Here is a 68,092-nt window from a genome sequence, read left to right on the forward strand (position 1 = left end):
TAAAAGGGAAGTTGTAGACATTCATCTCTCGATTTTATGTTATGAACTCAGGCGCATCGCTATATTATCTTAACTCTGATTATTTTACTTCATTCTACATGTGAGTTGCATTATTAATACATATGAATCAAATTATATTTCATTTATATTTGTGTAATTATAACATGCATTTGTAATTCTGTGTACGTATATAGGTTGCACTTGAAAATATTAAGGAATTCAATTGATTAAAATCATTTTTCAAATAACAAACTATAGAATAGGGACCAAGACCAATTTTGTAATTGGTTTCAAGACTATGTAATATTTATATGACATTCAATATTATATCACATAATTTATGATGTTTATGTTGTTTTCGTCAATTTAATCAATTCTAGTAAAACAATATTTTAGGTAACAAAAATAGATGATAATAAAAGAAATGAATTGGACCATAAAGTCGTAATCCATTCTAAAGGTCCCATGCAAGTTGCTAAAGAATTTAAGCGAATTTTCGTCAATGACATAAATTATCACACTAAAAATCCCAAAAATTGGAAGAAAACTCAAAATTGCAATGTTAGTGTATGTACTAAAGATGGTCCTACTTGGTACGGCCAACACGCATAATTGAGGTTATGTATTATGAGGGGTCTCGATATGTGTTATTCAAATGTCATTGGGCGGACGTTACTAGGGGTAAATGTTTCAAGGAGGAAGAGTTTGGCTTTAGTCTTATTAATTTTTCTCATCTAGTACACATTGGTAACCGGATTACTGATGATATATTCGTTTTATCTTCCCAAGTGTCTCAAATATAGTATGTGGTAGATGAAAGATGCCCAAATTGGGTTCTCGTCATTAAGACAAAATCAAGATACGTATATGACATTGGTGAAGGGGAAGTGACTAACGACGATGAAGATGAATATTTGGTCAATGAATATTTTAATACTTACAACGATAAAGCTAATGAAGGTGCTATTGATGATGTTGTGTGGACGCATAATGACAAAGATAGAATGAAGATCGAAATCTCATAATAGTGATCAGTAATATATATTTATATATATATATATATATAAACTCCTAATATGAATGGAGTCAATGTATCTATAGTACTTATGTCTTATATTATGCTCCTAATATTATTATTTTTTATTGATGTGCAAATATAATGACTTGTTTTGTATAGCCAGAGCTATGGTCTCAAAAAAGAAGGCAAAGACTTTGCAAAGACAATCTATTTTAGTACTAGCTGTCGATTGTACGACACAATCATACCTGTCCCTTGATAGGAAGACCCAATCATTCCCTCTAACGATGGGTCACCCCCTTTCGTTGATAGGATGGTAAAGTCATCCCCTTCTATAGATTGTATTTTCCAGCCATCATTATACTCACAGAAAGGGTTTCTACCTTCTACATCTATACAAATGGGGGCCCAACTATCCATACATTGGATAGTTTTGTTGTCATTGTTGGTAGTTTTTTTTTCTTACGCCATATTTATTTTATTATGAATTCACATTTACAAAATACTAACAATGTCAAAATCCATTTATGTAGATAGTAATGGGGTAGAGTAAAAAGGCCATTGCACTCTATTCATGACATTTGGCATCTACTAGAAGGGAAGCGAATTGAGATGAAGCTCAAAAATCTTAGTCAACCCATCAAAAAGCAAGACTCAAAGGTGGCAAGGTTTGGTAGCCTAATAGTTAGAACTAATACACTGGTTTCAATAATTTATAGGGATTGAGGGTCAGTGCCTAAAGCCACAAAGGAGGAAGCGTGAGATCTTATAATGGTATAAAGTTTGATTAAACCACTATTATTAATTAAATATGTATATTTTGAAAATTTTGTTAGAAAGCAAGACACATACTTGTATGATTTTATTTTGACTATAGAGCAAGTTTAAAGTTCATAATGAAAAATTGAATGCATTCAAAAAATGGTTGTTAAAAGATCTGGGGAAGAAATGGAAAGACTATAAACACGAATTGAAGAAAAAGTTACTTCATTAAAAAGACAACTCTACAACACTAGTTGTGGCAGGGGCAAGTCTTGATATGGTAGACTTATCGCAATTAATGAACTTGGCCAATCTTTGGTTCGATATCTAGAATATATGGTAACAACGTATTTCTATTAGAGATTTAGAATGTCAACCAACAAGTTATTGCAATCATAATTATCATAATTTTTGTGATTTGTAATCAAAATGTAATAAAAACAAGAAGTATCACAAGAAGCAGATGGTTGTTCACAGCGGAGAATCAAAAAGTTATGCAAAATATGCCTATGATGCGGTATTTATTTAATTATTATTTATTTATTGTTAAATATTTTTTAGTTCTTTGTTTTCAATATATGTTTTAACTCGTAAATTACACGTAGCAAAAATCAATTGGGGTCTTGCCAAGTCAAGCCCAATTGTTGGTCACGAGCCATGAGAAAAAGAACGACACCCACTTCAATGATAAGACGAAGAAGAAAGTGGTATGCTTATTGTCAAATTTATTACTTTCTTTTTTTTTTAATGGATTTATAAGACGAAGTATGTTTGTTTTTATTATCTATTATAGATTGAGATGTAGGAACTTTTGACACAGGACACAAACCCCATGAAAAGGAGGTCTGGAGGACCATGGATTGGGCATCAAGTGATGTTTATTCTAAAATTATGGGCTTAGAACGGTCTGGAAGTGTGTGCGGTTTGGGGTTTGGGTCAAACCCTACAAGGCAAACTTGTCAGCATTCGATACCAACTTCTAAGCAAGAAGATGGCATATCCAAGGAGGAGTTCGATAAAATACGGAACGAATTAATCAAATTGTGAAACTTAGTAAACAACTTCATGCATGCACAGGTTAATACATACGTATGGTTAGTTGAAATAAATAAACCTTGTTTTGGAGTTTTGGGACGGGACCCTCATTTTACTTTATATGAAGGCTTTAAGAAAAAAACAAATAAAGGATGAAAAGTAAGAGAAAGATGAAGAAGAGGAAGATGAAAAAGAGGAAGATAATGATGAGGACGAGGATTGAGGGGATTGTAAGCCAAGAATCTCAAAAAATAGTAATATTTTAGTGTAATGGTATTTACAACTTTCTTTAATTGAGATAATATTTATTGTCATGCCATATATTGACGCGTCATATTTTCTTTATAACTTTCCTTGAGGTTATTATATTGTGATCTTGGTTTTGTTTAATAAACATGGGAGGTGGTGGCAATGACATATTATGATTTTTTTTTTTTTTTGGGCAAGAACTTAAATATTTTTTCTTCATATCATTTAAATAATTTTTTATTCTTTTCAAATATTTCCTCAACTACCAATAAATTTATAATATTCTTACATCTTTTGATATTTTCAATATATTTTTATATACAATATGATATAATTTTGTCTTATACACACATAATAAAAATATATAAGCCAAATGAAAACTAAAAATAAAATCAAAATATAAAAAAATGGGATCATATTACAAAAATATTTCCAAAATATTTTGTGGAAGAGACTGAAAGAAATAAAGGTGTTTTAGATTATGAACAATATAAAGAATTTGCTTAGATAGTGAAAATCAAAATAAAAAGAAATGAGGGAGTAAATGAAATATTAATAACAAAAAAATTATTTACATGATGAACAATACCTACAAAATGTAGGGGATTTACTCTAGCTGGATGTAAAATAGAAAGGTTTTGCATTATTCATTGGATTTGATTATTAGATAAATATTTACATATTTAGCTTTTAGATATATTTTAAATGATCCATTGAGAGTGCTCTTAGAAGTTAATGAACTAGTCTTTACAATTGTACATACTAATATAATATAGTATTACGATCTTATCTATAATTATATATTTAATACTTTTTTTTAATGTAATTCACCAAATATTATTTTTTTTTCTTAGAATCTACTGAAGTAGAGTTTTTTATTTTGTTATTATTATTAAATTATCTTTTAAATCAAATAAAAGTAAAAAATATTAGAAGGCTAAATGTGTTCAATTACATTCTTTAAAATTATTTCTTTACTGAAATATCATGTATACATAAATAATACGTTAATAACAAAATGAGTAAAATTGTCAAAAACTAATGACACTAAAAATTTTAATTTGGCGCCTCGACTCCCCCTCAAATTTTTAGTAAAATTTAAGTGTCCCTCTCATGTATGTAGAACTGCACACAAGAGGAGAGTGGAGGTAATAACAATGCATTCGAATTCAGGAACTCACTGCTTTTGCTCTTGGAGATCTACGCTCAAACTTTAGTTCCATGGAGAGAATGCTTCACTTCAACTTCTGAATTTCGTCAGGCAAGGTCAATATTTTGAATTTTATTCATTCACTCACAAGAGTAAACTCGGGTTTACAAAACAAACCAGGCCTTCAAAAAAAAAAAAAAAAAAACCAGACATTGGTTTTACAAGGTCCTCCCCTGCCTCTTGAGCGCATAAACCACATCCATAGTGGTCACAGTCTTCCTCTATGTGCTCTCCATGCAGGTCACGGTGTCACCAATAACGTGGATACAAGGATGATGTCGAGAAGCCCCTCAAGTTCTACCCTCCCTTTCTATATGTCCCCCCAATTGCATATATAATATTTTTATTGTGCCTGACTCTTGAGCTTGTTTTTTATACAATGACAGGGGTATTTTGGTCTATTTTTACAGCTTTAACCTATTAAATCAACCATCGAACCCATACAAGGTACACCTCTCTTGCCTCTTGGGATTTCTTTGGTTTGTATAGAATATCCATTTGATTATTTGATTTTGTTATTGTTGTTATGCCTTGTTTGAACTTCCAACTTTGTTGGTGATGATTGTGGCTTTTGTTGTGCCATACAGGTGCTGGTTAATTATGCTAGGTCATCAAAGGAGGATGAGTAAGTCTCTAGAGAGGTTGATGATTCGATATGTTGTTGTTTTGTTTCTTGTTGTTGGGCAGTGAGCCCGTTGAAATCTTTATCGTACTATAGAAATCACTTTTGATGGCATATTCCATTATTTCCTGCAAATTGAGGCCTATGGAGGACAAGCCCTAACTTTTCAGGGGAGATGTTTCAAAAGAAGCCGACATTGAATCAATGATTAAAACTGTAAGCCCATCTTTCCCTTGCTAAGTGAGTTAGTTTGATGATAGTTTCTACTTATAGCATGCTTAATGATATTTCCCCCTCATCTACAAGCAGCTGATGCATGGGGAACTGTTGATATATTGATAAACAACGCAAATAACTGGATGTTCACTTTCACCATATAGTAACATCAAATTTTACTCTCTGAACTTATCCATCATGTTTGCAGGAATTACTTGTGATACTTTATTAATGAGGAAGAAGAAATCTCAATGGCAGGAGGTTATTGATTTGAATCTTGCAATGGTATATCTCCAATATATCTCTATTATCATTTGCATATTCCTTATTTCTTTAACTTGATTTGGCTATGTTTTCCTCCTTTGTCTAGATCTTGAATTCATTTATTGTAAATGAGAAATTTAAGGTAAGAACCTTCTTGTACTATTGGAATAATCTACTGTTTAGATAAACGCCATTAATGTATACAATGTGGCGGCAACATACTAGTGGCGGCATTTAGATAAACGCCATTAGTTTGTACAAAAATGCTGATAATGGACTTTTCAAGTCCCAGCATTTAGGCAAATGCCAAAACGCGTAAATAGTGACCACCCACTACCGGTGTTTGGTTACACCGGTAAATAAATGTCATTAATCAATTAGCGGCATTTATTTTAACCGTTGTTGGTGTTTTTCAAATGCCGAAAAGTCACGGTTTTTTTTGTAGTGATGGTCACAATCCATGGAATTTGAGACAAGAAATGATTTCATAAGGTGCTTATGTGTTGCCGGTTAGGAAATGCTCTTACATTGCACCAAAGTTTATTAGATATCCAAGGCCCTAATTAGATGTTTCCGAGCATCAGCTTTTGTCCCATTCAAAATTGAAGAAAATATATTATACTTGCATTGTATGCAATTACATTGTAAAATAGGACAAGGTCAAGGCAATGGAAGTCTTGAATTTATTGAAAATCAAAGCTGAAATACAGGCAACCATCTACTTATAGTTGAAACTTCAAAGTTCCATTAGCAATTGGAGTCCCGGCCTATGGCATGGAAAGTTGAGAATAGTATAACCAAAATAAAAACAAATAAATAATTGATGGAAACATGTTCGAACTAGGAATTGTAGGAAGAGCCTGTTGTATAATGTTGTGCAAAACACACACACCTACCATGACAAATAAAGTAAAAGCAATACAATCAAGTATACGATGCATAATATACGTGGTTCAGCAAATTACCTACGTCCATAGAGTTGCAAAAATCTTATTAATTAGAGGAGATTACAATTACTTAATCTCAACTCACAGTCTCTAGGGCTTTTTACTCTCTCACACAATATGCACTTACTAGACAATTGTTCTCTCTCAAAATATGCTTAAGACCTTGCAAGACAAGTCAAATATGATATATTTATAGCAAATGGCACTGGAAACCTTAATCTGGCAAAATCTGCGTATTTCGCTCGAGCTGCGTGTCGAGTGCTCCTTAAGCAAACGACCAAATCAATATTAGCTCGAGTGGGGTGTCGAACAAACACTAGGGTGTGTCTCGTTCGAGCGAGCTCTCGGACTTGAGTTTCGCTCGAGCCCAGTGTTGAGTGCAAGTTGAGCGAACTTTGCTTGAGCGCAATGTCGAGCACGCGTCAAGTGCGCTTTCAGCAAACGCCTTTTTCAGCTCCAAAACTAGTCTCCACATACACCCCAAGAATCTCCTACTTGGAGACTGGGTCTCTACATGCCAGCCATTATTTCCAGTCTTATTTCCAGTCAAGCCCTATCATCTTTGCAGCTCACAGTTGTCGTCTTCAAGTTAGAAGATGCACCGAAGTCAAGCCTGACTTTGATCTTCCACGCACATCGTCCTTAGTCAGTACATCCACTGGGTAACTCACAACTCCCACTGCACTAAGAGTATTCGGTCTCAACCCGATCTTGGCAACCTTAGCCAACTTTCCCAAGCTATCATGAGGAACGATAAAGCTAACTCTCTTTGGTTTCCTCACATATTTCGCGCGATTAAGCTTGTCTTTTTGCACTCATGTATTTTCTTGCACATCACTAGACTCTGATATTAAATACGAGTTAGATCTCTTACCATACGCTAGAACCAGTACACCCTTGGTGATCTTCCAAAATTCTCCTGATAACGCTATTGCAAAATTGCTATCATCAAGCTCTCCCACAGAGATTAGACTTTTCTTCAGATTTGGAACATGTGTGACTTGCTGTAAAGTCCACATGCTCCTGTTTGGAAGTGTGATGTGCATATCACCCACTCTCACTACATCCAGTGTCGCTCCATCAGCCGCATACATCTTCCCAAAATCACCAGCAACATAATTCTGCATGATTTCTTAATGTGAGGTGCTATGGAATGAAGACCCTAAATCCAACACCCAATATCAATCAGACTGTGCACTGCAAGAAGTAAGGCATCGTGAATTTCTTCTGCCACTGCATTCATAGCATCATCCTCAGTAGTTTCTTGATTCTTGCAATTTCTCTTGATGTGGTCAGCTTGCCACAACTCCAGCACGTGATCTGCTACCCAAATCTCATCTTACTCTTCCCTCTGCTCTTGGAGTTTGACCTGCCATATCCTCTGCCCCTATCGTCAACAATCAGGGCAGATCCAAAACCCGATGATTCATCCAAGTCTCTCCTACATACCTCTTCAGCAAGTACCATGTCACGTATGTCGTCATAGTTCAATTTCGTCTTGCCGGCTGAACTACTCACAGTCTTCCTCATGTCCTCCAAACTATTTGGCAGCGATGCCAACAAAATCAACATTCTAATCTCATTATCAAACTCAATCTCTACAGGATAGTTGACTTATAATCGTATTGAATTCATTCAAGTGTTGGACTACAGACATACCTTCCGACATCTTCAGATTGAACAATTTCTTCATCAAGTGCACCTTATTGTTCAGAAACGAATTTTTATACATGCCTGACGTCTCCACGAGATCCATCGTGGTTCTCTTCTTACTGATATTGTGTATCACTGTTTTGGACAAGGTCAGCCGAACATGCCCTAGAACCTATCGATCTAACAAGGTACACTCTGTCAAAACCAAGAAAACTTTGGAAAAACTGGCTCTGGGAATTCAACCCCTCTCGTTATCAACGTAAAAAAATATCTATACAAAGAAAGTAGGTCAAAGGCTATACACGGGGAAAATCTAAACGATTCCTAATATTTAGCCTATATACATGATAATATATTTGTACAACTAATATTAATAGAGAAGTCCTAAATTGTATAAACTCCTAAATCGTATACATTAACATCCCCACTCAAATTGATGCTGGTAAGTCAACCAACAACAATTTGCCAACTAAAAATCGATGCCGCTTTCGAGTCATTACTTTGGTGAAGATATCGGCCACTTGGAGATCCGAAGAAATGTAAGGAAGAGATATCACCTAACTCTCCAAGGTGTCTCAGATAGAATGACAATCAACCTCAATGTGCTTGGTGCATTCATGAAAAATGGGATTGGTGGCAATCTGAATAGCACTAGTGTTATCAGCATGAAGAAGGGTAGAAGTAGTTTGAGGAAACTCAAGCTCCTCAAGAAGACCGCATAGCCAAACACTCTAAAAAAAAGTAGTAGACATGGCACGATACTCGGCCTCAGTAGAGGATTTAAAAACACGATCTTGTTTCTTACATCTCCAAAAAAGTAAAGCATCACCTAAAAACATACATCAACCCATAGTAGATCGACGTGTATCCAGACACCCAACCCAATCAACATCACTATAGGAAACAAGTTGAAGAGATGAGCCTGTACGAAAGAATAACCCATGAGTAAGCGAACCTCAAAAATAACAGATGATGCATCGAACTGCAACAAGATGGAAATGCCGAGGAAAAGTCATAAATTGACTAACCTGATGAATGGCTTAGGAGATATCGGGGCGAGTAGTGGTCAACTAGATAAGACTCCCAACTAGGCGCCAACAGAGAGTATGATCATCCAGAAGGTCCCCTTCATCTTTTCTGTATTTGACATTTACCTCCATAGGAGTATCAACAGAAGAAGTGTCCTCCAAACTAGCCAAGATAATAAGATCTTGAATATATTTATACTGGTTTAAGAAAATATTATTGGCCTGATGATGTACTTCCAATCCTAAGAAGTATGTGAGCTGGCCAAGATCTTTCATATGGAAAGTCGCATGCAACAGCTGCTGAATCTTAGTAATCAAACCACAATCAGTGCCAGTAATGATAATATCATCCATATAAACCAAGAGAAAGGCTATACCGTTCCAGACTTGTGGAAGAAGAGAGAAGAATCATACTGACGTTGTGTAAAACTGAAGGAAAGAAGTGTACTGCAAAACTTCTCAAACCAAGCCCGAGGAGCTTGCTTGAGCCCATATAGAGAACGCCTTAGTTTACAGACATCATGAGAAGAAGAAGTAGTTATACCAGAGGGAAGGTTCATGTAGATCTCTTCTTGGAGATCACCATGAAGAAAGGCGTTCTTCACATCCACCTGATGCAGTTGCTATGACTATGAAGGGGCAACAGTTTAGATGGTTCGAACCGTGGTCATTTTGGCAACAGGAGCAAATGTCTCCTCATAATCAATCTCATATTCCTGTTTGTTTGCAAGAGTTACAAGGCGAGGTTTGTACTAATCCAAAGAGCCATCAGAACGAAGCTTTACAAAAAAAACCCATTTACTCCCAGTAGGCTTGACTGTAGGGGCAAAGAACAATATCCCAAGTGTGATTCTCCTAAAGTGCTTGAAGTTTTGTTTGCATTGCATTTTACCAACACTTATGTTCCATGGCCTGTTTGTAGCAAAAGAGAATGGAAATAAAGGATAAAGTAGCCACAAGAGAGACAGGGGTTGCAAAACGATACCAATCAGGGGGTCGAGAAAGGCGAGTAGGCCGGCGAAGAGTGGCGGAAGCAGGAGCAGGATCAGGGTCAGGTACCAAGTCAATATCGTGAGGAGGCACAGAGGAAATGAAACCAAACTCATGTTGACTATGTTTTCCATATACAAAACTAGGTTTGAACCTTTCTACAATTGTCAGGGAATCATAAAAGTTAGGCAGAAGAAATAACGATGCAGATGGCAGCTCAACATGAGATGGAAAGAAATTGATAGAAAACCACATTCCTAGAAACACGTATATGACAAGTATGGGGGTCATAACAAACATAACTCATTTGAGGTATAGCATAACTAAGAAAAGCACACTTAACAGATTGAGTAGTAAGTTTATGTCGTTCATGAGCAGGGAGATGCACAAAACAAACACAACTAAATGCCCAAAGATCAGAATATGAAGGAGAATGGTCAAACAACTTAAAGAAGGGAGAAACATGATGTAATGTTGGAGAGGGTAAGCAATTGATCAAATGAACTGAAGTAGAAAACGCTTCACACCAAAAACGATGAGGATCAAATGATTCAAGTAAAAGGGTTCTTACCACATCAAGAAGATGATGATTTTTCTTCTGAGTAACACCATTTTGTTGCGGTGTCGAAGGACAAGAATGCTGAGAGATGATTCCTTTACTTTGAAGAAAGTCTTGAATAAAGTCATCAATGAAAGTAACAAAAAACTTGTAATGCGCATGAGAAACAACATGTGCAATCCTCCAAACATTACTATGAATAATATCGAAATATTGTGAGACCCAAGATGCATGATGAGGAAAAGGTAGAACTTTACTTTTGCCAAGTTTGCATGATGTTTGGGTGGCCTAAACGTATATGCCACATCTTATTTCCAGAACCAACAACATTACATGTAAAGGAAAGTAAAGGAAAACTAGGAATGATAGTGGAAGGAAAAACGTGAAGAGGAAAGAGTCATCCCACTTTAGGCCCCTTCGCGATCATCTTCCCTGACACTTGATCCTGCACAACACAACCAAAACGAGATAAATAAACATTACAATTATTATCAACCAATTGACCAATAGAAATAAGATTTGCGGAGAGATCAGGAGACATAAAAAATCAATTAAGGAAGAGGAAAGATCACCAATAGCACTGATAGGCAGAGAACTGCCATCAGTGGTGTTAATTTTAAGATTTCCATCATAATTTCTAACATTGGGAAAGATGAACAACAGTATTGGTCATATGGTTAAAGGCTCTGGAGTCAAAATACCATGGCTTAAAAGAAATTTTATGATTACCTGAGAGCCCAAAGCAAAAAAAGTATAAATGATCATTTGTTGTACCATTTCAGGAGTGAGTGTGTTCAGGTTTGCTAAGGCTACAGGAGCAGGAATAGGAACAATCGATGAGGCAGCAAACAATGTAGCAGAACTAGAGGCACTAGCAAAGGCATGATAAGCAGTACCCTGCAGCCTGCTTCCTTTCAGGTCGAATGGGACAAGTAGAGATGATATGGCCTTGTTTCTTGCAGTAGTTACAGAACTTCTTGGGGCAATTCCAAGCAATATGACCAAAAGTTTTACATCTAAAGCACTGGAATAGGTGCACTAACATTAGCCCGATATTCCATGGCACCCTGAGTTACTATACGATGCTCCTCACGAAGAAGTTCACTCAAATAAGCATTGAAAGATGATACAGGATGGCGATTCATCAGATTAGAACGTGTAATTTCAAAATCGGAACAGAGCTTGATCAAGAATTTCTCTTTCTTGTTTCATGCACTGCTTGAACAGCAAAGAGACCTATAGCGAGAACATTAGCATAAATAATATCTAAATAATCAGCCCAAAGATTTTGAAAACTAGAAAAATATTTCTCAACAGAGAGACTTCCCTATATGAAATTAGCCATCTCATACTCCAATTGAAAATGTCGAGCCGTGTTATCTTAATTGTAAACCTTGTTTGGATAATTCCACATGTCAGTGGCAGTTTTATAAAGCCTCAGATTGAGAACAAGGTGAGGCTCAACCGAGCTAAGGATCCAAGTCATAACCCAAGTATCATTGATTTTCCATTTAGACAAAGCCTCTACATCTCAAGATTCGGAAACACTTCCATCAATATGACCCCACAATTCTTTCCTTTTGACAAATAATTGAAACTAAAACTCCCAAGTAGAATAATTTTTGCCAGTAAAACGAATATGGAACGAGTCTAATTTATCTAATGACATGATGTAAACTGTAACCGAAAAGAAATTATCCAACCAAAAGATTGCTGCGAGAAGCACGAAGAAAAAAAAAAGACGTGCCAAGAAAAAAATAGACCAGAAAATCAAAACAATTGCCAAAAAAAAATGACCACACCAGAAAACCACAACAAAAAGTGCCGAAATTGAAGCCAAACAAGAAACACTTCAATCGGTGACGAAAGCTAAAAGAAACCACACAGAGAGCATCGACACACAGACAAGCCAAGATCGTGCACAAACAACACTAAAAATTCTTCCCAAAACCCAGAAAGCACCAATTGACACCGAAAGTTCACAACTCAACATAGAAAGTGTTGACATAGCTACCGAAAGCACTAAAGGTTCAAAATAGATCCCCTCGGAAAAAAAATTCCGAGAACATGTAAGAAACTAAAACCTTGCTCTTGATACTATGTCAAAACCAAGAAAACTTTGGAAAAACTGGCTTTGTGAGTTCAGCCACTCTCGTTATCACGTAAAAAACGTCTATACAAGGAAAGTAGGTCGAATGCTATACATGAGGAAAATCTAACTGATTCCTAATATTTCGCCTATATACATGGTAATATATCTGTACAACTAATATTAATAAAGAAGTCATAAATTGAATAAATTCCTAAATTGTATACGTTAACACACTCAGCATCATTCATGCTCTCTGGCTTCTTTTCCAACAGTGGAAGGTGAACCCTCTTCCTATAGAAATAATACTCGATCTGCATCTTCCAGTACCCAAAATCAATGTCGTCGAACTTCTCGATCCCGGGTGCGATCACTTTATATCCAGCCATCATCCTTCTAATTCTACCTTGGCTCGTAATACCAGTTGTTGTGTAATGTTATGTAAAACACATACATACCAACGATAGCAAATAAAATAAAAGTAACACAATCAAGCATATGATGTACAATATACGTGGTTCGACAAATTGCCTACGTCCATAGAGTTTCAAAAATCTTATTAACCAGAGGGAATTACAATCACTCAATTTCAACTCACACTCTCTATAGTTTTTTGCTCTCTCACACAATATGCACTCACTAGACAATTGTTCTCTCTCAAAATATTCTTAAGACCATGCAAGACATGTCAAATATGATATATTTATAGCAAACGGCGCTAGAAATCCTAATGTGGCAAAATTTGCATACTTCACTCGAGTGGCGTGTCGAGCACTCCTCGAGTAAACGACTAAATCAACATTGGCTCGAGCGGGGTGCCAAGCGAACACTAGAGCTTGTGTCTCGTTCGAACTCACTGTCGAGCGGGACTCGAGCGAACTCTCAGACTTGAGTTTCGCTCTATCCCAGTGTCGAGCGAACTTCGCTCAAGCGCACTGTCGAGCGCACTTTCAGCAAATACATTTTTCAGCTCCAAAACCAATCTCCACATACACCCCAACAAAGCAACTATATCAAGATAAAATACCTTAGTTTATAAGAGAAATTTTAAATAGGAAGCATAGTTATAGATCTCATAATAACCATGAATTAATGCATCTTTTTCTGTGTGGATGTAGACCATATATAACGCGTGTCGAACCACGTAAATTTCTATTTTGTGATCTACAGCCATATTTTCCGTCATTTTCTCATAGTTGTGATCATAAGACACTTGATGCATGATCATGACCTTCTACATGCAATTTGGCCGTCATTGAACCCGGATAAAAATATGGTTTCAACAAGAAATAATTATGAAAAACCGACCTTTTCAGATAGAACCATTTTCTAGAGGAGCCAAGTTTGATCTATATATATATATATGGCTCATCATGTCTTTGGCAAGAAATGTATCGACAATATATATATATATATATATATATATATATATATTGTTCTTTCTCAAGAAATTATAAGATGAGGTAATTTATAAGTGACTGTACTAATGTTATCGAAAGCTTGCATGCATATAAAAACACAACCAATTAAACGATACAGAACAAGTACTGCTAGGCGCTAGCTCGATTTATATTTATATATATATATATGAAAAAATCTACTTTGCCTCTCCACTTTGCCCACTCCATTTGACCGCTGGTCAAATTTTATTTTATTTTTTTTATTATTTTTTTTTTTTGCTTAGTGATTAAGACAGTGATTTTAAGTGTATTGGTATTTTTTTTTTAAATATTTAAATATATTAAAAAAAAAACCTGGGCGTACCCAGCGGTAAGAGTGAGGCAGCAGAGTAGCCCCACTTATATAAATATATATATATATATATATATATATATTAAGTACAACTTAATTACTATAAAGAAAATCTAGGTCCCTAGTTTATATAAGTGCTTATTTTTTAAGCGACAAGTACGGACTATTAAGCTAAATGACTCAACTGGTAATTTCATCAAACAAGAGGAGGACATCACAGGCACCCCTGCGGTCACATAACCGAATATTACACCCTCTGCAGTAATACAACAGATTCACATATTATTCTAGATTGTACAGCAGAGAAATTAGTTACAAGTTTTCTCTCAAGTTATTTGTAAATAACTGTATTCATTCCTTGTATAAATATAGTCTGAGGCACTCAATAAAATTAGAGAAGTTTTATTCCCATTTATTTCTTTCTCTTAACATGGCATCAGAGCCAAACGACTAAGAGTCCCTCTGCATCCATGGCTTCTTCCTCTTCTTCTTCATCAACCCTCTCATCCTTTTCTCACATTATTACCACCAAATTAACCAATGACAATTATCTTCTCTGGAAGGTTCAAATCTCAACCTATCTTCGTGGGCAAGATTTATTTTCTCACGTGGATGGTTCTCTGCCTCCTCCCCCTCGGATTCTTCCTTCTTCTGCAGATACCCCTCCCAAACTCAACCCCTCATTTTTATCTTGGCAACTCACTGACCAGCTAGTTTTAAGTGTGCTTTTCTCCTCTCTTTCTGACTCGATTCTGGGTCATGTTCTATCCTCTACAACTGCTGCGTCTCTTTGGTCATCCTTGGCCTCCATGTTTGCTTCACACTCGCAAGCTAAGGAGTTCCAGATTCATCTTCAACTCACCAATCTCTCCAAAGGTGAACAATCGATATCAGACTATTTTGGGAAGGTAAGTTCACTTGTTGACTCTCTCGCTGCTACTGGAAGTACTCTTCCAGACAAAGAAGTCGTCACCTACCTTCTCAATGGATTAGGTTCTTCCTATGAAGCATTTACTACTTCAATAACTACTCAGGCTGAGCCCCTTACATCTCATGAATTATATCAACTGCTGCTTATTCATGAATCTCGTATTTTTCACCAAACAAGGGGTCCTATCTCCTCTGTTGAGCCCTCTGTGAATTTCAGTTCCTCTGGTTAACGAAATCAACAAAGTCGTGGGCATTATCGTGGTGGTCGCCAAGGAAGAGGACAAGGTCGTTACTTTGGTAACATTTGTGGGGGGCGCTCATTCTCTCAAACTTCTTCACCACAATCTATGTACAACAATCAATGCCCCACCTGTCAAGTTTGCAATAAGTCTGGCCATATTGCTCTGCAGTGTAGGTACCGATTTGATCATGCCTATAAACTAGAAGCTCCATCATCCTTTTCAACTAACTACACTGCTCCGAGTTCCATGTCCGATACTGCTTGGTATCTTGACTCTGGCGCCACACACCACCTCACCAACGATCTCAATAATTTGAATATTTCATCATAACCATATACTGGTAGTGACTCTATACGAGTTGGAGACGGAACAGGCATCCCAATTCAAAACTGTGGTGACTCTTGTTTTTCTTTACACAATACTTTATTTCATCTTAAAAATCTTCTCCATGTTCCTGCTATCACCAAAAACTTGGTTTCTGTTCTTCGTTTTTGCATCAACAATTCTTGTTATTTTGAATTTCACTCATCTCACTTTTCTGTGAAGGACAACCAGACTGGAACAGTGCTCCTCACCGGGCCAACTCTTAATGGTCTTTACGTCTTTCCCAACTCTGCTCCAGTATCTTCAAGCCCTTCCTCTCATCTTGGTGAACGGACTAATAAAGCCCAATGACACAGACGGCTTGGCCATCCCTCCTTGGGCCTAGTTTCCGGAATATTACATCAATACTACTTACCCACAATCTCGAATGACTCAGTTTTCTTTTGTACTGAATGCCCTGTTGCAAAAGCTCACCAGTTACCATTTAGTTCTAATTGGGTAGTCTATACTAAGCCCCTTCAGTTGTTATGTGCTGATGTTTCGGGCCCAGCACCCCATATTTCCAGACTTGGCTTTAAATATTATCTCTCATTTGTGGATCAATTCACACGTTATACTTGGTTCTTTCCTCTAAAATTAAAATATGATGTTGCAAATATTTTTACCACTTTCTTACCATATCTTGAACGGTTATTTAATACCAAACTTTTAGTTCTTCAAATAGATGGTGGTGGGGAATTTAAACCCATCACCCCACTTTGCCATAAGTTTGGTATCACTCATCGCTTCTCTTGCCCACATACACATCAACAAAACGGACTCATTGAGCGCAAACATAGACACATCGTTGAAACTGGGCTTGCACTCTTAGCTCAGTCCTCATTGCCTTTTTCTTATTGGGCTGATGCGTTTGAGACAGCTGTTTTCCTCATCAATCTTCTTCCTTCACCAATTATCAAAAACAAATCTCCACATTTTTTAGTTTATCACACAGAACCTGATTACAAGTTTCTAAAGGTTTTTGGTTGTGAGTGTTGGTCCAATCTTAGGCCCTATCTCCAGAATAAACTTAACTTCAGGTCTGTTTCATGTCTATTCTTACTCTATAGTCCTTTTCATAAAGGTTACAAACGTTTAGATCTACAAAACAATAGACTATACATTTCAATGGATGTTATTTTTAATGAAGCCTCATTTCCATTCTCAAAAACACGACCAGTCCAATTCCTTCCCCTCCCATGTCTAAAACAATTTCCCTACCATTATTCAATCCATCTATCCTTGGACCCGGGCCTAACCCAACATTGACAGCCCAATCCTTTACTCCATTGTCTTCAACCTCTCGTCTCAATTCTTCCCCCGTGTCTCAAACCACTTCTTCTCCTAATCATAACTCCCCTCCCTGTGATGTTCCTCCATTACCTTCCTCAATCGAACCACCTCCATCTCCCTCACTCCTTGTTCCACCTCACTCACCAGTCATAACACGTTCTCACACCAATTCTTCAAGACCTCGAGTTTTTAAGGATGACACTGTTCCGTATTTCCTTTCACTCTTGTTTTACTACCTGTATAAATGTTCCTGATGATCCTTCAAGTTTTTCTGTAGCTTCAAAGTTTCCAGAGTGGTGTGCTGCGATGCAACAAGAGTTCACGGCCTGGCAACAAAATCAAACGTGGAGCTTAGTTCCTCCAACTCCTACTGCAAATATTCTTGGCTACCGCTGGGTTTTTTGGACAAAGACTAAGGTTGATGGTTCTTTTGAAAGAAGAAATGCACGATTGGTAGCAAAAGGCTATCATCAGCTCCACGGGTTGGACTATACTGAGACCTTTTGTCCAGTAATGAAACCTTCAACAGTTCGGCTTGTCCTGCTGTCACACGAGCTTGGCCTCTAAGACAACTTGACATCCAAAATTCATTTTTGCATGGCCCCCTAACAGATGAAGTTTATATGCAGCAGCCCCAAGGATTTGTTGATCCAAAATGTTCAAATTTCATCTATAAATTACATAAAGCCATTTATGGATTAAAGCAAGCTCCGAGAGCATGGTTTGCCCAACTCAGCTCTTGGTTACTTGATTTTGGCTTTACTTCTTCAAAGGTTGACCCCTCTCTATTTATTCTAACCCAATCTGATGTGCAAATCTATTTTCTAGTTTATGTAGATGACATTGTCATCACTTCCTCACGCCAGTCAGCCATTGATCATCTTATGGTAGCTTTGGGACAAGCTTTTCCAATCAAAGACCTCTGTGCTCTCTCTTTTTTTCTTGGCATTGAAGTTGACCATACCACCAATGGCTTAATTATTTCTCAACGGAAATACATTAACCAACTCCTCACCAGAAGCAATATGCTTTTTGCAAAGCCAATCATTTCACCCATGGCAGCCAATCTCAAGCTCTCTAAGTTTGACTCACCAGATTTTGAAGATCGCACTCTTTATCGAAGTATTGTTGGGGGGCTCCATTACACGGCCATTACACGACCAGACATCTCCTTTGCTGTAAACAAGGTGTGCCAATTTATGCACACACCAAAAACCTCTCACTGGACTGTAGTCAAGCGTATACTACGCTATCTCAAAGCAACCATCAACCACGGCTTGTTGTTTAAATCTCAGAATACATTCAAGCTTCAAGCATACTCTGATGCGGATTGGGGGGGGGGGCTGTCCTGATGATCGCAAGGCAACTGGTGGCTTCTGTGTGTACTTAGGTAATCACTTAATATCCTGGAGCTCGAAAAAGCAAAATACTGTAGCTCGATCTTCAACGGAAGCGGAATATAAATCACTGGCAAACTCGACAGCCGAAGTCATCTGGCTTCAAACCGTGCTTCGTGAACTTGGTGTTTCTCTTCCTACAGCTCCCATCTTGTGGTGTGATAACATTGGGGCTACATACTTGTTAGTCAACCCTGTTTACCATTCCAAAACCAAGCACATGGATATAGATTTCCACTTCGTAAGGGATAGAGTTGCAGCCAAATCCCTGCAAGTCTCCTTCTGCAGCTCACTCGACCAGATAGCAGATCTTCTCACCAAGCCTATAGTTGCTGATCGGTTTCATCGCTTTAAAGCGAGTCTTCATGTGGTTGATACCCCCCTTGACTCGAGGGGGCGTATTAAGTTGAATGACTCAGCTGGTAATTTCATCAAACAATAGGAGGACATCACGGGCACCACTGTGGTCACATAACCGAATATTACACCCTCTGCAGTAATACAACAGATTCACAAATTATTCTAGATTGTACAGCAGAGAAATTAGTTACAAGTTTTCTCAAGTTATTTGTAAATAACCGTATTCATTCCTTGTATAAATATAGTCTGAGGCACTCAATAAAATTAGAGAAGTTTTATTCCCATTTATTTCTCTCTCTTAACACGGACTATCAAAACCATAGGCAAAAAGTTTTCTCAATTGGTTAATCGTCATGATCAACTGGGCCCCTAGTTGATCTTTGATCCCCAGCTTCCACATGTAAAGACAAGATCACAATCCGTAATTCACTGCTGATATCCCTCTCCACCATTTCCTGCTCAGAAATGCTAAATCTATCGAAATTATGCCTGAAAGTGTGTCCCGAATTTCTTTTTTGTTTTTTTACTTAATAATTAAGAAAGTATTTTTTAATGATATTGTAAATTTTTTTTTTTAAATGCTTATGATGACTAAAAAAATACATTAAAAAAAAGAAAAGAAAAATAAAAAAATGAAATGTGTTTTTCGAGACACATTCAATTTTCGGTAAGTGTACGTAGTGTTAGTCTTTTTTCCAGTTGTATCTTTCCTTTTTAATTCTTGTACACAGCTAGTCTTACCTTTCGATCTGTAATTGATCTGTAAATATTATATAAAGCAACATATAATCAGCCATGCATGCACAAGGCAGGCCGCTAGCTAGCTATTGATCTCTTACACCACAATTAGGTAAAATTGAAAAGTGTTGACTTGATGATGGCCATATGCATCCAATTGTAGACATATGCATGCATGCAAGACTAGCTCGTAGAATAATTGATCATGTCTCTTTTGTTTCTTTCTTCTTTTTCTCGTGGTGGAGGCAACAGACTTAATTAGCATAAATTGATATATATACGCTTGAGTGACTACTTTTCTCAAATTATGCGTGTGACAAACAAGACTTTCGTGTACAAAGTTGGCCAAGTCTAATCGTTCTAGAATTGGCCGGGTGATCGATCGTAGTGCATGGGTACACCGAAATTAAGATATTTTTTGAAAGAATCGTGATCGACTGATTTAGCTAGCTAGCGAGGACAAATATGTTTCTAATTCTAATATATATACATATATATATATGAGGATTATTCCCTTAATTATTTGGACCTACAATTGCCGCCAAATTTGAAGAGATTAATATTCCATGCAAATGATCTTCATCGCACTAGTTTGACAATATTTTAAGCTAGTTCACCCTTCGACTCGATTGAAATTTAACTTGTGGCTCTTCTCAACATATACCCTACTCAAATCTGATCTGACCCTATATGAATTCATCAAAGCCCATGTGACGACCATCATGTGATGTTATATATATACACGCAGTACGTACAAAACACCACAAAAAAAAAAAAAAAAAAAAAAAAAAAAAAAAAAAAAACTACACGTTCTTAATATATAGGGTTCCAAACTCTCTAGTACGTACTAGTACTTGATGTAGCTATAAGTCTAATCGTCTAATGAATACAATTAAGCAGCTTGATCATGTGGCACTGACGCATGTCCCAAATTAGTCATATCCGTTACGCCCACATTTATATATGTGATATTTTGAAAGAACTATACTACGTACTTACAAACCGACGCGGAGGACACATGCATGCATCCCATGCATGCCGCTTACATGATAATATTTGGGTTGTAATAGAAGTTTAAGATTAAAGTTTTTTGTACAATCAAATATTTTTGTCATGTCAGCACGCGGTATGAACAGCATATATATCCTGTTCTACACCGCAGGCTAATTTGAAATAAAAAAATTTCATTCTTAATTAAAAAGGACTATATATATAGTTAGTTAACTATTTGAATGAGCAAAAGCGACCTAGCCAGTTAAATATTGTTTTACGTACGCTTTTTTTATTTTATCTTTAGATCAGTTAAGTGTAGGTCATATATATATAATATATAATATACATGATGTATTGTCTAGCCAGCTAGCTTCCCCTGGTGCATGGAATGGGTCTTAACAGTCGGATGATCGGAGGCTCGTTGACCAACTTTTAATATGTGACTAGCTAGCTATATATTGGATAATTTATAAATGATCAAAAATTAAATAATTGTCTCTCTAAATTTTTTACGTTCATATATAGAAGATCCACTTAATCCTTAAAATTAAAAGACTACGTACATATGAGCAGTACTATACTTATAATTTTATTTACAAAATTTATTTTGTTATTTATTATTATTATTATTATTATTTTAATTTTATGTTTGGATCATTTAACTCATCTCAACTCATATTAACTCATCATTATAACTTTTTCAAATTCTAACACAAAATATAATAAACAATTCAAGTTTTTCAAATTCTAAAATAATAATGATATTAAAAAATAATATTCTAACAATATTTTATCATCTCAACTCAATTTAACTCAACCCACTTCAACATCCAAACACAGCCTTAAATTTCATAATTTTCTACATATGAATATGAAAAAGTAAGTTTTTTTATAAATTTTTTTTTAAAGTACAATTAGCATTATTAATTTTAAAAGTCTATTATTCAAAAATAAATAAATAAGAAATAAAAGAAGAATCTTGCAGCCCACACAATCTGAATATTTTCATTCACATTTAATTAAGAGCTGTATGAAGCTAGGATGACTTTTCAAGTCGTTTCCTTAATTAAAGAGCAAAAAGACTTGGTTTTAATTTGGCGGTCCCGTACCTCACCCACTCATCATCTACTACGCACGACTCAGTAGTACTCTGATCCCTTTATAAAGGGTTGCAATGTTATAACTACGACTAAACCCATCGATCGATCATCCCATTTCACAGCAAGTACGCTTAAGTTTTGAATAAACAATCAGTACAGGGAGTTCGTTTTCTCTGCAGATCGAAAACAAAAAGGCTAGGAATTAGTATGTCATCGTCTTTAGTTAAAATGGCAATTCTTTTTGCCAGTTTGTTAATCATGATCATGTTTTCGAGGTCAAATGCTCAACTGAGTGCTAGCTTTTACGATAGCACTTGTTCGAATGTGTCAAGTGTTGTTCGTGGTGTGGTGGAACGAGCTGCACAAAATGATGTCCGAATTGGTGCAAAACTCATCCGCCTTCATTTCCACGACTGCTTTGTTGATGTAAGTGATCATTTCTCTTTTCCATGTAATAATTAATGGCTTTGACACCATGATCATGAGTTCAAAAACTCTCGAGAACCGCATGCATGTCAACCTACAGAAATAGATCAGATTTTTCTTAATGATTCTTTTTATCTTCTTTAAATACAATATATATCAGAAAGATCATGATGATGATGATCTGATGACTATTAATTAATTAGCTGTATATGTTGGGTGTACGTTATACGTAGGGTTGCGATGGCTCCTTATTGCTAGATGACGCAGATGGCATAGAGAGCGAGAAAAGTGCAGGGCCTAATGCTGGCTCAGTTTTTGGATTTGAAGTCGTTGATGAAATCAAAACAGCCTTGGAGAATGTTTGCCCTGGTGTAGTTTCCTGCGCAGACATTTTAGCCATTTCTTCTCAGATATTGGTTTCTATGGTACGTTATAATTATTCACTAGTTCTCAATTAATTCATTATATTATATATATATATATATATATATATATATAAAGAACCCTTTTTTGGTAGAAAAATATATGCATTTAATTCAATCTCCAAAAACGTGATAATACTATCATAACTCTGAACTCATAATAAACAAAAATTAATTTCTATCATGATCAGTGTCTACGACCTTTTCATGATCAGTTTCTAATTATGATTTTATCTTATTGGCCGCAAAATGCCGTTTCAAAACTCAAGCAGGTCAATCGATCGACTGGACACAAACATGCATGCATGACATTTGGTTAATTAATTTGTTGGCCACACGATGTTTGGACAAAACGTATATATATAATGGATATATAATACAACACACATAATATTATATTTTCATAATTCATTTGAACGTGATCACGGCATGCATATATGATGTCCTCATCCATTAATGTAATAATTGATGGTGGTATCTACTTTTTTTCAACTAGAGTATGTGAGACTTTGATACCCTAAAACTGTATCTAGCCTCGCTTTTAATTAATTATTTCCTTTTTCTAAACTATAATGAGGTAAACAAAAGAACCCACGTTCGCACGCGATCTAGAAATGCCCCCGGCCAACACCAGTGAATAATAGTATTTAGTACGTGTTGCAGGCTGGAGGCCCCACATGGCAAGTTCAATTGGGAAGAAGAGATAGCAGGACCGCGAACCAAGCAGGAGTTATTGGTGCCCTTCCAAATGCTCTCGAAACCCTTGAACAGATTACTGAAAAGTTTAATAATGTCGGACTTGATTCTACTGATCTTGTTGCTTTATCTGGTAACTAAAACGAAACTACATATATACAACCTACGTATATACTGTGAACATTTTTCATCATCTTTTTATTCAGCATTCTCATTTTGCAGGCGCACACACATTTGGAAGGGCACGATGTGCGTCATTCAGCCACCGCCTTTATAACTTCAATAGCAGCGGGAACCCGGACCCTAACCTGGACACAACATACCTGGAAACGCTTCGGCAAACATGTCCTCAGGGTGGGTCGAATGACAATACACTAACCAATCTTGACCGCTCCTCTCCAGATGACTTTGATAATGACTACTTCACAAACCTTCAGAACAAACAAGGGCTTCTCCAGACCGATCAAGAGCTGTTCTCAACAAGTGGGGCTGATACGGTTGGCATTGTCAATCGTTTTGCTGATAGTCAGAGTGACTTCTTTGACAGCTTTGTTCAGTCCATGATCAACATGGGAAATATAAGGCCCCTTACCGGCAACAATGGAGAGATTAGGTTGGATTGTAAAAGAGTCAACTAGTGAAATATACAAACATATATGTGTGTGTGAAACAAGCTATGCTAAAAGATATATTAAAAAATAACACTACAGCCACGAACAGATCTTACTAAAATAAACCTACAAACTGTCATATATAAACTTTATATGATATGTTAGATCTACTTTATAAAAAAAGTAATTTTACAATCTAACGTACCATATCAATATATTTTAATTTATAGATTTATTTTTAATTTATAGAATCTATTCATGGCTAAAAGCCGTTTTTTTTTTTTTTTTTTTTTTTTTTTTTTTTGTTGTATTTATAAGGCAAGTCATGAGAACATCGGTTCATATTGTTGTCTGGCCTGGTACTGTACTTTAGATGTTTTTGGATATAAAAATTTCAGAAATTAATGTTGGGTGTACTTTATATGTTACTTGTATGAAAGAGAATATGTAAGGGAACCTCCATTAATGGACCCATCACTTACATAAATAAACGGCATATTAATGTTCCCTACATTAGAGAGGTTCCCTTGTAAAACTTTGGTTATTGGATTAGCCTAGCCAGGCCTGTTCCATGCAGTACCCATATACTGATCGGTACTGTCAAAAGTACTGAGAAAATCCCATTTCTTTAGCAAAGAATGAACAAAGTACTGATCAATTAGTAGTACTACTAGCACGTTAGCTAGACTTGCCTGTACGTCTACTTGAGTGATGGTATGATGGTATGAATCTTGTCATCTTAGTCGAGTCGAGTCGAGTTTAGTCGGGTATGTATTATATACTAATCGAGCCAGTAACAGCTTTCAAGAGTCGAGCTTTTTTTTTTCACGAGTCGAGTTTGATTCAAGTTTAACCGGGCGAGTACCTAGCGGGCTATCGAACAAACTGGTTCATTTACAGCCCTAATAATGTTGCATCTAGAAGCCCTCTGGCATGCATGACATTCTGTTTTTATCAAGTTTGGTCATTGGGGATAGCACAACCCTACCATGGGGTTAAACATAGAATATGTTCTACTATGATGCCGCCCAGTTATGCTTATGCCAAAGGACTTTGTATATCATATTATTGTAAGTAAATGCTCCTAAATTGTCACTTTGCTATTTTGGTATTTTGTTTTGTTCTGCATTCTGTAATTGGCTAATGTTTGCACGCTAGTATATGTTGACTACTTATTGAGTTGTTGATAACTCGTCCAATTATTTTCAATATTTTTCAGATATTTATGATGAATCAGTTGGGGATCAAAAATAGGAATCTTGGGTGAGATAATTAGTTGAGTATATATAGTAGAATAACTGTCAAAGGATACAAGTGATTATTGGAGAGTCTTATTTAGGAGATTTGTTTATTTCTATTGATTTAGTATTTTGGGATGTTGATGTTTTTATTGAGACTTTGTGGCGTTGTTGATTAATTATGTTTGAATGTTTCCTTGATGTTCTTACAGGAACATTATATTTGGTTTGAACAAATGAGTTTATGTTTTATAGAGTCTTTGGAGTTTATATGATCTGTATTACTGGGATATGATTTTTAGGTAATAGGAAATAACTCCCTGCCCCTGATCTGGGTATGGAGCGCTATAACAGTACCAACCAAATATGACCCCTGGGAAGCAGTTGTTGTAGCTCAAATTGATCCCCCATAATGCCTTATCCATTGCTGACTCAAGTGATATTAGGCACATTGGGGACTTCAGTGGCGCCATTTGGCTAAGCCAATATATGCCAATGCTGATCCAATATAGCGGAGAAAATAAAGACACGAAAGTTCAATTTTAATATGTATATGCATGCAGTTTCACATGCAGTCATGTATTAACACCTCATAGGCCATAACACAGAACCACATAAATTTCTAGCCATAACACAGAACCACATAAATTTCTAACTTGTCTATTTTTCTATTTTTCCACATATATATATATATATATCTTTCTGATCAAGATCAAATAAGCCAGCTAGCTAGCTGATGAGGTAATTAAGTAATTACTGTACTGTTATCGAAAGCTAGCTAGCTTGCATGCATACATATAAAAAAAACAACCAAAACGATGCAGAACCAGTGCGTGCAGCTTGCTAGCTCGATTTATATTTGAAGTCTAACTTAATTACTGTATATAAAGCTAGAAAATCTAGCTTCCTAGCATAATTAATTAATTACTTAATTTTTAAGCGACAAGCAGTACTACTGACTATCGAAACCATAGACGAAAAATCTTTCCACCAATTATTGATCAACCATGAGCTGGGGCCCCTCTGTCCCCAGCTTCCACAATATTAGGTAAAACTGAAACGTCGAACGGTACAGTCATCTTAACAGCTTGATGATGGTCCAATACAAATTAATATTCAAGCAAATGCATTAATAAATATGTATAATTCATATATAAATTAACCTGGCTCTATACCATGTGGAGATTTTGGAGTGTGCTTCCTATGAACATTTTGGGAGCTGAGGTGTATTATTTATTTATAAATGAATATACATGTACGTGATTTGTTACAGCAATCAAATTCAAAAATTAAAAATATATATATATTATCTAATGTTATCATCAGCTACTGATAATTATAAAGAAGATGATGGAGATATTCTTGTGCTCTTGAAGTTATCTTCAAAATCTTTATTTGGTTTTAAATTTGAGTTTGTTGTAGATGAGGATGACTTGGTCATAATAATCTGGGAGGTAATGATCATTATTATCATGAATTGATAGAAATATTAAAACATGATATAAATACATACACACTTGAATAACTACTTTTCTCAAATTATGTCGTGTGACAAACAAGACTAATTCCGTGTTGGCCAAGTCTAATCGTTCTAGAATTGGGACGTAGTAGGTACACTGAAATTAATTAAAAGAACGTGAATATCGATTGATTTAGCTAGGAAAATTTGTTTATTTTAATATATATATATATATATATATTATGAGGATTATTCCCTTAATTATTTGGACGTACATTAATTCCCACATTTGAAGAGAAATATTCCATGATCTTCATCGCATTTTGACAATATTTTAAGCTAGTTTCGTACCTGAAATTTAACTAATTCATGTGGCAGTACTACTCAACATATAATTAATTAATACCCTACTCATTATATATATGAATTCGTCAAAGCCCGTTGTGACGACCATCATGTGATCGATCATGCTATACACACACAAATTACAATATTGTAATGTTCCCATCTTGGAGGTTCAGGGAGTTAACTACTGTTACCTAATAATCAACTTCAACAAGGCCTAATATATACTCCATATCCAAATATATAATTCCAAGGACTCTAAATCAAACATAAATTCCTTCAATTTGATTAACTACACATACTCATCTATTAGATCTTTAATACAATAAACCAAATAAAATAGATCAACTGCTCCACATATCTCAAATAACATAGTAAAAAGGGCCTGAGTTTACATAAGTCTACATAAATCATAAAACATACAGAAATCCATCTACTAAATAAAATAAATCTCCCAACAGTAATAGTACCCTGAGGTACCCAACTACCATTCTCAGCTAATCTTGCTCACGCACTCTATTACTGACCCTCAGTTGAACTGTCTAAATCGTCTGAAATATTGTGATTATGAATGGGTGAGTTATCAACAACTCAGTAAGCAGAGAACATATATTAGTACGTAAATATGAGCATTTACAGAGTTCAGGATGCCGAACAAAATATTTTTAGCTTCAAAATTCAAAATCATAACATGTTATCAAAAATACCAGAGCGAAAGTTTAAAATATTCTTATTCAAAGTATAATTTGACATAGGATAATTGAACATTATCATCACCACATTAGAACATCATATCATAACAAAGGTCATGTTTAACTCTCATGGTAGAGTTGTGCATCTGCGGATAGCCAAGCAGAACATAACTCACTCTGTCACCAAATGGTGTGCACTTAAATAGAGACCACTACTATAACCTGTGGCAAGGTTGTATACCATTATTATCACTTGTGGCAGAACTGTATACCACTACTATTACCAGTGGCAGGCCGTATACCACTATTATAACCCATGGCGGGGCTTTAACGGAACATAACAGAACAAAATCAGAAAGTCAAGCCAATTTTTTTTCAGATGCTACATCATATCAAACTAAGCACTTAATATATTCATATCAATTTAGATATTCCAAAAACAGATTCAGAATATATTCACATCATATGCAAAAAATTTCAAATTTCATACTCGTTCTTTTCGCACAGTTCAGAAACAGAATGCCAAAAATAAGTTTGTTCATGTCTACAATAGTCATGACAAAATACTTCATCTTTATACAGATTATATAAGTATGCAAAATACATATCTAAGGTTATTTTCATATTTCTTTTCATAACAAAACATGCATATTTTTTAAAATCAACCACAGCCCTTTTCTTTTATGTAAAGTCTAGTATAGAAACCCTACTTACTTGACTTTTGTGTATTATCTACGTTTTGAGTCCGCACTCTAGCCATATCACAATAACCTAAATAAAAATTTAGTCTCTCATAGGTAAACATCAATACCCGCACAAAAATTATCAATAAATTTTTCACAAGCTTACACTAACAAAATAAAAGCCTCTAACAAGTTAGTTTATAACCAATCCAACCTGCCATACCTCTCCATTAACCAACCCCCACTCACTTCCAAAATTGTTTAATAAACACTCACATCGCACCTTCACAGTGTTTCCAACATAGATAGCACATACATCATTTTTTCATAACCAACATCAACCCAAAAGCAACAATGTAAAACTCAAGTCAATCTCTCATGAACTCTAACGGCTGCAAATGACCCAAAAAATAAAGTCAACTCCAATCCACCATATATAAATCCAATACCATCAGCATATAGCTCAATACGGGCATGTAACTCATCCCCAAACAGCCATAAGTCAACTTAAACAATCACCACAATTCAGCCAACACACCACAAGTATAATCTGTCCATACTTCAACTCAACCAAAAGAACCCCAATTCTACCATTTCTAACACTCCAAAAGAGACAACATAACTTCCAAAATATACCATATATATAAAATGCATAGTTAATAGAAAATTCACATCGCTAGTGGTTGAATACCTTACTAAATTCTTGTGTAATTGATACAACTAGGACGATGGCGAGAAGGTGTTGTTAAGGACTGGTCTGTTATAGTTCTAACCAAAGTATGTGATGTGTGAGTGAGAAATCCAGGGGTTAATGAGGGAATATAGTGTATCAAGGAGGGCAATGAACTACAATTCAAGACAGCAAATGGCCTTATCAACGTTTGAGTTCGTGTACAGTGGAAAGGGAAGAATATGGAGGCATTGGTAGCAACTGAATACACACAAGCAAAAGGGTGTCGCATGACTACACAATTGGTAAGGTAGAAATAATTAAATCAAATAAATAAAAGTAAAATCAAATACAACCATTTCGGGTGGAACGATGAACATAGAGGGATAAAGAGAGAGAGAGAGAGAAACGTGGGCTTACTGGAGAGAGGAGAGTCCACCTGCAACGATGCGGCCTGCTGTAACAGCATGACACAGTTTGGAGGAGTTATCAGTGAAGGAGTTCGTGAGTGGAAATCAAAGTGCGTGCGTGTGAGAGTGAGTGAGAGAAAGGCTTACTGCCATTCAGCACTTCTGCTAAGTAGACTCAACAACGACACCAATCCAAGGAGATCCACGCACCGTAACACCCACACTCACAGAAATTCCTAGGAGAGAGAGAGAGAGAGAGAGAGAGAGAGAGTGGTCTGTAGAGAGAAGTTATGATGTGAGGAAAAGAGTAAAAGAAAACTATAGAGACGTGGGGGGTTTGGTATCGAGGTGGAGGGAATTTCGGGATGTAAAAAACTGAAAGGGAAAACCGTCGAGGAAGAAAATGAAAGTGAGAGGAAGAAAACTCACCGAACAACATCTTCTGGAGGCTCAAGGGCTGGGCTTTCTGTTGGCCTGTGCCTAGGTCTGGGCTTGGGCCTTGGGCCCAAGTATTATATCCTCCCTCCTTTATAAAAAATTACATCCTTAAAATTTGTCACAAACTATAAAGATCCCTGTCAAACAATTGTGGGTACTTGACTCGCATCTCATCTTCTAATTCCCAAGAGGCTTCCCAGATAGCATGATTATTCTATACCACTTTAATCAAGGGAATGGTTCGAGTCCGTAGCACTTATTCTTTCCACTCTTGAATTTTCACCGATTTTTCAGCGTAAGTCAGGTCTTCCTGAGTTTGAAAGGGCCCATAGTCAATAACATGAGTGGAATCCGGGATATACTTCCTCAACATCAAAATATGAAATACATTATGCACCCCTGCAAGTGCTGGTGGTAATGCCACTCTATATGCCATTGGTCCAATCCGATCCAGAATCTCAAAAGGTCCGATATATCTTGGGCTTAGCTTGCCCTTCTTTCCAAATCTCATAACTCCTTTCATTTGTGCAATCCTCAAGAAAATATTGTTTCCAACTTCAAACTCTAGTTGATGGCGATGATTATCTACATAACTCTTCTCTCAACTCTGAGCTACTTTCATTCTAGCTCGAATGGTCTCTATTTTCTCTGTTATTTTCTGTATAATTTTTTGCTCCAAAATTTGTCTTTCACCCACTTCGTCTCAATACAAGGGAGATCTACACCTCCTACCATCTAGCGTTTCATACAGTGCCATCCCAATACTAGTCTGGTAACTATTATTATAAGCAAATTCAACCAAGAGTAGGTGTCGCATCCAAGTCCCTCTGAAGTCCAATACACATGCTCTCAACATGTCTTCCAATATTTGAATGGTCCTTTCCGACTGTCCATCCATCTGAGGATGCAATGCAATGCTAAAATTTAGCCTAGTGCCCATGGCCTCGTGTAGACTTCGCCAAAACTTTAAAGTGAAACAAGAATCCCTATCTGACAAGATGGATATCGATACCCCATACAATCTCACTATCTCCCACACATACAGCTTAGCTAGTTTCTCCAGCTTATAACAAACTTTAATGGGCACAAAGTGTGCCGTCTTCATCAAACTATCCATTATCACCCATATTGCATCCTACCCAGTCAATGTCCATGGTAGGCTTGTAACAAAGTCCATTGAAATATACTCTCACTTCTATTTTGGAATCTGAAGTGGTTGCAATAACCCTGTCGGTCTCTGATGTTTCACTTTCACATGTTGGCAAGTTAGGCACTGTTCTACAAATTTGACAATTTCCCTTTTCATACCATTCCACTTGAAAGACTCCCTCAAGTCTCAGTACATTTTGGTAATCCCTGGGTGAACTGTGTAAAGAGAACGGTGCACTTCCTCGAGAATTATTCCTTTTAGTTCTTCATGATCGGGCACACTCAATCTACTTCCGAACCTCATTATTTCATCCTCGGACACACTGAACTCATATTTATTTCATTTTTCTACCTCTTCCACTAGTCTCACTAACCCTAAATCCTCTTTCTAGGTGGCCTTAATTCTGTCTATCAAGCCTGGTTGAACCATTAAACTAGCCATGATGGCCTACCGATCACTAGTCACAACCTCAATACCTGTTCTTTCTAAGTCCATTATTAACTAATGTTGAGTGGTGAGAGTTGCAAATGTTGGTCCCATTGACTACCTACTTAGTGCATCAGCTACAACATTAGCTTTACATGGGTGATAGTTTATGGTGCAGTAATAATCCTTGATCAGTTTAAGCCATCTCCTATGTCTCATATTTAACTTCTTCTGAGTAAAGAAATATTTCAAGCTCTTGTGATTCGTGTAGATTTTGCACTTTTCTTCATATAAATAATGTCTCCAAATCTTAAATGCAAAGATAACTGCCGCTAACTCCAAATCATGTGTGGGGTAATTTTGCTCATATGCCTTCAATTGCCGTGAAGCGTATGCTATAACTTTCCCTTGTTGCATCAATATACACTCCAAACCCTGTAACACCACGTATTTTAGTGTATTTTCACTGAAGGATTATTTTTAATAATTCAAAAATTTATTCTCTTATTTTATAATTATCGGATATTTTAAATGGGTTATTTTATGATCTTTAAATTGTGAAAAATTAAATTGTTATGTTTTCTTAATATTTATTTATTGTTGTACATTTAAATTGTTTTTCTTTTAAATTAATTGATTGTGAGATTTAATTATTTTATTTTCATTGTATCATTACGTTTAATTTATTTTAATGGATTTGCTGTTTTAAAATCATTTTCGTTGGATCATTTTCTGTGACCCAAGATGTGAGGATTGAATCTCATTTCTTTTCTCCACTTTTCTTTTTCTCATTTTTCTTTTCTTATTCCTCATTTCTTCCTCTTCCTTTTCTCTCCCTGCGCGCACAGCCCCTCCCTCTCTCCCGTCCGATTTCTCCTCCACCCAGCCCGCTGCCGTGAGCCGCCCGTGACCGACACCGCCCGTTCCGTTCACCTCCCCATCGGCCGGCGACCTCACCTCCCAAATCCCAGCCCCTATCTCGCCGCCGATAGCCTTCACGCGCAACACCCAGCCGCGGCCTTCTCTTCCTTTGCGCGCCGCCGTCGCACCACCTCCGGCCACCATCTTTTCACCACTTCATCCTCGACCTCCGAGCAACCCAATGGACCCAACCCCGGCTCCGATCAGTCACCGGTGAAGCACAACCAAGCCCATCTCTGATTTTGACTTTTTGGCCTTAAAACCACCCTTTGCGCCGCCACCCACGGCAAACCACCACCACCATTGGCTTCACCGACCTCTCTAGGCCCTACCTTATCAATTTCGGGTCTTAGTTTGTCTCCATTCAAAAGTGGGTATTTGAGACCCACGGCCACAGTGTATTTTACACTGTTACGTTGCTGAGCCGCCACTTCTTGCAACTTCGTGATCCTTCGAAAATTATAATATAGCACTGTAAGTATTTTTCCAAAGAACTTTCGTGATTTAAATGTATTTTTGCACTAACACATATTATTGTGATCTGGTTGGACATGCCGGACTGAGTCCGAGGAGTTCGGGGGTTGGATGGATTATGGACGGAGTTGTGTGTTTGGTTGGTATTGTGAACTGTTGGTTGTTGTGGTGTTGTTTCATGTATATGGCATATTTGCACACATGTTCATGTTTGTAAATGAAAAATGGGTTTTCGCATGATTGCATACATGTTCATATGTTTATTTGAAAACTGGGTTTTCATGTGAGAAATGATTTTTGAGTGTGTTTGAAACGATTGGATTGACTGGTTTGAGAAAAAGGAAAAGAGACTGTAGGGACGGTGGTAAGCAGGGATGGTGGTAGGGTCCTGCCTGTGATTCCCGCCTACGGTGCACACGGTAGGGATGGTGGTAAGCAGGGATGGTGGTTGTGTCCCGCCTGTGATTCCCGCCTACGGTGCACGCGGTAGGGATGGTGGTAAGCAGAGATGGTGGTATAATCCCGCCTGTGATTCTTGCCTACAGTGCTCTGATAAATATTCATTGTGTGTGATAAATATTCATTATGTGGAAAGGAACTGTAGGGATGGTGGTAAGCAGGGATGGTGATAGAGTCCCGCCTGTGATTCCCGCCTACGGTGCACGCGGTAGGGATGGTGGTAAGCAGGGATGGTGGTTGTGTCCCGCCTGTGATTCTCGCCTACGGTGCACGCGGTAGGGATGGTGGTAAGCAGGGACGGTAGTAGAGTCCCGCCTGCGATTCCCGCCTACAGTGTCCGATAATTGGTTTGTTTTGTATGAATCATTTTCTGGGAAAATGACAGACTATGTTTTTGGGCCAAAATAAGATTTTGGTGTGTGTTGGAAATAATCATTTTTGGGAAAAAATGATATTTTATGGCTAAGTGGATTTTGTCGTATGAATGCATGTTGGTTGCATTAATGTATTTTTATCTCGTAGTTGTTTGGTTTATACTTACATGTGGTGCCATTTTATGGTATCGCAGATTTTGATGCAGATGAGGATGACGAGCCTTAGTTTGGCTCCGTTGGTGGAGTGATCTGGGATTGCTCCTGTTTATCGAGTTTCATTTTTTATCAATTTATGTGTTGCCTTTGTAATATATTTGGGATGACTGTATAACTCTTTAAAGGTAATTTGTTTTGAATATTTGTATTTAAATTTCTGGTACTTAGATGACTTATTTATATTATCCGCTGTGATTTTTATTGTGCACTCTTGCATGTTGCACACACTTGAGCACATTTCGTTAGGATGCGTGACCCGTGTTGTCATCATCCTGAAGTTACGATTCCCTTGTTTTTGTACATGGGAGTCGGGGCGTCACAAACCCAACCTTGAAACATCATTGTAAACCACAAATCCTCCTCTCTCATTGGGAACTATCAGAACTGGAGTTATCACCAATATCTTCTTCAATTCCTGGAAACTTTCCTCACACCTTGTAGTCCACTCAAACTTATTATTCTTCATGGTAAGGGCAGTAAGAGGAATTGCTATTTTTTAGAAACTGTCATTAAACCGACGGTAATATCCAATCAAACCCAAGAAACTCCTAACTTCATGCACATTGGTTGGTCGTGCCCAATTAACCACTGCTTCAACTTTCTCCTGGGGTCTATTGAGATACCATTCTTTGAGACTACATGTCCCAAAAATGAAATGGACTCAAGCCAAAATTCACACTTATTCAACTTAGCAAATAACTTCTTATTCATGAGTGTCTCTATATGTCATCAATGAACACACCAAAAATTTATCCAAGAATTCAATAAATACCCGATTCATCAAATCCACAAATATGGCAGGGGCGTTCCTTAGGCTGAAAAGCAAGACCAAGAATTCATACCAAGAATTCATATATAATGACCGTACCTGGTCCTGAAAGTTGTCTTAGGCACATCCTCTACCTTGATTTTCAATTGATGGTACTCTGATCTGAGATCAATCTTGGAAAATACTTGAACGTCTTGCAACTGATCAAACAAATCTTCTATGCGAGGCAACGGATATTTATTCCTTATGGTTACTCGGTTAAGATCTCTGTAATCAATACACATTCTCATCGATCCATCCTTTTTCACCAACAAGATTGGAGCTCCCCAAGGTGACACACTAGGCCTAATGAAACCCTTATCTAATAAATCAACTGTTCCTTGAGTTCTGCTAATTCAAATCGTGTCATAAGGTAAGGGACCTTAGAAAGAGGTGTCGTGCATGGAGCTAATTCAATGGCAAATTCCACTTCTCTATCCGATGGTAACCCAGACAAATCTTCAGGGAATGCCTCTGGATATTCATTCACTATGTGAATATCATCTAACTCTAATTCTTTCTTTGGTTCATCCACCACGTAGGCCAAGTATCTCTGACACCCATCACATATTAACTTGCCAATCTGGACAGCAGATATAACTGGTAGAAGGGCACGCACTCTGAATCCCATAAGCCAAAATTCACTCTCTCCGGAGGTTTGAACACCACATCCTTATTAAAATAGTCAATTCTAGTACAATTGAAAGCTAACCAATCCATTCCCAATATCACATCAAACCCAATCATAGGGAAAACTATCAAGTTAGCTGGCATTTCTCTCCCACTAATTGATATTGGGCACCCATACAAAATCTTGTTACATGTCGCTGGATTTCCCGCTGGGGTCGAGACTATTAATTTGTAAACCATATTTTCAGCTTCAATCGGGCAAAGCTTGGTGTAATTCATTGAGATAAATGAGTGGGTAGCCTTATAGTCAAACAAAACAATAGCTTTATTGAGAAAAAGAGGAAGAATTCCTGTGATTACATCAATATAATCCATAGAGATAAATAGATAAGTGGTCCTAAATTTTAACAAAATTGTAACTTAATTGGAGAAGTGGAGAGAAAATACCTATGATTACGCCATTCTTGTCCTCAGCTTCTCCAGGCATTAATGCAAACACTCGTGCCAACACAATTCTTCGCTAGTTGTTGCCCTGTGTCGTCTGTCGAGGGCCTGGAGGTGGATTGGGCTTATTGTTGTCTTCCAAAAATAGTGGGCATTCTCTGATGAAATGACCAGCCTTGCCACATTGGAAACATGCCTCCATTACCCTTCTGTACTCCCCAATGTGTGTTCGATTACAATACTTACAGGGGTTAATTGGTTGATTTCCCCGCATCTGTCTCTAACTTGAATTGCTCCCCTCTTTTCTCTTCTTCCACGGCCCTTGATCCATACTAGAGGGTCCTTATGGAGTATCTATCTTTCTCTATTCTTGCAACTCAGTACTTCTCTTAAGATTCTACTCAACCAATATTGCTTTATGCACTAACTCTGAAAAACTATGAATCTGTAAGACCATCGTCAGTTCATATATCTTATGATTCAAACCCTCCTCAAACTTACGGCCTTCTTCTCCTCATCAAGAATCGTGTATGAGGCAAAACGTGACAATTCTACAAATCTTGCAGCGTACTGGCACACATGTGGCGCCCCCAATCCCCCTTATATAAATACACAGGGATCGAGACGCCAGGATGGTGACAACACGGTCACACATCCCAACGAAGTGCCAGTGTGTGTACATGCAACAGTGTTCAAATAAAATAACGCAGCGGATAGTCGACTAAGTACCAGAATTTATTTACAATAAAACATCAGTAAAGATTTAAATAGCATTTATACAGTCATCCATAAAATAATTTACAATAGTTTTAGATATACAAACGAGTGATCCCAGATCACTCCTCAGGCGGAGCCGTCTCCTCAGGCTCGCCCTCCTCCTCCTCATCAGCATCAAAATCTGCGATACCACAAAATAGTCTCGCAGGTAAGTATAACCCAAACAACAACGTAATATAAAATGCATTAAATGCAACTAACATGCATGCACATGAAAACATGCATTTTTCCACAAGACATCATTTTCCCCGAAAATGATAAATTTCCAACACACACCAAAATCCCATTTTGGTCCAAATTATCCGTAAAACATTTTTCCAGAAAATGATTTACCCAAAAATCAACTCGCACTATTTTCCCAGAAAATAGTGCATTAATCCCAAATGCACCATGCATTATTTCCATATGCACCATGGTTTCCCCTATGGACCATCCGCACGTCCTGGCTTCGCAGCGGTGCTCAGTTCCGCGCCCAGCGCGTACATGGCCTAGCACTCACACTACGCAACGAGCGATGCCCAGTTCCGCGCCCAGCGCGTACGTGGCCAGACATCCTCTAGTCCCCGCTAGCAGAAGGACCACGGAGTCGGCACGAGACCATCTCGTCCGATCCCATTGTCGCCCGGCGACAATCCAGGGGACATTACTCAGTATATTCCGCTCCCGAGTAACCAGAGGAGCTCCACCGAGTTAATGCCCCATCTCGGCTTGGGGTCGTGATACACAAGCACCAAAAATATTATCACATAAAATCATAGCTTTTCAAATCACATGAACATGAATGCAATACACGAAAACCCAGTTTTCTTTTACAAACATGATCATGCATGAAATAATGAAATGCACATGTACCAACACAATATCTAACATCCATCAATGAACAATACCAACAAATCCAACCAACCCATCAACAACCAATATCCAATTCAACCAAATCAACCAAACAACTCCAATCGCAAATCTATCCGACCCCCGAACTCTTCGGACTCAGTCCGGCATGGCAAAAATACAGTGAAATGGGTTAGTGCAAAAATACATTTAAATTACGAAAGTTCTTTGGAGAAATACTTACAGTGCAATATAATAATTTCCGGAGGATCACGAAGCTGCAAGTGGTGATGTCTGAGCAACACCACAGTGTAAAATACACTGCGGCCGTGGGTCACAGATACCCACTTTTCAACGAGGACAAACGAAGACCCAAAAATGATAGGGTGGGGCCTAGGGAGGTCAGTGAAGCTAGTGGTGGTGGTGGTTTGCCGTGGGTGGCGGCGCAAGGGGTGGTTTTAGGCCAAAATGCACAAATCGGAAATGGGCTTGGTGGGGCTTCACCGGTGACGGATCGGAGCTGGGGTTGGGTCCAATGAGTTGCTAAGAGGTCGAGGATGATGTGGTAGGAAAATGGTGGCCAATGGCGGTGCGACGGCGGAAAGAGTGCCGCGGCTTCGAAGGGCTACTGGTGGTTAACGGCGGCACGGATGGAGGTGAGGTTGGTGGGGTGAGGTCGCCGGCGGCTAGGGAAGCTAGCGGGCTGGGCGGTGAAGGCCACCGCCGGCTCACGGCGGCGCTGGCGTGAAGGTGGCCCGCAACTTTGTGGGGTGCGTGTGGGCTACCGGCGGCGAGGTAGGGGCTGAAATTTGGGGAGTGAGGTCGCCGGAGGGAGGGGGAGCTGGTCGGACGGGCGGTGTCGCGCACGGCAGCGCGACGGCGGCGGGCTGGGCGGTGAGGAAGAACGGACGGAGAGAGAAAGAGAGGGAGAGGAAGAGTCGCGCGCGAGAAGGAAAGCCAGCAGGAGAAAAAGAAAGAAAAAAAAGAAAAGAAGAAAAGAAAAAGAAAAGGAAAAGAAAAATAGAGGGAAAAGAAATGAGGTCCAATCCTCATAACTTGGGTCACGAAAATGATCCAACGGAAACGATTTTAAAACCACAAGTTAAATAAAATAATTTAAATGTAATGGTAAAGTCAAATTGAAATAATTAAATCCCACGGTAATTAATTAAATATGAAAAACAATTTAAATGCACAACAATAAATAAATATTAAGAAAGCACATAAAAATTAATTTCCACCAATTAAAATCATAGAAATAAACTCATTAAAAATCCAACCAATTTTAAAATACGAGAATAAAATTTAAATAAATAAAAATAATCCTTTAGTAAAAATACACTAAAATGCGGGGTGTTACATCCTCCCCCCTTAAATAAAATTTCGTCCTCGAAATTGGCAAGGTCAACATTAAGACTAAGACAGGAATAAGATTCAACTAAGAGCAGACTAAGAACATACCGCCAAAATAGTCTGGCAAGACCACTCTATAAGCAACAAGCGCAACCTTCTCTGCGATCTGAAAATGGCCAACATATCTTGGACTAAGCTTTCCTTTCTTACCAAAGCGCTTAACGCCTTTCATAGGAGAGACTTTAAGATAAACTCAATCACCTACTTCAAAGGATAAGTCTCTTCTTCTTGTATCTGCATAACTCTTCTGGCGATTTTGCGCTTCCGCCATTTTAGTCCTTATAAACTGAACTTGATCCTTCATTCCTTGAACTATCTCCTTGACATATAACCGAGTCAACTTACCCAACGAGTCAGTATTATTAACAGGCAAGAAATGGGCACTCTGGGTCAACCGATCCACAATCACCCAAATTGAGTTCTTCCCACTAGGAGTCCTCGGCAACCCTACCACAAAATCCATAGAAATATCATCCCACTTCCACTCTGGAATAGGGAGAGGTTGAAGTCTACCTTGATGCTCAACCTTAACTAGACGGCACGTGGTACATTTCTCAATGAACATGGCAATATCCAATATACTCGTTTTAGTCCCCCAATGACACATCACGACCAATATTCCTAGAGTGACTGCTATCCAAAAATCTCATTTCCTCGAGAACCTTAATACAACATCCAATAAATTCCAATGATCAATAGATCCATACAATAATATGTGCCAACCTCAATCAATTCCTATGCTCCAACTTCTAAACCTTCATGGAATTCTACTATTGGAAACCTAATAGCCACTTCCAATGTTAACCATCAATAACAAATTGCACAACCAAATGATTAATCTCCAATTACAAGTATCTTCTCAAAATTCAAGTCACCATTAATTCTTCAAATCAGCACAATTTGAACTCCTGACTACAACAAAAATACCACGCTTCTGCTGCGCACTCTGATATTCGCCACATGCATAAAACTTACGTCCTCATGAAACTAACACCAAGAGTACAAGGTGGCTCCATTCCTACTAACCAAAACCCTTATCACAATTTGGTAGAAAAACACTCTCTCTCCCAAAACCACGAGTTATAACTCAAATTCCTCAATTAACTTCTGCTACCTTGATCAAAATCAAATTCTATGAAATACAACCATGATCAAAGACAGAAACCCAATATCAAACAACTTCAGCATCCCAAATTGAAAATAAACAACCTCAACCCAAAATACACTCATCTCCTCTAAGATAAGAAACATACTTTAAAAGACTCAATTCCAACCTAGCGAATCAAAAAGAGTGCCTAGAGACTTCTACCTAACAACCTAAACCCGAAAGCTCACCATCTACATTCTGAACATCATCTAATCTAACGGTGACTAAACTCACAACGAACCACCATTGACTTCACCAAAACATTAACAAAACCTCCTTGGTAACTTGCCCACCTATTTCTACTCCAATAAGCTAGTATTAACTCAACTAGTTCCTTCAATAGCACATCACTATTAAACCTCAGGGCAACCATACTGATCAAATCTTCAATCTACCAAAAGCCATTGCAAAGCACCCAAGGATCCTAATGCTTTATTACCCCCACATACTTGATCATATTATCCACTGTTGATGCCTAAGCTTCAACTTCAAATATCTTTTCATATACCATACGTGACATCCCATCAATCTCACTTCAAGTTAAATAACAATGTCCTTCATTCAACCAACTAGATGCTCAAACTCCAAAAGAAAGTATAGCCTCAAAAATTTAAATTCCTAGGTAACCTCAAGTCACAATTAATTCCTGAAGATAATCACAATAACTATTCCCAACCATGATTCATTGAGTAACCCACTTCAATTGCACACTTCGATCGACTCACCAAAAACTCCAAGCCAAGGTCTCTCGAATTACTACTATTGTGTTGACTCCTCTTCCACACCAACCAAAACCACTTCTTCCAAACCAAATGAGACTAGGACCTATACTCTCCGAAATCCATAACCACTCACCACTACTATACATCAATCTTACGCACCCTTAGCCAAAACCAATAATCCTCCAAACGTGCAGGTGGTCATCATTACCATTTCCATCACTAAACCTATATCCTCGAAATCAATAAGAATCATTTCTTTAATCGTCACCATCTATTATCCTTAAAATTGATATGGATTAAATCCTCAACCTGACACTGTAACCTCATGCTAAAAATAATTATTAACCGAACTAGATCAATATCTTCCATCTCCAAAGAAATTCTCCCCTAAAAATTCTCATATCAGTAACTTAACTCAGATCAATCCTATTTTAATTCAGCCGTTCAACTCTGCAATTCTAAAACCTTAACCCCGATATAAATCATTTCCTGAAATCCTCAAGATCGATGAACTCAAATCTAAAACATTCTCCTTATAAAACTTGTAAATTCTAAAACCCCAAATGTTATCAAATTGCTTATCGAGGTCGGCAAGATCAAAAACTTCTAGTCTAAGTAATCTCTTAATTGCTTGTTGAACCTACCAGCTTAAATCCCATTAACTTATTTTCTAAAAAACTATGGGGCCACAAACCTTAGATGAACTTCTCATAAATCTAACATTGACATTCGTTGAACTTACAACCTCCTACCCCAAAGACTCATTACCTAAATTCTACGGAACCTAAATCCTCAATTATCCTAAGCAATTAAAAATTATTCCCCTCCTTAGCAGCAACTTGAGTACCTAATCCAAAGAGTTCACCCAGACCCTGATGTTCAAGCCTTGATATTAAAACAACCAATCACCAAGAGTTCAGGCCTACTATACCAATGTTTAAGCCTAACAATGGCCTTCTCAGTCGTACCATCTTCCTGTCATAACATAACCCTTAACCCGCCTTTCAATTTCGAACAAAACAAAATAAAATAAAATTTCATAAATAAAATAACATACAAATAAATAAATAGATAACAAAATTATTATACAATAAAATAAATAAACACCAAAATTATTATACAATAAAATAAATAAACAACCAAATTATTATACAATAAAATAAATAAACAACAGAATTATTATACAATAAAATAAATAAAGCCAATAAAACCATACTCAACCAAAGGTAAATACTAATTAAAGCAAATAAATCAAATAACATCAATTAACATAAAATAAATAGCAATAAACTCATAATATAAAATAAATAACTTAACTTACACCACTTAAACAAAATTTTTATTATTTTAAAATAATAAAAATAATTTTCTGGTACTATCCTAAGGGACATGTGGTTTTACCCAGAGCCGAACTGCTCTGATACCACCTGTGGCGCCCCCAATCCCCCTTATATAAATACACAGGGATCGAGACGCCAGGATGGTGACAACACGGTCACACATCCCAACGAAGTGCCAGTGTGTGTACATGCAACAGTGTTCAAATAAAATAACGCAGCGGATAGTCGACTAAGTACCAGAACTTATTTACAATAAAACATCAGTAAAGATTTAAATAGCAGTTATACAGTCATCCATAAAATAATTTACAATAGTTTTAGATATACAAACGAGTGATCCCAGATCACTCCTCAGGCGGAGCCGTCTCCTCAGGCTCGCCCTCCTCCTCCTCATCAGCATCAAAATCTGCGATACCACAAAATAGTCTCGCAGGTAAGTATAACCCAAACAACAACGTAATATAAAATGCATTAAATGCAACTAACATGCATGCACATGAAAACATGCATTTTTCCACAAGACATCATTTTCCCCGAAAATGATAAATTTCCAACACACACCAAAATCCCATTTTGGTCCAAATTATCCGTAAAACATTTTTCCAGAAAATGATTTACCCAAAAATCAACTCGCACTATTTTCCCAGAAAATAGTGCATTAATCCCAAATGCACCATGCATTATTTCCATATGCACCATGGTCTCCCCTATGGACCATCCGCACGTCCTGGCTTCGCAGCGGTGCTCAGTTCCGCGCCCAGCGCGTACATGGCCGAGCACTCACACTACGCAACGAGCGATGCCCAGTTCCGCGCCCAGCGCGTACGTGGCCAGACATCCTCTAGTCCCCGCCAGCAGAAGGACCACGGAGTCGGCACGAGACCATCTCGTCCGATCCCATTGTCGCCCGGCGACAATCCAGGGGACGTTACTCAGTATATTCCGCTCCCGAGTAACCAGAGGAGCTCCACCGAGTTAATGCCCCATCTCGGCTTGGGGTCGTGATACACACGCACCAAAAATATTATCACATAAAATCATAGCTTTTCAAATCACATGAACATGAATGCAATACACGAAAACCCAGTTTTCTTTTTCAAACATGATCATGCATGAAATAATGAAATGCACATGTACCAACACAATATCTAACATCCATCAATGAACAATACCAACAAATCCAACCAACCCATCAACAACCAATATCCAATTCAACCAAATCAACCAAACAACTCCAATCGCAAATCCATCCGACCCCCGAACTCCTCGGACTCAGTCCGGCATGCCAAAAACACAGTGAAATGGGTTAGTGCAAAAATACATTTAAATTATGAAAGTTCTTTGGAGAAATACTTACAGTGCAATATAATAATTTCCGGAGGATCACGAAGCTGCAAGTGGTGATGTCTGAGCAACACCACAGTGTAAAATACACTGTGGCCGTGGGTCACAGATACCCACTTTTCAACGAGGACAAACGAAGACCCAAAAATGATAGGGTGGGGCCTAGGGAGGTCGGTGAAGCTAGTGGTGGTGGTGGTTTGCCGTGGGTGGTGGCGCAAGGGTGGTTTTAGGCCAAAATGCACAAATCGGAAATGGGCTTGGTGGGGCTTCACCGGTGACGGATCGGAGCTGGGGTTGGGTCCAATGAGTTGCTAAGAGGTCGAGGATGATGTGGTAGGAAAATGGTGGCCAATGGCGGTGCGACGGCGGCGCAACGACGGAAAGAGTGCCGCGGCTTCGAAGGGCTACTGGTGGTTAACGGCGGCACGGATGGAGGTGAGGTTGGTGGGTGAGGTCGCCGGCGGCTAGGGAAGCTAGCGGGCTGGGCGGTGAAGGCCACCGCCGGCTCACGACGGCGCTGGCGTGAAGGTGGCCCGCGGCTTTGTGGGGTGCGTGTGGGCTACCGGCGGCGAGGTAGGGGCTGAAATTTGGGGAGTGAGGTCGCCGGAGGGAGGGGAGCTGGTCGGACGGGCGGTGTCGTGCACGGCGGCGCGACGGCGGCGGGCTGGGCGGTGAGGAAGAACGGACGGAGAGAGAAAGAGAGGGAGAGGAAGAGTCGCGCGCGAGAAGGAAAGCCAGCAGGAGAAAAAGAAAGAAAAAAAAGAAAAGAAGAAAAGAAAAAGAAAAGGAAAAGAAAAATAGAGGGAAAAGAAATGAGGTCCAATCCTCATAACTTGGGTCACGAAAATGATCCAACGGAAACGATTTTAAAACCACAAGTTAAATAAAATAATTTAAATGTAATGGTAAAGTCAAATTGAAATAATTAAATCCCACGGTAATTAATTAAATATGAAAAACAATTTAAATGCACAACAATAAATAAATATTAAGAAAGCACATAAAAATTAATTTCCACCAATTAAAATCATAGAAATAAACTCATTAAAAATCCAACCAATTTTAAAATACGAGAATAAAATTTAAATAAATAAAAATAATCCTTTAGTAAAAATACACTAAAATGCGGGGTGTTACAACACAATCATGGTCCCTTGCACTAAGTTGGTAAACTCTCGAGCTCTAGCTTCCCTGTCCTCTTTAGGGAAGAATCGGTCAAAGAAATTCTGCTTAAAGTGAGGCGAGCTAACTACTCCTGTCCCCTCATCTTCCCTGATGGCTTTCTCAGAATTCCACCATCTCTTCGCTTCTCCAGTCAATTTAAAAGTGGCAAATCGTACTTTCTGTGGATCGGTGCACTCCAAAACTCTGAATATTTCTTCAATATCTTGAATCCAATCATCAGCTGCGTTTGTATAGCTTCTTCCATCAAAGGTGGGAGGATGCGTCCGATTAAATTACTCAAACGTGTAACCCCCATCATCGTTGTTTTTGTTCAAATCTTCAAGGTTTCAAACTCAGCGACGAGACGCCATCCTGTAAACTTACACTTGATCAAACGTCCTGAAGAAGGAACTCACATATAATAAATGTATATATAAACATAATATAGATACAGATGCAATAAATACATAAAAAAAATTTAAAAAAAAAATGTCTTGTTTTTTACTCATTCTTGATTGTATTTTTAATCAACCTAAGGTGTGCATAATCTAAAATCTTGAGTTTCACTAAAATCCAAGCCCTAACATTTTCTACGCATTAGTCTTAGTGCATAATCAGAACTCGCCCTAATTCATAGCACCCAAAACCTCCAGTCATATTCCGATCCGTTACTACTACCTATAATTCAAACCTGGCCTCAAGACATCTTACATATTTCATAGACTAACACCTCAAATGTCATGATAAAATAATCCTTTAAAGTCTACAAGGTCTAAACCTCATATTTCAAAACTAAAAATCTCGATCCTAATTCCTGGCAGCCTGCAAATTTCAAAACCTTAAATATCAACAGAGTAACCTCTCAGTCCTCAAATTTCTACACCTCAGATATGAAATTACTTCCTAAACCCACAAATATCAAAAACCTCTTGTGTTATAGTCGGCAGAACCTCTAACCAGACTCTGATACCAATTGTAACGCCTCGATCTCAGAGATCTAGAGAATTAACTACTGTTACCTGATAATCAACTTCAACAAGGCTAATATATACTCTATATCCAAATATATAATTCCAGGGCCTCTAAAACAAACATAAATTCCTTCAATTTGATAAACTACACATACTCATTCTATTAGATTTTTAATACAATATACCAAATAAAATAGTTCAATTGCTCCACATATCTCAAATAACATAGTAAGAAGGACTCAAGTTTACGTAAGTCTCCATAAATCATCAAAACATACTGAAATTCATCTACTGAATAAAATAAATCTCCCAACATCAATAGTACCCTGAGGTACCCAACTACTATCTTCAACTAAACTTGCCCATGCACTCTATTACTGATCATCAGCTGAACCATCAAAATCATCTGAAATATTGTGAATATGAAGGGTGAGTTTTCAACAACTCAATAAGGAGAGAAAATATACTAGTATGTAAATATGAGAATTTACAAAGTTCAGGATGCAGAACAACATATTATTAGTTTCAAAATGCAGAATCATAACATGTTATAAAAATACCAAAGCGAAAGTTTAGAAATATTCTTATTCAAATGTATCCTTTGGCATAACATAACTAAACATCATTATCATCATATTAGAGCGTTAAATCAGAACAGAGATCATGTTTAACCCTCATGGTAGGGTTGTGCATCTGTGGATAGCCAAGCAGAACATAACTCACTCTATCAACAAATGGTGTGCACTCAAACAGAGACCACAACTATTACCCGCTGCAAGGTCGTATAACACTATTATTACTCGTGGCGGACAGTATACCACTTTTATCAACCGTGATAGGATCGTATACCACTATTGTTACCCGTGGCAGGGCTGTATACCACTACTATTACTCGTGGCAAGATCGTATATCACTACTATCACCCATGGCGGGACCTTAACAGAACAGAACAGGAATAGAATCAAACACAAAATCAGAAAGTCATGCCAAAAGTTTTTCATATGCCACATCATATCAAAATTGAGTATTGAATAGATTCAGATCATTTCACATATTCCAAAAATAGATTCAAAACATCTTTACATCACATGCAAAAAATTTCAGATTTCATACTCGCTTTTTTGCACAGTTCAGAAAATGAATGCCAAAAATAAGCTTGCTCATGTCTATACCAATCATGACAAAAATACTTCATCTTTATACAGATTTTATTAGTATGTAAAATACATATCTGATGTTGTTTTCACATTTTTTTTCATAACAAAACATGCATATTGTCTAAAATCGACCTCAAGCCTTTTCTTTTTTGCAAAGTCTAGTATAGGAACCTCGTTTATCTAACTTTCGTGTATTATCTACGCCTTGAGTCCACACTCTAGTTGTATCAAAGTAACCTAAATAAAAATTTAATCTCTCATAAGTAAACATTAATACACACACAAAACTTATCAATAAAATTTTCACAAGCTTACACTAACAAAACAAAAGCCTCTAACCAGCTAGTTTATAACTAGTCCCAACCCACCATACCTCTCCATTAACCAGCCCCAACTCGCTTCCAAAATTGTTTATTAAACACTCACATCGCAATTTCACAGTGTGTCTAACACAGACAGCACATACATCATTTTTCCATAACCAACATCAACCCAAAAGCAGTAATGTAAAATTAAGGCCAAACTCTCATCAACTCTAACGGCCCCATATGACCCAAACAATCAAGTCAACTCCAATCCACTATATATAAATTCCAATACCGCCAGCATATAGCTCAATACGAGCATGTAACTCCATCCCCAAATAGCCATAAGTCAACCTAAACAATCACCATAATTCAGCCAACGCACCACAAGTATAATCTATCCACACTTCAGCTCAACCAAAAGAACCTCAATTCTACCATTTCTAACACACCAAAAGAGACAACATAACTTCCAAAATATACCATATATCTAAAATGCATAGTTAACAGAAAATTCACATCTCTAGTGCTTGAATACCTTACTAAATTCTTGTGTAATTGATACAACTAGGATGATGGTTAGAAGGTGTTGTTAAGGACTGGTCTGTTATAGTTCTAACAAAAGTATGTGATGCACGAGTGAGAAATCTAGGGGTTAGTGAGGGAATATTGTGTGACAAAGGGAAAATAAATCAAGGAGGGCAACGAACTACTAGTCAAGACAACAAAGGGCCCTACCAACGTTTGAGTTTGTGTACAGTGGAAAGGGAAGAATATGGAGGCATTGGTAGCAACTAAATACACACGGACAGAAGGGTGGCGCACGACTATACAATTGGTAACGTATAAATAATTAAATAAAATAAATAAAAATCAAATCAAATACATCCATTTCGGTTGGAACGATGAACATAGAGGGATAGAGAGAGAGAAAGAGAGACGCGGGCTTACCGGTGAGAGGAGAGTCCACCTGCGACGACGCGACCCACTGGGACAGGACGACACAGTTTGGAGGAGTGATCTGTGAAAGAGTTCGTGAGTGAAAATTAAAGTGGGTGCGTGTGAGAGTGAGTGAGAGAAGGGCTTACCACCCTTCAACACTTTCAGTGAGGAGACTCGACGGCGACACCAATCCAGGAGATCCACGCACCGTAACACCCACACTCACAGAAATTCATAGGAGAGGGAGAGAGATAGAGATCAGCACACAGAGAGAGAGAGAGAGAGAGAGAGAGAGAGAGGTAGGTCTGTAGAAAGAAGTTTTGATGTGAGGAAAAGAGTAAAAGAAAACCGTAGAGACGAAGGGGATTTGGTATTGGGGTGAAAGGAATTTCGGGATGCAGAAAACTGAAAGGGAAAAACTGTCAGGGAAGAAAATGAAAGTGTGAGGAAGAAAACTCACCGAATGACATCTTTTGGAGGCTCAAGAGCTAGGCTTGCCGTGGGCTTGTGCCTAAGTCTAGACTTGGGCCCTAGGCCCAGGTATTACACACATGTACACACAGTACATAAAAAACACAACAAGAAAGGAGTAACAATCCCAGGAGTCGTCCATCTGCCCCAAACTAGCGGGATAGAGTGAAAGCATGAATTAATGAATTTCTCACGTGCAGGCACGAAGGAAATTAGCAGGGTAACTGGAAGGGATATTTAGGGCCTTGAAGGAATAAGCCCATGTGTTGGAGGGCCCAAGTCTGAGGCCTCAAGAATCGGGTCAGAGCTGCAAACCTAGAGATTGAACCTATTGACCACATGGTGAATAATATAAAGAATAGATAACGTCTCTGATGAATCATGAAAGCTATCCTACCAATTTATTCAATGGTTATCCAAGATAAACTCTAGAGCTAGTCGTTATCAACACTTTCATACTCCTATAAATAACACATATAGATAACGTATTTGTCATTCATTCATTCATATACTTATATTGAAAACACTTCTCTCTAACTTAGGCATCGGAGTTTCACCAAGCACCCCATGCCGCCATTTCATCAGTTGTAGGTCATCCGTGTAGTTGATAGTATGAAACATGTCCTTAACAATTCCCACATTTGAAGAGAATATATATTCCATGATCTTCATCGCACTTTGACAATATTTTAATATGTAATTAAGCTAGTTTAGTACCCTTCGACTTGGTTGAAATTTAACTTGTGGCAGTATTACTCAACCTATAATTAAGGAAAATACTTTAGGCACAAATAGATTATGCAAAAGTAAACCTGGCCACAAACTGTTGTGACTTGATGAGGTATATCAGATTGTAAAGTTACTTTTATTATAAAGTAGATCTAATTGATTCCATAAATCCATGTCAGTTTGTAGATTTAGTACTTTATATAATCTTTTTATGTCTGTAACAGTTCCCATTAATTAATACCCTACTCAAATCTCTGACCTATGTATATGAATTCGTCGAAGCCCGTTGTGACAACTATCATGTGATCGATGCTATACACACACATCATGTACACAGTACGTAAAAAACACAACAACAAAATACTTGTACAAAGTTTTGTACGGCCCGTACGTACATCGGTCTTAACAGTTGGCTGATCGGAGCCTCGTTGATCACCAACTTTTACTGGCCAGAACTAGATATATATATATATATATATATATATATATATATATATATATTGGATTTATAAATTGTCAATAACTAAATAATTGTCTCTCTTAGTTTTCTCCGTTCATAGAATATCCATTCAATCCTTAACGACTCTTAGCCAAACATAAATAAAGAAGAATCTTGCAGCCCACATAATCTGAATATTTTCATTCACATTTAATTAGCGTGAAGGATGATTTTTCAAGTCCTTTCCTTAATGAGCAGAAAAAAGACTCGGTTTTATTAGGCGGTGACTTACGTCACCCACTCATCTACTACGTACGACTCAGTAGTACTCTGATCCCGTTATAAAGCTAGGGTTGCAATATTATAACTACGACCAAATCCATCGATCGATCATCCCATTTCACAGCAATTACTCAAAGTTTTGAACAAACAGTCAGTACAGGAAGTTCGATCGATTTCTCTGCAGATCGAAAACAAAAAGGCTAGGAATTAGTATGTCATCGTCTTTAGTTAAAATGGCAATTCTTTTTGCCAGTTTGTTAATCATGATCATGTTTTCGAGGTCAAATGCTCAACTGAGTGCTAGCTTTTACGATAGCACTTGTTCGAATGTGTCAAGTGTTGTTCGTGGTGTGGTGGAGCGAGCTGCACAAAACGATGTCAGAATTGGTGCCAAACTCATCCGCCTTCATTTCCACGACTGCTTTGTTGATGTAAGTGATCATTTCTCTTGTCCAAGTAATAATTAATGGCTTTGATGATCACCATGAGTTCAAAAACTCTCGAGAACTGCATGCATGTCAACCTGCATATATATAATTTTGACAGAAATAGCTAGAGATTTTTCTTAATGATTTTTCTTTTTTTTATCTTCCTTAAATACAATATATATCAGAAAGATCATGATGATGATGATCTGATGACTATTAATTAATTAGCTGTATATGTTGGGTGTACGTTATACGTAGGGTTGCGATGGCTCCTTATTGCTAGATGACGCAGATGGCATAGAGAGCGAGAAAGGTGCAGGGCCTAATGCTGGCTCAGTTGATGGATTTGAAGTCGTTGATGAAATCAAAACAGCCTTGGAGAATGTTTGCCCTGGTGTAGTTTCCTGCGCAGATATTTTAGCCATTTCTTCTCAGATATTGGTTTCTCTGGTACGTAATTATTCACTAATTCTCAATTAATTCATTATATATATATATATATAGAGAGAGAGAGAGAGAGAGAGAGAGAGAGAGCGAATTCTTTTTTGGTAGAAAAATAAATGCATTTAATTCAGTCTCCAAAAACGTACGTGTTACCATATATATTATAACTGATCTGAACTCTTAATAAACAAATTAGTTTCTATCATTATTTAAGTACTGTCTATTACCTTAATAATCAGTTTCTAGTACTTATATATAATGATTATCAATAAAATCTTATTGGCCGCAAAATGTTTCAAAACTCAAACAGGTCGATCAACCGACTGGACACAAACATGCATGCCTGCGTGACATGATTTGGTTAATTTTGCTGGCCACACGATGTTTGGACAAAACTAATTATAAGTAATGGATATATATATATATATAATACAACACATAAATTATATTTTCATAATTCATTTGAAAGTCAGTACTACGGCATGATTCATGATGTGCTCATCCATTAATTTAATTTGATGTCACAATCTATATATAATATATATGTCGTTGAAGAGATCAACGCGGCCGGTACTTAATGCCAAACAAACATAAAATAACGTGCGTACGCGATGTTAATCAATTTCTTTTCTGAATTAATATATTTGTTAGCATTTCTTTTAAATCATATGATCTTTTAATTTCTGCATGGGGGTAAGTACTATGCCTAAACTATATTATCAGTCATAGAAATATGCGAACTATAAGCAGTCTCAAGACATATATATATATAGAAATACGAAAACAATCCGAAAAGACGTGAGAATGCATGCATTTCTAGCTAGCGCGCACCATCATCATTAATTAATTATTACCTTTTTCTAAGCAATAACAAGGCAAACAAAGGAACCCAGTACGTACGTAGGCGATGATCTAGAAATGAATTTATATTGTATTTCCTTAATTACGCCCCCGGCCAACACCAGTGAATAATAGTATTTAGTACGTGTTGCTGCAGGCTGGAGGCCCCACATGGCAAGTTCAATTGGGAAGAAGAGATAGCAGGACCGCGAACCGAGCAGGAGTTATTGGTGCCCTTCCAAATGCTCTCCAAACCCTTGAACAGATCACTGAAAAGTTTAATAATGTCGGACTTGATTCTACTGATCTTGCTGCTTTATCCGGTAACTGAAACGAAACTACATACAGACATATATATATATTAATATATATATATATATACACACAACCTAATTCGTACTTATTGTGAACATTTTTCATCATCTTTTTAATCAGCATTCTCATAATTTTGCAGGCGCACACACATTTGGAAGGGCACGATGTGCGACATTCAGCCACCGCCTTTATGACTTCAATGGCAGCGGGAACCCGGACCCTAGCCTGGACACAACATCCCTGGAAACGCTTCGGCAAACATGTCCTCAAGGTGGGTCGAATGACAATACACTAACCAATCTTGACCGCACCTCTCCAGATGGCTTTGATAATGACTACTTCACAAACCTTCAGAACAAACAAGGGCTTCTCCAGACCGATCAAGAGCTGTTCTCAACAAGTGGGGCTAATACGGTTGGCATTGTCAATCGTTTTGCTAACAGTCAGAGTGACTTCTTTGACAGCTTTGTTCAGTCGATGATCAACATGGGAAATATCAGGCCCCTCACTGGCAACAATGGAGAGATTAGGTTGGATTGTAAAAGAGTCAACTGAAATATATACATGTATATGTGTGTATATATATATATATATATATATATATATATATATATATACACATTATATACATGTATATGTGTGCGTGTGTGTGAAATAAGAAATGCCAAAAGATATATAAATAATGTTTTTTAACAAGTGTTATAACCATAAAGAGATCTCATAAAAGTAAATTCATAAACTGTCATATATAGTGTAACACCCCGTATTTCAGTGTATTTTTACTGAAGGATTATTTTTGATTGTTCAAAAATTTATCCTCTTATTTTAAAATTGGTTGGATTTTTAGTAAGTTTATTTCTATGATTTTAATTTGGTGAAAATTATTTTTATGTGCTTTCCAAATATTTATTTATTGTTATGCATTTAAATTGCTTTTAATATTTAAATTAATTACCGTGGGATTTAATTATTTCAATTTGACTTTACCATTACGTTTAAATTATTTTATTTGACTTGTGGTTTTAAAATCATCTCCGTTGGATCATTTTTGTGACCCAAGTTATGAGGATTGGACCTCATTTCTTTTCCCTCCATTTTTCTTTCCTTCCTTTTTCTTTTCTTTCTTTTCTTTTTCTTCTTTATTTTTCTCTCCTTCCCGCGCAACTCCCTCTCCCTCCCTCTCTCTCCGTCCGTTCTTCCTCTCCCCCAGCCCGCCGCCGTCGCGCCGCCGTGCGCGACACCGCCCAGCCGACCAGCTCCCCTCCCTCCGGCGACCTCACCTCCCAAATCTGAGCCCCTACCTCGCCGCCGGTAGCCCACACGCCCCCACGAAGCCGCGGGCCACCTTCACGCCAGCGCCGCCGTGAGCCGGCGGTGGCCCTCACCGCCCAGCCCGCTAGCTTCCCCAGCCGCCGGCGACCTCACCCCACCAACCTCACCTCCATCCGTGCCGCCGTTAAACACCAGTAGCCCTTCGAAGCCGCGGCACTCTTTCCGCCGTTGCGCCGCCGTCGCACCGCCATTGGCCACCATCTTCCTACTGTAACACCCCGTATTTTAGTGTATTTTTACTGAAGGATTATTTTTTATTGTTCAAAAATTTATCCTCTTATTTTAAAATTGGTTGAATTTTTAGTAAGTTTACTTCTATGATTTTAATTTGGTGAAAATTATTTTTTTGTGCTTTCCAAATATTTATTTATTATTATGCATTTAAATTGCTTTTAATATTTAAATTAATTACCGTGGGATTTAATTATTTCAATTTGACTTTACCATTACGTTTAAATTATTTTATTTAACTTGTGGTTTTAAAATCGTCTCCGTTGGATCTTTTTTGTGACCCAAGTTATGAGGATTGGACCTCATTTCTTTTCCTCCATTTTTTCTTTCCTTCCTTTTTCTTTTCTTTCTTTTCTTTTTTTTTCCTCATTTCCTCTCCTTCCCGCGCGATCTCTCTCTCTCCTCTCCTCCGCCCGTTTCCATCGTCTCCTCCCAGCGCCGCCGTCGCGCCGCCGTGCGCGACACCGCCCAGCCGACCAGCTCCCCTCCCTCCGGCGACCTCACCTCCCAAACCTCAGCCCCTACCTCGCCGCCGGTAGCCCACACGCCCCCCACGAAGCCGCGGGCCACCTTCACGCCAGCGCCGCCGTGAGCCGGCGGTGGCCCTCACCGCCCAGCCCATTAGCTTCCCCAGCCGCCGGCGACCTCACCCCACCAATCTCACCTCCATCCGTGCCGCCGTTAACCACCAGTAGCTCTTCGAAGCCGCGGCACTCCTTCCGCCGTTGCGCCGCCGTCGCACCACCATTGGCCACCATCTTCCTACCACTTCATCCCCGACCTCTTGGCAACCCATTGGACCCAACCCCACCTCCGATCCGTCACCGGTGAAGCTCCACCAACTACATTTCCGATTTGGGCATTTTGGTCTTCTACCGCCCATTCCGCCGCCACCCACGGCAAACCACCGCCACCATTGGCTTCACCGACCTCCCTAGGCCCTACCCTATCAATCTTGGGTCTTCGTTTGTCCTCGTTGAAAAGTTGGTAATTGTGACCCACGGCCACAGTGTATTTTACACTGTGGTGTTGCTCAGAAATCACCACTTGCAACTTCGAGATCCTCCGGAAATTATTATATTGCACTGTAAGTATTTTCCTTAAAGAACTTTCGTGATTTAAATATATTTTTGCACTAACGCATATTATCTGTGAATTGGGTTGTTTTGCCGGACTGAGTCCGAGGAGTTTCGGGGGTCGGATGGATTGTGGACGGAGTTGTGTTTGTTTGCATTGTGAATTGTGGTTGTTGGTTATGACTTGTTCACGTACATCGCATGTTGCATGCATGATCATGTTTGTAAAGAAAACTGGGTTTTCGTGTATTGCATACATGTTTATGTATTTATTGGATTTAGATTTTCATGTGAGTAAAAGGAAAAGAGACTGTAGGGATGGTGGTAAGCAGGGATGGTGGTTGTGTCCCGCCTGCGATTCCCGCCTACAGTGCTCTGTTAAGTATTTATTGTGTGTAAAGGAACTGTAGGGATGGTGGTAAGCAGGGATGGTGGTTGTGTCCCGCCTGTGATTCCCGCCTACGGTGCACGCGGTAGGGATGGTGGTAAGCAGGGACGGTGGTAAAGTCCCGCCTGCGATTCCCGCCTACAGTGTCCGATAATTGGATTGTTTGTGTGAATCATTTTATGGGAAAATGTGTTACGGATATTTTGGGCCAAAATGGGATTTTTGGCGTGTGTTGGAAATAATCATTTTTCTGGGAAAAAATGGTATTTTATGGTTAACTGTATTTTGCTATATTGTTGGTTGCATTAATGTATTTTTATCCCGAGAGTTGTTTGGTTTATACTTACCTGTGGTACCATTTTATGGTATCGCAGATTTTGATGCAGATGATGATGGCGAGCCTTAGCTTGGCTCCGTTGGAGGAGTGATCTGGGATTGCTCCTGTTTAGTGAGTTATGTGTTTTTATCAGTTTATGTATTTACCTTTTGTATTATATTTGGGATGACTGTATAATTTTTAAAGATAAATTGTGTTAAATATTTGTATTTAAATTCTGGTACTTAGTTGACTATCCGCTGCGTTATTTTGTTTGTACACTGTTGCATGTACACACACTGGCACTTCGTTGGGATGTGTGACCGTGTGTCACCATCCTGGCGTCTCGATCCCTGTGTATTTATATAAGGGGGATTGGGGGCGCCACAGGTGGTATCAGAGCAGTTCGGCTCTGGGTAAAACCACATGTCCCATAGGTGTAATACCAGAAAATTTTAAAATTTTGATTTGAAATTATTTTGTTGGGAGTACATTATTTTAATTTATTTATTTTAATTGTACGTTAATTGTTTGTTATTTATCTTATTTTTGTTATTTTAGTTTATTTAGTTATTTTATTATATGGCAGGCAATTTTACTTGTTTCAATTATTTTCTTGTGTACTATTTCATTTGTTTTATTCCTTTTATCTTATGATATTTTATTTTGTTGGTTTTATTTTATTTTATTTTATTTTATGTGATATGGTTGTATTTTAATTTATTTTACTATAATTATATTTTTTAGTTTGTTTTAAACTGATAGTGGGGTTAAGGGTTACGCTATGGCAGGAAAATGGTACGACCAAGAAGGCAAGCTAATGAGCCCGAGGATGAATTACCGAGGGGTGATGGAAATTATGCCATGGCGAGGGCGTTGAATAGGATGACGGAGTTTCTTCAGCAGAATTTTCGTCCACAGCAAGGAGAGCAGTTCAGGGCGATGCAGGCCGGGTGCACCTATGAGCGCTTCTTAGCGCATAGGACCCCTGCTTTTTCTGGTGAAGAGGATCCATTACGGGCTAGAAGGTGGATTCAAGATCTGGAAAGAACGTTTGAAGTCTGTGGATGCACTGAGGCCCAGAGGGTATTATATGGGAGCTATATGCTGCAAGGTGAAGCGGCGAATTGGTGGGAGACCAAGCGGTCACTTTTAGAGATGGAGTTGGGATCCTTGGCTGCTGTGTCTTGGCAGCGTTTTAAGAAAGAATTTGATGATCGATTCTTTCCTGTTTCGGTGAGACGACAATTGGCTCGGGATTTCAATAATTTGGTTCAAGGAGACATGACTGTCGAGCAGTATGCAAGGAAATTTATGGAGCTTGGGCGGTTTGCTCCTCACCTCATTGCTACGGAAGAGATGCGGGCTGAACGTTTCCAAGAAGGGTTGCGCCCTCAAATCCGCAGGCAGGTCGCATGCTTGGAAATCCAGAACTTTCAGAGGTTGGTCAATGTGGCCTCAATTGCTGAGCGAGAGCGAGGTGCTGTGGTAGGTTCCCCTCCGGGTAAGAAGCGACTGAACGTTGATGGTGAAGGGAGCAGCTCCGGGTCGCCACAGAAGTTTGTGCAAAGGATCGGGGCCAGAGCGCAGGAGCTTCCGGTATACGTATTGGGGGCCGAGCTCCAGTTTGTGGTAGATGTAATAGAGCCCACGAGGGCGAGTGTCGTCAGGGTTGGAACCAGTGCTTTGAGTGTGGTCAGACAGGACACTTTGCTCGTGAGTGCCCTAATTGGACCCAAGGAAATCAGGGTGGTCATCGCGGTGGTAGGACTAATCAGAGGCAACTAGTTCAGGCTCGGGTGTATGCAGTGACTCCTGGTAGTGCTGGCGACGAGATTCCAGGGACTCAGGACGCTGGAGTTACGGCAGGTATGGGTCTAATCTTACCTTTCGTAATGGATGCCATGTGTGGTTTATTCTTGGGTTTTGGAAAGTTATGCAAGCTGTATCCATGCCCGTTGGGTGTTGGAGGTTGTGTGATTTTCTTAAGAGTGTTCTGGTTGTACTTGGTATCCTGCTTTAGAGTGATGGTTGGCCCTACAAATTTCGAGGACGAAATTTTATTTTAAGGGGGGAGGATGTAACACCCCGTATTTCAGTGTATTTTTACTGAAGGATTATTTTTGATTGTTCAAAAATTTATCCTCTTATTTTAAAATTGGTTGAATTTTTAGTAAGTTTACTTCTATGATTTTAATTTGGTGAAAATTATTTTTTTGTGCTTTCCAAATATTTATTTATTATTATGCATTTAAATTGCTTTTAATATTTAAATTAATTACCGTGGGATTTAATTATTTCAATTTGACTTTACCATTACGTTTAAATTATTTTATTTAACTTGTGGTTTTAAAATCGTCTCCGTTGGATCTTTTTTGTGACCCAAGTTATGAGGATTGGACCTCATTTCTTTTCCTCCATTTTTTCTTTCCTTCCTTTTTCTTTTCTTTCTTTTCTTTTTTTTCCTCATTTCCTCTCCTTCCCGCGCGATCTCTCTCTCTCCTCTCCTCCGCCCGTTTCCATCGTCTCCTCCCAGCGCCGCCGTCGCGCCGCCGTGCGCGACACCGCCCAGCCGACCAGCTCCCCCTCCCTCCGGCGACCTCACCTCCCAAACCTCAGCCCCTACCTCGCCGCCGGTAGCCCACACGCCCCCCACGAAGCCGCGGGCCACCTTCACGCCAGCGCCGCCGTGAGCCGGCGGTGGCCCTCACCGCCCAGCCCATTAGCTTCCCCAGCCGCCGGCGACCTCACCCCACCAATCTCACCTCCATCCGTGCCGCCGTTAACCACCAGTAGCTCTTCGAAGCCGCGGCACTCCTTCCGCCGTTGCGCCGCCGTCGCACCACCATTGGCCACCATCTTCCTACCACTTCATCCCCGACCTCTTGGCAACCCATTGGACCCAACCCCACCTCCGATCCGTCACCGGTGAAGCTCCACCAACTACATTTCCGATTTGGGCATTTTGGTCTTCTACCGCCCATTCCGCCGCCACCCACGGCAAACCACCGCCACCATTGGCTTCACCGACCTCCCTAGGCCCTACCCTATCAATCTTGGGTCTTCGTTTGTCCTCGTTGAAAAGTTGGTAATTGTGACCCACGGCCACAGTGTATTTTACACTGTGGTGTTGCTCAGAAATCACCACTTGCAACTTCGAGATCCTCCGGAAATTATTATATTGCACTGTAAGTATTTTCCTTAAAGAACTTTCGTGATTTAAATATATTTTTGCACTAACGCATATTATCTGTGAATTGGGTTGTTTTGCCGGACTGAGTCCGAGGAGTTTCGGGGGTCGGATGGATTGTGGACGGAGTTGTGTTTGTTTGCATTGTGAATTGTGGTTGTTGGTTATGACTTGTTCACGTACATCGCATGTTGCATGCATGATCATGTTTGTAAAGAAAACTGGGTTTTCGTGTATTGCATACATGTTTATGTATTTATTGGATTTAGATTTTCATGTGAGTAAAAGGAAAAGAGACTGTAGGGATGGTGGTAAGCAGGGATGGTGGTTGTGTCCCGCCTGCGATTCCCGCCTACAGTGCTCTGTTAAGTATTTATTGTGTGTAAAGGAACTGTAGGGATGGTGGTAAGCAGGGATGGTGGTTGTGTCCCGCCTGTGATTCCCGCCTACGGTGCACGCAGTAGGGATGGTGGTAAGCAGGGACGGTGGTAGAGTCCCGCCTGCGATTCCCGCCTACAGTGTCCGATAATTGGATTGTTTGTGTGAATCATTTTATGGGAAAATGTGTTACGGATATTTTGGGCCAAAATGGAATTTTTGGCGTGTGTTGGAAATAATCATTTTTCTGGGAAAAAATGGTATTTTATGGTTAACTGTATTTTGCTATATTGTTGGTTGCATTAATGTATTTTTATCCCGAGAGTTGTTTGGTTTATACTTACCTGTGGTACCATTTTATGGTATCGCAGATTTTGATGCAGATGATGATGGCGAGCCTTAGCTTGGCTCCGTTGGAGGAGTGATCTGGGATTGCTCCTGTTTAGTGAGTTATGTGTTTTTATCAGTTTATGTATTTACCTTTTGTATTATATTTGGGATGACTGTATAATTTTTAAAGATAAATTGTGTTAAATATTTGTATTTAAATTCTGGTACTTAGTTGACTATCCGCTGCGTTATTTTGTTTGTACACTGTTGCATGTACACACACTGGCACTTCGTTGGGATGTGTGACCGTGTGTCACCATCCTGGCGTCTCGATCCCTGTGTATTTATATAAGGGGGATTGGGGGCGCCACACCTACCACTTCATCCCCGACCTCTTGGCAACCCATTGGACCCAACCCCACCTCCGATCCGTCACCGGTGAAGCTCCACCAACTACATTTCCGATTTGGACATTTTGGTCTTCTACCGCCCATTCCGCCGCCACCCACGGCAAACCACCGCCACCATTGGCTTCACCGACCTCTCTTGGCCCTACCCTACCATTTTTGGGTCTTCGTTTGTCCTCGTTGAAAAGTGGGTATCTGTGACCCACGGCCACAGTGTATTTTACACTGTGGTGTTGCTCAGAAATCACCACTTGCAGCTTCGAGATCCTCCGAAAATTATTATATTGCACTGTAAGTATTTTCCTTAAAGAACTTTCGTGATTTAAATATATTTTTGCACTAACACATATTATCTGTGAATTGGTTTGTATTGCCGGACTGAGTCCGAGGAGTTTCGGGGGTCGGATGGATTGTGGACGGAGTTGTGTGTTTGTTTGCATTATGAATTGTGGTTGTTGGTTGTTGGTTATGACTTGTTCACGTACATCGCATATTGCATGCATGATCATGTTTGTAAAGAAAACTGGGTTTTCGCATGATTGCATACATGTTCATGTGTTTATTGGAAATTGGATTTTCTTATGAGTAAAAGGAAAAGAGACTGTAGGGATGGTGGTAAGCAGGGATGGTGGTTGTGTCCCGCCTGTGATTCCCGCCTACAGTGCTCTGTTAAGTATTCATTGTGTGTAAAGGAACTGTAGGGATGGTGGTAAGCAGGGATGGTGGTAGAGTCCCGCCTGTGATTCCCGCCTACGGTGCACGCGATAGGGATGGTGGTTGTGTCCCGCCTGTGATTCCCGCCTACGGTGCATGCGGTAGGGATGGTGGTAAGCAGGGACGGTGGTAGAGTCCCGCCTGCGATTCCCGCCTACAGTGTCCGATAAATGGATTGTTTGTGTGAATCATTTTATGAGAAAATGTTTTACGGTTATTTTGGGCCAAAATGGGATTTTTGGCGTGTGTTGGAAATAATCATTTTTCTGGGAAAAAATGATATTTTATGGCTAAATGTATTTTGCTATATTGTTGGTTGCATTAATATATTTTTATCCCGAGAGTTGTTTGGTTTATACTTACCTGTGGTACCATTTTATGGTATCGCAGATTTTGATGCAGATGATGATGACGAGCCTTAGCTTGGCTCCGTTGGAGGAGTGATCTGGGATTGCTCCTGTTTAGTGAGTTATGTGTTTTTATCAATTTATGTATTTACCTTTTGTATTATATTTGGGATGACTGTATATTTATTTTTTAAAGATAAATTGTGTTAAATATTTGTATTTAAATTCTGGTACTTATTTGACTATCCGCTGTGTTATTTTATTTGTACACTGTTGCATGTACACACACTGGCACTTCGTTGGGATGTGTGACCGTGTTGTCACCATCCTGGCGTCTCGATCCCTGTGTATTTATATAAGAGGGATTGGGGGTGTCACATATAGTGTTTTATATGATATGTTAGATCTACGTTATAAGAAAAATAATTTTACAATCTAACATACAACATCAAGCTACTTCAGTTTATAAATTTACTTTTAATTTATAGAATCTATTTGTGGCTAAAAGCAGTTTTTTCCCCCTCAGCATGCATTGTATTAAAAGTGAGAACATCAGTTCATATTGTTGTCTAGCCAGGTACTGTACTTTAGATGTTTTTGGATATAAAAATTTCAGAAAATGTTGAGTGTGCTTTATATGTTAATTGTATGAAAGTGGATATCTAATAAGGGAACCTCCATTAATGGACCCATCACTTACATAAATAAACGGAATATTAATGTTCCCCACATTAATTAGACCTTCAATTGCCAAATAAAACTTGTAGCTACTATGATAATGTTATGAACCTCACAGTTTGTACTAAACGAATGACAATGGAAAATGGAGAATTATGAAATTGTATTAATAACAGGGAAATAGTTCGAGGCAAATCGACCCCAACCTCCAGATGAACAAAGTTCTTAATTACAAGCAAATTCATAATCATTTCACTCCCTCTCTTGCATTTCTTATGCTCTCCAGGAATAACAAACTAAACTAATCAACACAAAACACGTGTGCTGTAAAATACCGAACTACTTAGGATAAACTGGTAATTGAATAACACTGAAAATAACTATATTCTAGAAGACTCGATTGAAGCACAACGTTTCATTCTTCTCTGCATGCATGTTTTCTCTTTTCTTCACTTCAACACTACGTTTTGACTCCGAAGTTTTAATAAAATGAAATGGAATGGACTAGTGGCATAACGCTTGGGTGTGATCTGCTTGTTCCAATTGGGCTTCATTACAGATAACTCATTCGTATCCTCACGTACAGTACTACTACATGAACAATATTTGTGATTGCAGCTCTAATTAGGACTTATATATGCATATATGTATTCCAGGTAGATTTAGAAGACATTAATCAAACCTTAAAATCATCGCAAGGAAATGAAGGTGCCCTTCTAGACTAATAATTAATTAGTTCCTCAGAATATGTTGATGAGGCAAGCGAAAATGACTCATTTATTGATGATTTGGATGAGATGTTGGATGACATTCAGGCTGGAGCCTCTATGGACCAGTCAAAAGGTTTTCAAAGACCTTTTGATGGTGTGACAGAAGGTGCTTCTTCTGCAAGTTTTTCTGAATTGTTAGAAGATGCACACCGTCCACTCTATCCATCGTGCTTGAAGTTTTCAAAGCTATCGTTTATCGTAAAGTTGCTCCATATCAAAACAGTTGGTGGTTGGAGTGTTAAATCCTTTAACATTGTTATCAAGCTCCTAAAATCTACATTTTCTAACGCTCTTTTCCCAGACTCATACAATGAGGTATGCTGCTTGGAACGTGACCTCGGCTTTAATTACACCAAGATAGATGCTTGTTTGAATGATTGTATTTTATTTTGGAATGAACATTCTGATAAAGAGAAGTACCCTAAATGCAATACTCCAACGTGGGTGTTAAGCACTACTAAGCAAATGAAAATTTTACACAAAGTGCTGAGACATTTCCCTTTGATCCCAAGGTTGCAAAGACTATCTGTGTCTAATAAGACTGACGTGGCAATGAGATGGCATGCAAATGAACGCGTCAATGATGCTAATTTCATGAGGCATCCTACAGATTCGAAGGTATGGAAATATTGTGATGTCCAATATCCCTGGTTTGCTCAAATTCCCGTAATGTGAGAATTAGTTTAGTGAGTGATGGTTTTAATCCATTTAATAATATAAGTAAACCTTACAGTGCATGGCCAGTGATACTCATGCCATACAACTTGCCCCCTTGGTTATGCATGAAAGATCCATACCTCATGTTATCCTTGATAATTCCTGGCCCAAACGAGCCTGGTAATGATATCGATGTCTATCTACATCCTTTAATCAACGAACTTAAATTTTTGTGGGAAGTTGGTGTTAATACATATGATGCATCTGCATTACATGCGTTTCAATTATATGAGGCGTTACTTTGGACCATTAATGACCTCCTAGCGTATGCTAATCTTTCTGGTTGGAGGACAAAGGGAAAGATAACATATCCTACATGCAATGATGCTACAGATTCATTGTGATTGGTCCATGGGTGAAAACATTGTTACATGGGTCATTGTTGGTGGTTGTTGCCAAGGCACAAGTGGAGATCTAAAAAGGGTGATTTCAATAGTAGTACCGACCATCGGCAACCACCTATACATTCGTCAGGAGAGGCTATCCTGAAACGATTGAAAGAAGTGACAGATGTACAGTTTGGTAAAGCTTCAAAGAAGAGAAAACGCATAGCCAATGAGTTGAATTGGACCAAAAAAAGTGTATTCTTTGAGCTACCTTATTGGTCATCCTTGGAATTAAGACATAACCTAGATGTCATACATATTGAAAAGAACATATGCGATAGCATATTAGGAACTTTGATGCATATCGATGGAAAAAGCAAGGACACAGCCAACGCATGTAGGGATTTGGCCAACCTAGACATACGGAAAGAATTACACTTACAATAAGATGGTTATCGTTATTCCATGAGGCTGGCATGTTACATATTAAATAAACATGAGAAGAAATCTTTCTGTCAGTGGTTAGCAAAAGTTAAGTTCCCTGATGGTTTTGCCGCAGACATTGCTCAATGTGTTAATGTTAGAATCAAACATCTTAGGCATGAAAAGTCATGATTGTCATATTTTTATACGAAGATTGCTGCTAGTTGTGATTGCTGGATACTTTACTAGTGATGTTCAAAAAGCTTTAACTATGTTAAGTACATTCTTCAAGAAACTGTGTGCACGAGCATTAAACATTGATGTCCTATAGAGGCTACAAAATGACATTTCTATTATTCTTTGTAAGCTGTAAATGATATTCCCACCTGCATTCTTTGATATAATGGTGCATCTCACTATTTATTTGCTACAATAGGCATTGCTTGCAAGACCTGTGCAGTATAGGTGGATTTATCCTTTTGAAAGGTATGTAGGAAAGTTCAAGCAATATGTAAAAAATAAGGCTCTTCTAGAAGACTCAATTGTCGAGGCCTATGTTCATGTCGAGTGCCTTACATTTTGTTCGATGTATCTCCATGACATTGAGACAACTTTTAATAAAGAAGAGAGAAATGTGGATGTCGGTCAAGACCATCGACAAGGAAGTTTGACTGTTTTCTCCCAAAAGATTCGGTCGTTTGGTTTGCCCTCCGCTGAAAGACTAGATGATTCGCTATTTGTAAAACCGGAGTGGTATGTGCTCAACAATTGTCCTGAGATTGAACACTACCTAGAGTAAGTATAGCACCCTAGCTTCAAACCTGTCACAATCAATCTTCCCTGCAAAACCCTATTAAAATATTCCATGTGAATTTTCTATGTGTGTAGGCAGCACTATAACAAGATTAAAGAAGAGGACACCAACAATGTTAATCGTAGGCACCAAACCGAATGTCCCAAATGATTCAAGGACCATGTAAGTTATGACATTTCGAACTTGAACATTGATACATTTCGGCTTAAAAAATATATTTCATTTCTTGCAAGTCCCAATCTTAACATTTTGTTCTATGCTGCCAATAGATTCAAGATTTAAGCAACTTGAATCCGGGTGAAGTTACGAATGGAGTTTATGCTCTTGCTTGCGGACCAAATCCATGGGTTAGGTCATACAGTATATGCATAATGAATGGAATTATGTTTCACACAAAAGATCGTGATCAGCACCAACACAGTCAAAATAGTGGGGTCATTGTTGCAAGAGTACATCAGTCGGTTGATTTCTAAGGTGTGTTGACTAATATTTTAGAATTACGCTACATGGACTAGCATCTTGTATACTTGTTTAAAAGTGAGTGGTGGGACGTTGGTGATCATAGACGAGGCATAAGTGTAGGCGACCATCTTACAAGTGTAAATACAACTAGAAAGTGGTATCAAGGTGAGCCTTTAGCCCTGGCGTCTCAGTGCTCACAAGTGTTTTACTTAAAAGATTTGAGTTTGGTGGAGAATTGACAAGTGGTACAAAAGATAACCAATATGAATGTATATGACATTCCACCCATCCAAACGACCTTAGACAATGGTGAGGACTCCTCTGATAGTGATGCATATCAAGAGGAAGATGATGGTAACGAAGATGGTCCAGTCAATCAAAGTGATAGTGGCTTGGTGAATCAATTGCATCGGGAGGATGAAGAAACAGTTGCAGTTAGTGAGGTAACTACACTACACCGTGCTTGTCCTAATGATGCCGACCATACTTTTATTTCCGAATGATGTGGATGGTGACAATTGGAGTGATGATCCCAATACTGACCATTATGAGTCTGATAATGAGGAAGACTTCCAATCGAATTCAGAAATAGACTCTGACTAATGTATGCTTCAATTGTTACTGCTAGGCTTGCATAATATAATTAGAAGAAATTCTTATATTTTTAAAATAGGACTTGATATCTGAATGCTGGTTGTTTGTTGCGTAGGTTTCTTTCGACATATATGCCTATAGAGGTAGAACTACTGATGAAAGAAGATTGTACTTGTCTTTCTCATCATGGAGCTTATCGTTTGTAGGTTTATGGAAACTATTGAGTAGTTTCAATTCAAATATCACTTTGTCTACCTTGTTTGCTGGAATAGCTTTTGGATTTGATGGGTCATAACAGAAAGTTATCATAACATAAGAGACACTATTATATGTGTTAAATCCGGATTGCCACCCAAATATTTCATGTGTACTACTAATTTAACCGAATGAGGACATTTATTTAATTTTTATGTATGGAAATGAGAATTATGTTGTGGTGGATATTTTTGTTTATTTACAGCCATATAAAGAAAGATTTGCTATAGAAGCTGGCCTGAACAAAAATTAATGAAATGATGATAATTTTCATGTTTAAATAAATCAAGTTGAATTGGATTTTCTCTTTACCTATAATTTGTACACTGAAAATATGTCAAATTTGTAGTTATGGTGATGCATTGTGTTTACCAATAGACATTGCCTTGCAAATTAGCCATACAGTGGAAATATAGAGTACTTGGGACTTTGATCATGTATACACCAAGATGATAAATATAGAAATATTGTTCTATGATCAAAAAGAGTAAATTTTTTTTTTTTTAATTGCATGCCACTTTTCTAAGGGATGGACTACTTGGAAACATTCCTACTAACTATGCAGTGATACTTCATTGATAAAGTATTAAATTCTAACGAAAAATATAGAAATATTCTTCTAGCCCATTTTGTAAATAGAAATTTTGTTCTTTGTTGAGGTAATATACTCCTGGAATGCCCTTTTTCTTTAATGTGATCGGCACAACCATTCTTTTAGAGGTGTGAGGTATTGTACAAAAGATATCCATTTTTTACTGGCATTGCTTAAAGCTTACCTATAAAAACAAAAACAAAAAAACAATCTTCTTCCAGTTTACTTGGGCTATACCTCTTTTCTATGAGGTCATATTTTTTTCTGAAGAAGTAAAAATTAAGATATTGTGCTTCTAGTGCTCCTTGGTTATACCAAATATTGCCCCTCTATTCACGTTGCTTAAACCTGTACAAGTTTAATTTTGCCAATTTAGTTTTGTTTCTGGCATTATCATGTTATGAATTGGGAATTTTTCACTTCAGTTAGGATGTGAGGAAAATAACTTTGATTTACTGTTGGACAAAGACTCCGAAATTCATGTTTCTTTCCTAATGGAGGGTTAGCCCAAAACCTGATATTGTGCTTCAAGTGTTTTACCATGCACTTGAAGCACAGAGATTGCCTCTCTCTTCAAGTTGCTTAAACTTGTACAAGTTTATTTTTGGTTTCCTAGTTATCATGTTATGAACTAGATATTTTTCATTTTAGTTTGCATGTGACCAAAATAAATTTGATCCACTCATGGACTTTAATCTGAATTTCATGTTAGCCCAAAACCTGATATTATTCCTTGGAATACAAACACTGCGGAAGATCAAGCATGGAACTAGGGTCTATTTTCTATCCAATATCATAGACAGAACATTAAATACTTGCTTTATTTAATTTCATTGTTTTTCTCACTGTAATGTATAAATTGTAATATTTGCTCTCTATGTTTAGATTTCTTGTATATTATTGAGTAGCACTATCTAGCGGATGATCTAAAATTAAATAAATAGAGAATTAAGAAATTAATAATCAATATGGACTCTGGAAACTTCTCACCTATACATTCAAAATGACGTATTTTTTTATTTCATGGATTGACAAGTTTCATGTGTCCTTTAGATTAAAGTAAAATAATTTGACTAGCGAATAAGTGTGGAAAATTCTCAGTGTTTTAAAAACCATAAAGTAAATGTTAGGAAAAAACCCATCATCATGAATGTGATGCCCCGACTCCCACGTACAAAAAAATACGGGAACCGTGACGTCAAGATGATGACAATACTGTCATGAATCCCAACGATAGTGCCAAGTGTGTGTACATGCAACAGTGTACAATAAACAACGCAGCGGATAATTAAGCAAGTCAACTAAGTACCAGAATTTTAAATACAAATATTCAAAACAGATTATCCTTAGAAACTTATACAGTCATCCCAAAATATATTACAAGACAAATACATAAATAACTGATAAAAATAAATCTCGATAAACAGGAGTAATCCCAGATCACTCCGCCAACGGAGGCAAGCTTAAGGCTCGTCATCTTCATCTGCATCAAAATCTGCGATACCATAAAATGGTACCACAGGTAAGTATAAACCAAACAACCACAAGATAAAAACATATTGATGCAACCAACATGCATGCATATGATAAAATATGCATCAAATCCAAAATATTATTTTCTCCGAATATGGATATTTTCCAACACACGCCAAAATCTCATTTTGGCCCAAAAACAATAATCCGTCATTTTCCTAGAAAATGACCCAAGTCAATAAAATATCATTTTTCCAGAAAATGAATCACATAAAATCCTTTTATTCAACACACGTTATTTTCCCAGAAAACAGCCCATTAATCCATTAACCACTGCACCATGATCTCCCCTAGGGATCATCCGCACGTCCTGGCTTCGTAGCGATGCTCAGTTCCGCACCCAGAGCATTTGTGGCCAA

At 38.2% G+C, this 68,092-nt stretch overlaps 2 protein-coding genes and 1 long non-coding RNA gene across 3 annotated transcripts; 2 read left to right on the top strand and 1 right to left on the bottom strand.

Annotated features, from left to right (window-relative positions):
- Nucleotides 1–10,844: 10,844 nt before the first annotated feature.
- LOC121239811 lies at nt 10,845–11,338 on the bottom strand. Its single transcript, XR_005935369.1, has 3 exons — nt 11,283–11,338; nt 11,126–11,190; nt 10,845–10,998 (listed from the first exon to the last, which is right to left on the bottom strand). It is a non-coding gene; the product is annotated as an uncharacterized LOC121239811 (long non-coding RNA).
- A 10,569-nt stretch (nt 11,339–21,907) lies between these two features.
- Nucleotides 21,908–24,121, top strand: LOC121239621 (peroxidase A2-like). The gene is made up of 4 exons (XM_041136901.1): nt 21,908–22,236; nt 22,470–22,661; nt 23,322–23,487; nt 23,577–24,121. Exons 1-4 carry the CDS (start codon nt 22,018–22,020, stop codon nt 23,990–23,992), a joined length of 993 nt encoding a protein of 330 aa, XP_040992835.1. The 5' UTR covers nt 21,908–22,017; the 3' UTR covers nt 23,993–24,121.
- A 25,789-nt stretch (nt 24,122–49,910) lies between these two features.
- On the top strand, nt 49,911–52,415 carry LOC121239640 (peroxidase A2-like). Its single transcript, XM_041136918.1, has 4 exons — nt 49,911–50,264; nt 50,520–50,711; nt 51,703–51,868; nt 52,000–52,415. The coding sequence occupies exons 1-4, from the start codon at nt 50,046–50,048 to the stop codon at nt 52,413–52,415; spliced, it is 993 nt and encodes a 330-aa protein (XP_040992852.1). The 5' UTR covers nt 49,911–50,045.
- Nucleotides 52,416–68,092: the final 15,677 nt, after the last annotated feature.

The sequence above is a fragment of the Juglans microcarpa x Juglans regia genome, chromosome 7D (genome assembly GCF_004785595.1).
Source record: "Juglans microcarpa x Juglans regia isolate MS1-56 chromosome 7D, Jm3101_v1.0, whole genome shotgun sequence".
Taxonomy (NCBI): Eukaryota; Viridiplantae; Streptophyta; class Magnoliopsida; order Fagales; family Juglandaceae; genus Juglans; species Juglans microcarpa x Juglans regia.

Bases quoted from the DNA above. Each gene is read 5' to 3' on its own strand.
- LOC121239621 (XM_041136901.1), top strand. From the start codon at position 22,018: ATGTCATCGTCTTTAGTTAAAATGGCAATTCTTTTTGCCAGTTTGTTA. The intron at 22,662-23,321 runs GTACGTTATAAT...TACGTGTTGCAG, and splicing joins CTCAGATATTGGTTTCTATG to GCTGGAGGCCCCACATGGCA. The intron at 23,488-23,576 runs GTAACTAAAACG...CTCATTTTGCAG, and splicing joins TGATCTTGTTGCTTTATCTG to GCGCACACACATTTGGAAGG.
- LOC121239640 (XM_041136918.1), top strand. From the start codon at position 50,046: ATGTCATCGTCTTTAGTTAAAATGGCAATTCTTTTTGCCAGTTTGTTA. The intron at 50,712-51,702 runs GTACGTAATTAT...GTGTTGCTGCAG, and splicing joins CTCAGATATTGGTTTCTCTG to GCTGGAGGCCCCACATGGCA. The intron at 51,869-51,999 runs GTAACTGAAACG...ATAATTTTGCAG, and splicing joins TGATCTTGCTGCTTTATCCG to GCGCACACACATTTGGAAGG.